The sequence below is a fragment of the Aythya marila genome, assembly GCF_965140915.1.
Source record: "Aythya marila genome assembly, chromosome: Z".
NCBI classification, from domain to species: Eukaryota; Metazoa; Chordata; class Aves; order Anseriformes; family Anatidae; genus Aythya; species Aythya marila.
Genome location: NC_139080.1, coordinates 69,507,146 through 69,578,580, shown reverse-complemented (window position 1 = coordinate 69,578,580; position 71,435 = coordinate 69,507,146). Strand labels below are relative to the sequence as shown.

The 71,435-nt window shown below is 43.0% G+C and overlaps 2 protein-coding genes across 3 annotated transcripts; one reads left to right on the top strand and one right to left on the bottom strand.

Annotated features, from left to right (window-relative positions):
* Positions 1 to 2,901: 2,901 nt before the first annotated feature.
* On the top strand, positions 2,902 to 12,412 carry LOC309890424 (cyclin-dependent kinase 4 inhibitor B-like; the record flags this gene model as incomplete). 2 transcript variants are annotated; one of them, XM_082784281.1, is made up of 2 exons in its annotated part: positions 2,902 to 3,493; positions 11,978 to 12,412. In XM_082784281.1, the coding sequence occupies 2 exons, from the start codon at positions 3,425 to 3,427 to the stop codon at positions 12,260 to 12,262; spliced, it is 354 nt and encodes a 117-aa protein (XP_082640407.1). In that variant the 3' UTR covers positions 12,263 to 12,412. The 2 variants fall into 2 exon arrangements, with proteins under 2 accessions (XP_082640407.1, XP_082640406.1); XM_082784280.1 differs by lacking the exon at positions 2,902 to 3,493 and adding an exon at positions 9,268 to 9,411.
* Positions 12,413 to 29,452: 17,040 nt separating this feature from the next.
* On the bottom strand, positions 29,453 to 68,853 carry MTAP (methylthioadenosine phosphorylase). Its single transcript, XM_082782615.1, has 8 exons — positions 67,635 to 68,853; positions 61,940 to 62,026; positions 53,042 to 53,100; positions 50,755 to 50,922; positions 46,331 to 46,433; positions 42,847 to 43,086; positions 41,337 to 41,459; positions 29,453 to 31,603 (listed from the first exon to the last, which is right to left on the bottom strand). Exons 1-8 carry the CDS (start codon positions 67,656 to 67,658, stop codon positions 31,565 to 31,567), a joined length of 843 nt encoding a protein of 280 aa, XP_082638741.1. The 5' UTR covers positions 67,659 to 68,853; the 3' UTR covers positions 29,453 to 31,564.
* Positions 68,854 to 71,435: the final 2,582 nt, after the last annotated feature.

Here is a 71,435-nt window from a genome sequence, read left to right as displayed (position 1 = left end):
CGAGGGAAAAAGAGGTTTCTTTTTGATGTGCGTTCACGGTTTCCACCTCTTTTATGCATAAACAGTAAGAATAATATATATACTTATATATAACTTAATGTAATTTATTAAAATACGCCATTCGCGACAATATAATTTCATGCAATGCCTGCTTAATAATTTTTTTCTTGTAAGTTGACATTTTATAAATGCGTAATTATGCCGTTTATCTATTTAACATGTCCATTTCAGAAAAAGATAAGCACATACATATGTGTATATAAAAGCATTTTGATTATTTGTAAAGCCTACGTTTCTGCTTATCGTTGATTTTTTTTTTATATGCAACACGTTCACTCTAAATAATGACCACATTTTTACGCACGTAAAAATGCAACACGGATTTAGCCTGAAGGTGCGACGGGGTGCGCGGGGAAAAACGCATTTTTACGCACGTAAAAATGTACGAAAAGCTCACGCTACATTTTATCAACACTGGTTTAGTTAAGCATTGCCGAGGGTCTTTATTACGTACGTATGTTTATGTAGAGAATAGCTTTTAAAATCGCGGCGGGGGATGATGCCGCTCTATCTCTGGGCGCACGGCGCAGCCGCGAGCGGCGGAGGACGGTGGCGGGCGGGGGGCGGCGGGCGCTGGGCTGGTGGGCGTCAATAGCCGGAGGGGGGCCGGGATACAGCTCGGGCATGGATTTAGAGCAAGGCTGGAGCCTGGCGACCTCCCTTCGTACGAAAAGTAACGGTTTAATGAGCTACTCCTCTAGCCTCAGCTAGACCGGGATTCCTAGTTAACAGGTCGTTTTCGCTGAGCACCAGAATTTGATTTAAATCATTTCCATTACGGACTGTGAAACAAAAACGACAACAACAACACCAGTTATAAACCCCACAGCGTCGCATAAAACCGGTGGGGAGAAAAATAAATAAATAAATAAATAAAATTAAAAACACCAACTCCCCTCGGTTGCCCTCCTTACACCGCCAAAAGGTTCCCTCAAAACCCACCAGGGCCAAGTGCCTAATTGCCATAAATCTACCTCACCGCCTGGGTCTCGATACCCTTGCCCACTGCGGGGGACACTCACCGGGGGTGGATGGGGGTTCCCCGGCCCAGGGCTGGCTCGGCTGCGGGAGCTTCACCGTGCGCGTCGTCTTCCCTCACCGGCACCGGCTGCGGGGCTGGGAGCCCCCTGGAAACGACAGCGGTTGTGAGCAGCAGAAACACAAATTTCCGAGAGCTCCGCGCTCAGTGCCCCGCACGTCTCGGTTTTGGCACCGCCGGTGCAGCCGGGCAAGGTGGGATGGATGCTCGGCCAAGCGCTCAGCGTTGGTGGGTATTTGGGTTTCTATTGAGCAAAGCGCGCGCCCGTCCTCCCACCGCCGCTCCGGCACCTGCACCCTGCAGCCCGGCGGGTGCTGCGTTGCATTCGTTTCTCTCGGTTTTGCCTTGTGCGCCAAGGGACGACAAAAAAAAAAAAAAAAAAAAAAATCAGAAAGAAAAAAAAAAAAGCACAACAACAACCCGCTATCTATCGAAGAGCCGCTTTCATTTCGAAATGGCTGATTTCAGTCACCCGTTTCCCAGGCTCTAAAGTGGATTCGCTCCAGGCAAAAGCGCTACGGGCTCTTCTTCACGAGCATTGTCACGGTTACTCCGTGCCCGGGCAGAAGAAGGAAACTTCCATTATTTTCGGTGTTATTTCTGTTTGTCCAGCCAGGGGAAGGAGGTGTTTGTTGGGGGTGGGGAGGGGGGGGGTCCCGAGGGGGGGTCCCACCCGCATATATTCAGAGCTGTCTCCCCTCCCCTGCCCGGGGCCATCCCCAGCGGCTCCCTGCAGTCCTTGCACACCCCCACCCCCCCGAGCCGCGCCGAGCCGAGCCGTGTCCAGCCGGGCCGAGCCGGGCCAAACCGAGCTGAAGAAAGAGAAGGTGCTCCCGCAGCACCGGCAGCCTCCCAGCCCACCGCCCCTCTCCGCGCTGCGCACCGAGGTAACCCCGACACAGCGACAGGGGGGTGGGCTGGAAGGTGTTTTTTTGGGGGGGAAGGAGGGTTGTCCCCTCTAGGACGGGACGGGGACGATGGGGGACCCCAAGCTCAGCCCGGCGACAGCGCCTGCATCCCACCCGAGGGGATGCGCCGGCAGGTTGCGACCCTGCGCTGCAGCCCCCCGGATCGTCTCCCGTCCTCCCCCCGACCTTCCCAAAATCACAACCCCCAACCCGAAAGCAAAAGCGGGCCGGTATCAGCGAGCACGGCCGGGGAAGGGGGCGGCGGAGAGGAAGCAGTTAATTACCCGTGTCTGTTACCGGCCCGGGGGGGAGAGGAGACGAGATCCGCTTTTTTAATTTTTTTTTTTTTTTTTGTAATTATTTTCGCTCCGCTATGCAACGGCCCCGCGGCGTATTCAAATGGCCACGTGACGAGGAAATAGCTGCTCGCCCGGGCCAATGCTGGCCCGCGCTCCTCGAGCGGCACGGATCCGCTAGCCACCGCCTCCGGGACCCGGCCGCGGCCCCGGGGGGGCGGGCAGGGGGTCGCGGGGCGGCATCACGCCTCCCTCCGCGCGGCACCCGCGGGTTTACCCCCGAAAAAAATAAAAAAAGAGGGAAAAAAAAAAGTGAAATCATCCCCCCCCTCCCTCCCCAGGCAGAACGGGAGGCGGTGTGGTTGCGGGGGGGCGGGAGGGAGGCAAGGACATGTCGTCAAGGCTTTATTTGAAAGCCCTCAGAGGGCTGCGATTGGACGCGGACCGGTCGGCGGCCGTGCTCAGCGGGGGGAGCCGGTGAGAGGAGAGAGCGGCCCCGCCGCCCCCCCCCGGCCCCATCCCCCGCCGCCCGCCCGCCTCTCGAGGCAGGAGCCATCACCATCATCATCATCATCATGATGGGAGGTGTTTAACGGCGGTGGGGGGAAGGGGAGGGAGGGAGGTAAGGCGAAATGAGGAGTCAGAATTAGCCAAACGGAAAAGAGAAAAATAAAAAGAAAGAAAGAAAAAAAAAAGGATACAAAAGGGAGAAAAAAAAAAGGAAAAAAAAAAAGGATAAAAGAAAGGAGAAAAGAAAGAAGAAAAGAAAGAAGAGAAGAAAGAATAGAAGAAAAGAAAGAAAAAAAAAAAAGAAAAAGAAGAAAAGACAGAAGACAAGAAAAAAAAAAGGAAAAAAAAAAAAAACAGAAAAAAAAAAAAAGGAAAAAAAAAAAAGAAAAAAAATCCTCTCCAATGAATGGAGGGTGAGGGGGCCGACTCACCGTCGGGGCCCCATCGGGGCGGTATTTCTGCCGCGGCCCCGCCGCCGGGGGCCGCCAGGAGCCCATGCCCCCCCGGATAAGGTGCACCGTGCGCTGCCGGCGCCCCCGCCGCCGCCGCCTGGCCCTGGCGCTGGCGCTGGGCTGGCGCATCTTCCGCGGGGTCGCCGCCGCGCTGCGCGGATGCGGGCCACCGCGCCTCGCCCTCAGGCTGGTCCTGCGCAGGAGGCGCCGCGGGAGCCCCCGGCACGGGTAGGGATCGGGGGGCGCCGGGGGGGCGGCCAGGAAAAGGGGAGGGGGGTTGCGGAGGGGACGGTGGTGGCCGCCGGGAGCGATCGGGCTGCACCGGGAGCACTGTTTGCACGGTCTCGGCAGCATGCTCTTTTTTTTTTTTTTTTATCTTTTCTTTCTTTTTTTCATTATTTTCCCCCTTTTTTTTTTTTTTTTTTTTTTTTTTTTTAGAGCGGCAGGTTACTGACAGCTCGGCACGACCTATTTCTGCCTCTTCTCTCTCCCCCACTCCCCGAGATATTTTCTTTTCTGCTTCTCTGCTCTGCTCTCAAACCAAAATAACCCCACCGCCCCTCGCAGTCTTCCTGGCGAACGAGGAACATAAACTATTGCCCTGAAGAGAGAAAATGGCCACTGCTTCCCGAGCATGTTTTACTTTTCACTGCTGCGGCCGACAGGGAGATACACCGGCCTGTTCTGCCTGTCCTCGCTGTTACATAAATACCCACAATAAAGGGTGGAAAGGGTAATTAAAACTAATGCTCACGGGACCTCCGGAGACACCCGGAGCTCGGGTGCTGCGAGAGGAGGGCTTTTTCCTGATTTCGGAATGCAAAACTGGACTGCTGAGGATCTGCGCAGTGCAGCTTGGGCCTCCATCATTGTGTACAATCGCAGACATAATGAAAAATAAAGCGATTGTTACGTTTTGTGAGCATTTAAGGGTTGTTTTGTAATATCCTCGTAGAGGAACACACACCCTCCTCTAACCGAGAACACAGACTGGAGCTATGTAGAAAGGCAGAGGGAGGAGAGAAGGAAAATCGAAATAACTTTCTGAAAATACCTACCAAAAAAAAAAAAAAGTAAAAAAATGATATATTTTTATAGGCAAACAACAAAAATAAACCCATCATTCTATTATACTCGAGGTGTGGGGAAAATAAATTCACACTGTGCCTGCTCCAAGCTTCGGTTTAATCACTCACAGCGCTTTCTGACGATCCAGTGTAGTGATAATATTTTTTTTTTTTTTAAAAAGAAAAGAAACAATTTCTAGTTTTCCTCTTGACCTTGAATTACCTAGTTTCTTGCATGTTTAGTAGGCCTAATTTCTTATTTTTTTTTTCATTAAATAGATGAAAAAGAAACCACAAACTCTGTCTGACACGGAAAAGCACGAATGTCGAGTGTAAAACATAAATATGTAAGGTGCTGTTTATCTCGCAGTACATGTGAGGTAGCAAGGACAAAAAAAAATAATAATTAAACAAACAAACAAACAAACACCTTCAAGGATCAAGCAGTGTGGTATCTGTTCTTTTCTTTTTTCCTCTTTTTTTTTTTTTTTTTTTTATTTTTCCACACTTGGCATAAACTACTTTATTCTTTTTTCTTTCTTTCTTTCTTTTATTTCTTTTTTTTTTTTTTCCTTTTTTTTTTTTTTTGTTTCTCTAAAGGGAGATCAAGGTCTCCTAAAATTCTAGTTAGGTCTAGAATAGTGGCTGAACTTTTCTGAAAAGCAGATTCTAAAGGATACGAGTGGAGCTAAGACAAGGGTATGAGTTTTGCAAAGACGAGATTTTCACTTTTCCTTAATTGCGGTGCTTCCAACATATAATGTAATAATATTAGAGTTACTTACACAAAATGCACATAAGCATTTTGGTGGCTTAGAGACAGTGAACACAGAGACACAGTCCTCGGGAACTTTCTTTGCAGGAAGATGGTGGCTTCATATTTGGATTAGTTCGAAATATATTTCAGGGGGAAAATAAGTTCGGGTTTATAAAAACTTTGTGTTTCGTAAATAATGGATTTTTAAATAGGCTGCTTTTGCCCTTCTTTCCTATTTAGAGGGTCGGCTGCTCATCTCTAGGATTGTTCAAGATAAAAATGCTGAATTAGATAGAACACAGCAAGTTTTAATTTTCTTTCTTTCTTTCTTTCTTTCTTTCTTTCTTTCTTTCTTTCTTTCTTTCTTTACTTATTTTCCGAGCATTAGGGGAGAGAGAGAGAGCTCTTTTCGTTGAAGCAGTGTCGAAGGAGCTGCTTCTGACCCCCGAATGTGTCTGAGGCAGGGACCTACACTATGTAGGTCAGTGGGAGCACTGCTAAGTGTATGCGCCTTGTCAGAAAACTGTCTACACGGTGACCTATTTTTCCTGCAAAAATCGACACCTATTTTTTCGAACAATTTAAAAAGATTGTGCCTGTTTGTTTGCCTTTGTGTGTGTGTGTGTGTGTGCGGGTGTGTGCTTATTTATTTGTCTTTGCTTTGCTATTTGTTTTTTAATGATGGTAGTAGTGTTTTGCCTGACAGATACTTAATTACTTTTTGTAGACTGTGAGATGGTTACATGAAGCTATTAGTTTATTTCACTTTCTGATGAATCCGTATCTCAAAATGGAGGAATGAATTATTATATATGTATGATTATTATATATATATGTATATGTATATATTTTCTTTTCTTTTTTTTTTTTTTTTTTTTTTTTGGTGGGGGGGGACTGTGTAAGAAACGCACATAAGGATATTTTCACTTTATCTATGGCAGCAGATCACATTCAGAAATATGTTCTGCCTAAGTTTACAACAGACAAATAGGGAAACAGAAAACCACGGTATTTATTTTCGTATGTATTTCTTTGTCGGTGATGTTTTTTATATTTTTCATCTCGTCTTTTATGAACAAAAAACCTCTGTTGAGCAACTTCTAAAAATTAACTCGTCTGAAATTAAGGTGTTAGATTTTATTGCTCTTACCCAATATATGCAAATGTTCCGAGATTTTAACCTGAGAGGTGGAAGAATACTGTTCAACCATTTCTATTCTTCAGCTTTGTTTCATTTTTAGCATAGATCTGATTTTTTTTTTTTTTAATGTAAATCAGGTTACTTCCATGCATCCTTTCCATCGCATTCCCACTCCTGTCTTTCTTGCACCTTTTTCCGCCTATTTACAGGCGAGGGAATGCTGGTGTTGTGTTCTTTATACTTTGTCTTTTTATGGCATTTGAGTAAGCCGTAAACTGATTAACAAAATACTTGTTAGAGCATAAAATAATTAAAGTAAATGTTTTGAAGTACGTGGCTTGTATGTGTTAGTGTGTGCTGTTGTTACCGATTTTGTTTGGCTTTTATTTGGTTTGTTTTCGGTGACGGTTGTGTTTTTTTTTTTTTTTTTTTTTCTCTAAAAGAGAAAAAAACTAAGCCTGATTAACTTTCAACAGGGCATAAAATGGCTGCTTTTGGTAGATGAAAATTACTTTCTCCGTGCTGTTTGCTATTATCAAAATATCTCAGAACAATTCTCAGGATTCCCATAGCGTGGTATGGAAATGAATCTGTTTTCAGTGTCAAAGATCTGTATTGCTGAGAAATGGCTTTAGAAAGAAATAGGGGGAGAAATGGAAGGTAGTGAGACTATTTAATGTAGGCTGATCTATTTGTCCCCTTCAGGAACACATCTCTGCAGTAACATTATTTTGGGTGGATTATTTGGGGGGTGGCCTCTCCTCCCTTTCCCCAAAATGTAAGCACAATGCAAGAGACTTTTTCAAAATACATTCACCCAGACTCAGCGATTATTTACTTTACTTCTGAAATGACAGTATGTTGTCGTGTTTTGATTAATTTGAGGTCATTTGTTGGTACTAGAATTGTGCAAAAGAGGATTTACATTTGTGGGGAAAACATCATATGATTTTAGTAATAGCAGTTACAACCGTATATTTTTAACGGCGTAGCAGCTTGACGAATGTTTTAATTGTTGTTGTTTGTTTTTTGTTTGTTTGTTTGTTTTGGAGGGTCAATATTGCTAGCACGGGGCCGTATTTTATGTTTGACGCTATCCTGCAATTTTGCAGGTTTCAGGAGTTTTATTAGACGATGCAGAGATGCAGGAGATGCATACAGCATACAGGCCGTCTGACTCCCCTAGCAATTTATCTTCACTTACAAATATACTGATGTGCGAGCATAGTTGCTTTTAAACTTAAATATTCGCGGAAAGACACGCATGCAACGTATTTTATACACAAACACGAGTGAATAAAATCTATTATCAGCAGCATTTCGTGGAAATAGATATCACCCATGGGCAACATGCAGCCCAGCCGTGCCTTAGTGCGGACTTAAAATGTGAAGGCACTTGACAGGCGTAATCGAGGAGGTTTTGTTTGTTTGTTTGTTTGTTTGCTTGCTTGTTTGCTGCCCCCCGAATTTGTCTTTTCATGCCCATGGCACGAAATGGCAGAGAGCGTATGTCATGGTGGCGCTTTGCCTGTTGAATGGGGGACACTTTCCTCTTAATTCCTTCGGCTTCGTGGACTTCAAAAAAAAAAAAAAAAAAAGAGAGAGAGAGAAAAAGAAAAAAAAAAAAAAAAAAAAAAAAAAGAAGGAAAAGAGCACTTTAAAACAATGTTGGTGGATTTCTTTCTTGTTTTATTTCTGTATCCTGTGGCCGCCAGTCCCTGCGCCGTGCGCTGCGGCCCCGGTCAGGAAATTTCCCCCATCCCCTGAGTGGCCCAAGATGGGGGTAGTTCGGTGCTTATTTCTCCACATCCAAGCGTGGTCGTCGGCCTGTAAAGAGGCAAAATCTCGTTTTTCTTCGCCAAAATCCCACGTTGTGCCCGGACGGAGTGGCCGGGTTAGTGCCAAATTGAACAGAGGCGTTTCTACGTGGCGGGCACCGGTGGTCGCACGGTTTTTCTGCGACTAAAAAGAGGAGATTAGGGAACTGACATTGAAGAGAGAGGAAAAAAAAAAAAAAAAAAAAAAAAAAAAAAAAAGAGCTTCTTTAATCTCTTTTCTGTGTTTGCTCATTTCTGTGGAGTTTACCCCTGCCAGACCTCGGCGGTGGCTCGGGGTCGCCCCACTCCCCGTGGGGGCTCTGCGTGGGGGTGGGAGCCTTATCTTGCATCGCCTCCCTCACCTCCCTTCCACACGTGTCCGCCCGCCGTCCGGAGGGGCTCCGGAGCTCCTTGAGGCTCCCCTCCGACGGCGGGGTCTCTTGCGGGGGTGAGGTGTGGGGTCCCCGGAGCCCCTTTGTGGGAGCCTCTTTGTCCAGCGGGGACGAAGGGGAGGGAGGAAGGCGGGTTGAGTCAGGTGCTTTGTTTCTGGGGTCTGCGCTGCAGCCGGGCGATGCCGGCCCCCAGCCGCTGGTTGCGGGGCTGTAGCGGCGCTCCGTCCCGTCGGGGTCCCGCCGCGGGTCTCCCTCCCCACGGAGGCTTTTGCGGAGGCCGGAGAGAAGCAGTCCTCTTCTGCCGGGTGCCACTAGATGGATCACTGACTTCCTGCGGGGGCACGGAGCTCTTCCTCATCCGGGCTGCGGGGGCAGACCCCAGACCCACGTTACCAAGGGGCTCGGGGCAGAGCCCCCCTATCCCCCACCCGGAGGCAGAAGGGACATTCAGCCCTCGCTCAGCGGCCTCCCTCCGCCCCGTCGGGGATCCTCCTCCGTGTCCCACTCGGGATAACCGCGGCGTTATCCCACCTGCCCGAGCCGGGGGTGGGGTCGCAGAAACTCGGAGGGGGACGCGACCCCCACCCGTGCCACCAGCCCCCCTCAGGCTCACCCGCAGCAGCCGGGGACTGCACCTCTGGTGCTGCGCGTCCCCCCCCGCCCTCCGACACTGCCCCGGGGCCCGGGAGAGGGGCCCTGGCCGGGGTCCCGGGGTAGGAGGGGAGGAAGGAGGAGGAAGAAAAAGAGGAGGAGGAGGAGGAGAAGGAATAGCAGAGACTAACGGGTGGCGATAAAGGGGAGCGGTTTGTGCTATCTCCGGCGGCAGTGATGCAGGGACCCCCCCGGGGCAGCCCCCTCGGGGACCGCCTGTGCAGCGCCGCGGCCCGCGGGGACCTGGCAGAGGTGCGGGAGCTGCTGGAGGCGGGCGCGGACCCCAACGGGACCAACTCCTTCGGGAGGACCCCGCTGCAGGTAGGGAGCCCGGGGCGGGACGGGGGGCTCTGGGCGGGGGGCTCTGCCACCGCTGCACCCACCCCCGGAGCCGTGGGCGGAGGAGCCGCGGGGTGAAGGCACTGCACCGCTCCGCACCGCTCCGCATCGCGCCCACCCGACGGCTCGCCGCTGCGGGAGGGCTAGAGGGGCGCCACCGGAGGCAAACGGATTGTGCCAGAGGTAATCTGAAAGGAGAAGTGGGACCGCCAAATCCGCTTCCGAACGGGTTTGGGGAGTTGGCTGCACTTCAATCGTCTTTATATATATATATATATATATATTTTCACCCAAGTATAGTCTTTTTCCTAAAAGAAATCGAAGGGGGACCACATGCTAGTATTTCTGTGCAAAAGAACGGCACAGGAGACGCCGCAGAAATTGTCACAGAGTAGAAATTGTGACTTGCAACGATGTACACTTAGTAGTCACTATTATTAGTGTTTTTAATATTCAATATTAATCGGAGGAAGAAATTTGAACTGATAGATAGAAGCACCACTGTGTAGTGGAGTGGTTTTCCAGGGATTTTGAGAGATAACAGTGTATTATAGACATATTTAAGCTGATTTTTTTAAAATGCTCGCTGAGCAATTAATACACCGTGATTTAAACTGCAGCTGTGTATTTCGTGATGAGGTTTTCTCGAGTTATCGTTTAAACCGGTGTATTTAATGTCTCACCAGCTAAGCTGAACGGCCATTTTGGTCTTTGCACTTCATATGTGAAAGGAAATATTTTTTCTAAAATAAGTTGCAGATGGAAAGAGATAATAACCACTGAGAGAGTAATTCGTTTTGTTTTTATTCTAGGTTCAAAGTCCAGGAGAAAAAGGTCTCCTTTCTTGTTTTGTTTGTTATTTTTATCTTTTTGTTTCACCTCACTTCAGAGTGAGAGTAAGCTGTTTCCCTTACAGTAACTTTGCAAAATGGCTGCCAGACTGATATGTGAACTGTCTGTATGTGAAAAACTATAAACAGAAAATTATAAATAGTGACAGTCCTAATCATTTTCACTCTCGTATGGTAAACAAACCAAAAAATAGTGTTCCATAACCGGACTATTTTCAGAAAGAAAATAGTAAGAGAACCTATTGTCTCAAGATATCTTCTACAGTTTTAAAATTCAATTTACAGAGGTTAAAATTCATTTGAAATCCACAAGGAAAATGCATGAAGTAAAACTCCAAGTGACTTTTTTTTTTGTTTGTTTGTTTGCTTGCTTTTTTGTTTGCTTCTTTGTTTGCTTGCTTGTTTGTTTAGTGGTGCACGATCAAACCTTTCCAGAAGTGTTTGCTTTGGGTTCAGTTACAGAGTAATTGTAGCAGCAGAGTAATGTGAGTTACCCCCGCATACCTCCTGCTTCCTTCTGAGAAGAAGCACACATTTAGCTAGAGCTGAAAGGAAGAAAAGACTCAGGCAGCCAAATCAAGGCCAAAAGGTGCCAAATCTTTTGAGAACCGCCCAGCCCAGCTGCAGTCATGTTTAATGGGTTGGGGAGCTGTGCTGTTCACTGATGTATTAGTAACATTTCTGCCGAGTAAATGTACATGCCATTTATGTTATTTGTCATTTGTCATCTATGTTATTTGTCATTTATGTTATATACCATTTTTGTCCGTAATGTTGTATATATAATATAATATTGTTATATTAATATCGGTACATTGTTTTTGTACAGTTATTAAATAATGTAATTATCACATTGTTACGTTATGCTATATTTTTTTTCTTCTCTTCTCTTCTCTTCTCTTCTCTTCTCTTCTCTTCTCTTCTCTTCTCTTCTCTTCTCTTCTCTTCTCTTCTCTTCTCTTCTCTTCTCTTCTCTTCTCTTCTCTTCTCTTCTCTTCTCTTCTCTTCTCTTCTCTTCTCTTCTCTTCTCTTCTCTTCTCTTCTCTTCTCTTCTCTTCTCTTCTCTTCACTTCACTTCACTTCACTTCTCTTCACTTCTCTCTCTTTTTTTTCTTTTCCTTTTCCTTTTTATTTTCTTTTCCCATTGGTTCCTTTTTTTTTTCTTTTTTCTTTTTTTTTTTTATTTTTATTTTATTTTTTTTTTCCTTTCCTTACTTTTCCTTAGTTTTTTCTTTTTAATGTGGACCAGAATATATAGACATGCGATGCATAGTCTGGGAATCATGCATATCATAGCCCTCATTTTATCTCTGCACGTAGCAGTGTGCACTTATGCAGGTCAAGCCAGCACACAGCCGATAAAGTAAAGTGCAGCCCTAGCCCCGCAGCCTCGGGAACTGCAGTGGTTTCGCACCCCATGGGCGGCTCAACTTGATCGGAGCCGCTCTCTCACACCCCTTCCTCAAAGGGACGTGGGAGAAGAAATTATGATGGGGAAGAAAAGGGCTCAGGGGTTGAGATAGGATAATTTAATTATCCTTATTATCCTCCGCATCCCCGGCCATGCCCCCCTCCCCAACTCCTGCCCACCCCCGCCTGCTGCCCGGGGCGGGGGGTCTCGGCGGCCGTCCCCCCACCTCTCCCTCCCCGGACGGGGCGCCCGCTGACGCCATGTCTCCCTCGCTCCCTCCCCGCAGGTGATGATGCTGGGCAGCCCGCGGGTGGCCGAGCTGCTGCTGCAGCGCGGCGCCGACCCCAACCGGCCCGACCCGCGCACCGGCTGCCTCCCCGCGCACGACGCGGCCCGCGCCGGCTTCCTGGACACGCTGGCGGCGCTGCACCGCGCCGGGGCGCGCCTCGACCTCCCCGACGGCCGCGGCCGCCTCCCCCTCGACGTGGCGGCGGGGGGACCCCACGGACCGGTGGGGCTCTTCCTGCGACAGCCCCCGGGCGACCCCCAGGAGAGGGACGCCGAGCGCTGACCGCTGAGACCCCGCCGACGGGAGCCGTCCTTTCCCCTCCTGCAGACGGCGAGGGAAAGGGGATGCTCATGTGCGTGTGCTAAATTCGGCGTTTTGCCCGCTCGCTGCTCAGTTCGTCTCCTTCGGGCACGTTTGGCTTTGCCGCTTTGCTCGCTGGATCTCTCTCTCCGGCTGCATGGATCTCTCTCTTCAGCGCGGTTTCGAGGTGGAGACGATTTTATGCGTCGTCGCACGTCCCCCTTAGGGCTTTGTAGTTCCGCTGCCCCTTCGAGTTTCTTTCTTGCAACCCTTTGAAACAGTGAACACTTTGGCCACCCCATTTTTAAAATTTTATTCGTGCTCAATTCTTCTTCCCCTACCTCTCTGCTCAACTTCATACCTACTGAAATTAGAATCAGGAAGCTACTACGATATATAAATATATAAATCCATGTATTAGTTTACAAATTTATCCAGGGAGATCTCTCCCTGTGTGAAATCAATTGCTAATCGCTTACATAAACTAATACAGATGACCAATACGCATCGTTTTAACATTTGGAAATATTCCCTTGGTTCAGAAGTTCTTGGTAAAAAGACCCATGTTTTTATTGCAGCTTGAGGGGTCTCCAATCGAGATATTTGGAAACGAAAACAAAAGACCGTGCTCCCTTGTAAACCTGAATTTCTTCCCACACATTGCCTCTGTTTGTGGTGTTACTTTTATTGTTATTTTTTTAATTGCCGTTTTTGTTTTTCTACAAGATTTCCATCGTCTACACAGCGTTCATGTTATTTACGTGTGATGAGTTCCCTGTTATGTTTCAGCGGCAAAATATCAAAGAGGTTGGCTTAATAAAAACAATCTTTGTGTTCAACTATTAAAAGGTCCTGTCTACAGCACTGCTCAGTATTGGTTGGTGTTATTTATTTCAACTTCGTTCGTCTCTCACGTTTTGTTTCTGTGTGTAGAGATGCACACACGCACAGCACACTCACACACATCCAATGCAGAGGGCTTATCTGCAGAGCTGTGATTTTCACCCACACGCTTACGCTCGAGTTAAAAACATTCTTGAAACTTGGCAAATGCCTTGTTTAAAAGAAGCCTTGCAGCACGACGGGAAAGCCCAGCTTCACCTCGTACCTTCTCATGATTTTATGATCTTTTTACAAACGGATCATTTTGTTCACTTCCTGCTGTAGTACACACACTGTAGCATAAGACGCCATGGGCATATCTCAAGCCTGAAATATCTCATTTTTTCCCGACTGCCCAAGATGCGGGAGCACTTCTCTTACCCATATGTAGGAGCCTGCACTTGGCTCACGGCACGGATAGTGGAACGTGGAGATGCACACAACAAGCCTCGTCGTTTCCATTCTGGCTTACCAAGAAACGGCTTAGCTTTCTGTCGCTCATTTCTTCACAAAATAAATAAATAAATAAATAAATAAATAAATAAATAAATACCCCCTCTTCTCTTAAAAACAAAACAAATAAACAAACAAATAAAAACACACACACAAAAAATAATAATAAAAAAAAGCATGGGACGGGGTGGTGGGTTTTCCTATCTGTTTCGGGTCTGAGCCCCTGCCGTGCCCACGGGATTTCCACGCTGCTGCTGCACACACGTAGGATCCGTTTCTTCCACAGACTTCGTTCCCGCAGCTGCCGAACGCAAAATTTCACCGGGAAGGTATTTCGGTGGAGGGAAAGCCGGGAGAATTTGGGGACGTAGCTGGGCTGCGGCAGCTACACGGCGCGTAGGCTGCCACAGCCGGCAGAGAAGGAATGGTAGGACCGTGCAAATCCTGGAAAAAAGGTATTATTTACAGCTGCCCTCCCTCCAGGTGTCCAAACATACAAACGCGAAACAACATTCACACCATTCTTTTCATTTCTTTCTTTCTTTCTTTCTTTCTTTCTTTCTTTCTTTCTTTCTTTCTTTCTTTCTTTCTTTCTTTCTTTCTTTCTTTCTTTCTTTCTTTCTTTCTTTCTTTCTTTCTTTCTTTCTTTCTTTCCTTCCTTCCTTCCTTCCTTCCTTCCTTCCTTCCTTCCTTCCTTCCTTCCTTCCTTCCTTCCTTCCTTCCTTCCTTCCTTCCTTCCTTCCTTCCTTCCCTCCTTCCCTCCTTCCCTCCTTCCCTCCTTCCCTCCTTCCTCTCTTCCTCTCTTCCTCTCTTCCTTTCTCTCTTCCTTTCCCTCTTCCTTTCCCTCTTTCTCTCCTTCTTCCCTTCCCTTCCCTTCCCTTCCCTTCCCTTCCTTCCCTTCCCTTTCCTTCCCTTCCCTTCCCTTCCCTTCCCTTCCCTTCCCTTCCCTTCCCTTCCCTTCCCTTCCTTCCCTTCCCTTCCCTTCCCTTCCCTTCCCTTCCCTTCCCTTCCCTTCCCTTCCCTTCCCTTCCCTTCCCTTCCCTTCCCTTCCCTTCCCTTCCCTTCCCTTCCCTTCCCTTCCCTTCCCTTCCCTTCCCTTCCCTTCCCTTCCCTTCCCTTCCCTTCCCTTCCCTTCCCTTTTTCCCCCCTAAATCTCTAAAAAATATCCATAGAAAGTTAAAAAAAGTGTCACTATAAAGGTAAGCCCACCACATTAAGGTAACAGTTTTATGCTGCTTTACTTCCTGCCATAAATATTCCTTTTTTTTTTTTTTTTTTTTTTTTTTTTTTTTTTTGTCAGGAGCCAGCAGCAGTACATTTTCTACAACATATTTTCAATTGTACATGAATGTAAGCATCTAAAGAATTTGACTAGATATTTTCCATTGTAGCTGCCAGGGTCAAGCTCTTATTTTTTAATAAAAAATAGCTAGCCATCAATCAGGTTGAAGAAGAGTTAGAAAACAAACAAACAAAAGCAAAAAACACAAACAAAGATTTTCCTGTTATAAGTTCCAGATATTTTCTTTATGAAAACATGACTTCTAAGTTGTGCAACAGGCATCCCTCTTAAGTTCACCTACATTTATCAAAATGCATCATGTCTAACTGTCCGTAGGCTTTGCACATTGTTTTCAAAGTCTCTGAGTGCTCCGCAGAGGTGAAAAACAAAAATAGTTTTAGTAAAGAAAGTCATTGCCTGACCTTGCCTGGGCTAAAGGTTTGGAAATATGTTAACTCCAGTGCCTACTAAAATAGAAAATAATCCTCAAGTACTACAACTCTCAAGAGAAAAATGGAGGTCCAGAGAGCCCTCATAGAAGAAAATGAGGAATTTGGAGATGAGTCAGGTAAGCCACAGTCCAAAGAACCTGATGGAAGAGAGAGGACCTCTGAAGACATTAATACTTTACAGGAGCTCCAGTGGGGTAATGACAGGTGATCTTTTCCAACCTTAATGATTCTGTGATTCTGTAATCTACACAGCAGTTCTAGGTTTCTGTTTTTTGCTCTGTTTTTTTAGTCATGTCTCAATCAATCCTAACACTGCTCTCACACTCACTGGAACAACTCACAATTTTTTTCTCTTTCTTGCTTGCTTGCTTTCCTTTTCCCTCCTTCTTTTCTTTCTTTCTTTCTTTCTTTCTTTCTTTCTTTCTTTCTTTCTTTCTTTCTTTCTTTCTTTCTTTCTTTCTTTCTTTCTTTCTTTCTTTCTTTCTTTCTTTCTTTCTTTCTTTCTTTCTTTCTTTCTTTCTTTCCTTCTTTCCTTCTTTCCTTCTTTCCTTCTTTCCTTCTTTCCTTCTTTCCTTCTTTCCTTCTTTCCTTCTTTCCTTCTTTCCTTCTTTCCTTCTTTCCTTCTTTCCTTCCTTCCTTCCTTCCTTCCTTCCTTCCTTCCTTCCTTCCTTCCTTCCTTCCTTCCTTCCTTCCTTCCTTCCTTCCTTCCTTCCTTCCTTCCTTCCTTCCTTCCTTCCTTCCTTCCTTCCTTCCTTCCTTCCTTCCTTCCTTCCTTCCTTCCTTCCTTCCTTCCCTCCTTCCCTCCTTCCTCCCTCCCTCCCTCCCTCCCTCCCTCCCTCCCTCCCTCCTTTCTTCCTTTGTAAACATATGAGAAGAAGAGGTAGGAATACCTAAAGATATCTTGAGAACAGAAGTCAAGGTAAAACACTTCTGCAGAAAAGGGAGCAGAGGACAAATTTCTCTGCACTTTTCTGTCTTTGTTACCATGTACTCATAAGCACATGCATGTTTTTGGTAGAAACACCTGCTAATTTTTTTTTTTTTTTTTTTTTTTTTTCCCTGTGCTGGAAAAAAACAGGAAGAGGAAGTGAAGTGAGAGGTGGTCCTTGGGAGTTGAAAACCAAGAACTTGCAATGAGAGGCACCAAGTCGCCTCACAGAAAGATACACAGGCTTCTGCCACTAGACTAAGCAATGCTACTGGCAGCAAGGGTAAACTCAGGACTGAAGGTGGGCTGTGAGAAGCCCTGCTTGCATCTTCTGGCTTCAGCCAGGGGCTGTGGAACCAGGGAGATGGTTTCCACAAAGGGCCAAGGGGGAAAAGACATCTAGAGTTCAGCTGGCACAGTCAGCAGGGGACATGGTTTTAGAAATACCCTATGTCCTACCACCAAATTACATAGTTTGTGCTGCCATTGATGTGGTCACTCATCTCAGGAAGGAGACTCCTACATGTATTTCCTGAACAAAGACATTGCTATCCGGGGAGGGAAGGGTGGTAATCTTCATCTCCAGGTGGAGAAAGTCCCAGGCTGAGTTACTTTTGCTCAATGTAGTGCTGGTGGTTGGCCATGTGGAGCAGGTAAGAAGGTAAGAAAAGAGGCGTGCTGGGAGGATGGGGCAGGTCCAGGTCTGGGAAGGGGGACCTGGAGAAAGGGGGAAGAAACAGCAGGGCCTGCCTAAGCCTGAGGGTATGCACCAAGGACACTTACCTCTACCTCTGTACCACATTAACTGTCTTGATGGTTTTGAGTGGCCTCTAAAACACAGCTCATCCCCACAGGGCACTCCTTGCCTGGGGAGATCAAGTGCTTGACCTTTGCTTGTCTTATGGTTTGCAGACATCTCCTTTCACCTCAGGCCCCAAGAAGCCTAAGGACCAGAACAGAAGTTGTGAGCCAAGTCAGGGCACTGACAACACAACTGAGTGAAGGATTGTTATCAGGGACATGCATGGGTCAGGTCCAAGGACAGAGCCAATTCAGTAAGAACTGTCCTTCTCACAAGCACTTCAAGGGAAAGCAACTCTTACCATCACCTTCCTTCTGCAGGTTTACCTTGTTGGCTTATCCTCGGGCAGATGTGAAGGAATGATTTTAAATGTTTGACCAGGGTATGAAAATAAATATAATGTATTTCAGGAGCTTCTTACAGAGTGGATAAAATTCACACAAAGTTCATACAGGAACTGCTTCCCATGAAGTTATAATTAATAAAATGCATATTCTAAGGCCAAATGGAAAGACTTTCATGAGATCAAGTGTCTTCCTGTTTGTGCTAGAGAAACCATGCTGTAGAAAACCAAACAACTGGACAGACTGTGTGTTTTCTAAGAGATATATCACTTGTTACAGACATTATTCTTGGGTACATACCATGCTAAATCTGTGGACTGAACATTGTGTCCTAACTTTTTTTTTCTTCTTCTTTTTGAGGTGTACATGGAAAAACTTTTTTTTTTTTTTTTTTTTTTAAACTCATGCTTTTAACACCATGGATGTCAACAGCATAGATATTCTATGGATTTGTTATCTATTTCTTTTCTACATCTGTGAAAAGCATGCAAATTAGTCGCAATTTATGATCTATGAGACAAGGGGCAGGTGCTGAGCTCTGCTCTGTGGAGAGCGATACGACCCGAGGGAATGGCATGGAGCAGGGACAGGAGAGGGTCAGGCTGGGTATTAGGAAAAGGTTCTGCACACAGAGGGCGGTTGGGCATTGGGACAGGCTCCTCAGGGATGTGGTCACATCAGCGAGCCTGCTGGAGTTCAAGAAATGTTTGGACAATGGTCTCAGATGTAGGGTCTGTTTTTGGAGTGGTTCCTGTGCAGCTAGGAGCTGGACTTGAGGATTCTTGGGGTCCCTTCTAGCTCAGGGTATTCTATGATTCTGTGATTCTATGAGTGTACTTCATTTGCAACTGCATTTTTTTTCTTTTCAATAAATATTCATAGAATCATAGAATGTCCTGAGTTGGAAGGGACCCATAAGGATCATCAACTCCAACTCCTGGCACCGCACAGGTTTGCCCAAAAGTTTAGACCACGTGACTAAGTGCACAGTCCAATCGCTTCTTAAATTCAGACAGGCTCGGTGCAGTGACTATGTCCCTGGGGAGCCTGTTCCAGTGTGCGACCACCTTCTCGGTGAAGATCCTCTTCCTGATATCCAGCCTAAACTTCCCCTGCCTCAGCTTAACACCATTCCCATGGGTCCTGTCACTGGTGATTACGGAGAATAGGTCACCTGCCTCTTCACACCCCCTCGTGAGGAAGTTGTAGACCGCGATGAGGTCCCACCTCAGCCTCCTCTTTTCCAGGCTGAACAGGCCCAGTGCCCTCAGCCGCTCCTCATACGTCTTCCCCTCTAGGCCCTTCACCATCTTCGTCGCCCTCCTCTGGACACTCTCTAACAGTTTAATGTCCTTCTTGTACTGTGGTGCCCAGACCTGCACACAGTACTTGAGGCGAGGCTGCACCAGCGCAGCACAGAGCGGGATAATCACCTCCGTCGACAGACTGGTGATGCTGTACTTGATGCACCCCATGGTACAGTTGGCCCTCCTGGCTGCCAGGGCACACTGCTGGCTCACATTCAGCTTGCTGTCAACCACAACCCCCAGATCCCTCCCTGCGGGGCTGCTCTCCTGCATCTCATCGCCCAGTCTGTACGGATAGCAAGGGTTGCCCCATCCCAGGTGCAGGACCTGGCACTTGCCTGTGTTAAACTTTATGTGACTGGTGACTGCCCAGCTCTCCAATCTGTCCAGGTCTCCCTGCAAGGCCCTTCCACCCTCAAAAGAGTCCACAACTCCTCCAAGTTTGGTGTCATTGGCAAATTTGCTCAGAACACCTTCTAGTCATACAACCAAATCATTTATAAAGACATTGAAGAGGACTGGCCCTAAAATGGAGCCTTGAGGAACCTCACTAGTGACCATGCGCCAGTCAGATGTGGCCCCATTTACCACAAGCCTTTGAGCACTGCCCATCAGCCAATTGCTCACCCATCGTATGATGTTTTTGTTTATCTGTACGCTGGACATTTTGTCCAGTAGGATCCTATGGGAAACCGTGTCAAGAGCCTTGCTGAAGTCCAAAAGGATCACATCAGCTGGTTTCCTTTGGTCAGCTAGATGGGTAATCTTATCATAAAAAGAAATCAAATTTGTTAGGCAGGACCTACCCCTCATGAACTGATGTCGGCTGGGACCAATGACTGCATTGTCCCCCAGGTGCGCCTCAATAACTTCAAGAATCATCTCCATAGTTTTACCAGGCACTGATGTGAGACTGACAGGCCTGTAATTGCTAGGGTCTTCTTTCTTACCCTTCTTGAAAATTGGCACAGCGGATGGACACCAATGCCTTCAAAAGCAGCTTCCCAGGGGACCTTGCTAACTAGTTCCCTGAGCAGCCTGAAGTCTGCTTTCCCCATATCCAGGGGTGAAGTTTTGGTGGCAGTTTTCCTTCTGTCACCATAAATACTAAACTCAACCACTTCATGGTCACTATGACCGAGACGGCCGCCAATTGCCATGTCTCCCACAACACCCTCCCTGTTCTCCAGCAACAGATCTAGGAAGGCACCTTTCCTAGTTGGTTCCCTTAGTACCTGCACCAAGAAGTTATCATCTAGATGCTTTATGAACCTCCTGGACTTGCTCATTTCAGCTGTGTGGTAATCCCAGTTGACATCTGGCAAGTTGAAATCTCCCATAATTCAAGGGGTGTTGACCTCGAGGCATCTCTTAGTTCTGCAAAGAATAATTCATTGGCATTGTCGTCCTGGCCGGGTGGTCTGTAATAGACTCCCACAACGACATCCCCTTTATTTGTTCATCCCTTAATCCTTACCCAGAGGCTCTCAACTTTGCCATTCCCAACTTGAAGTTTCACGCAGTCCAGCCCATGCTTCACATACATCGCCACTCCGCCACCTTGCCTACCCTGCCTGTCCTTACTGAAGAGCCTATAACCATCTATTGCAGCACACCAGCCACAGGACTCATCCCACCAGGTTTTGCTTATGCCGATGATGTCATAACTGTGGGTCTAGGCCTAGACTTCTAGCTCTTCCATTTTATTCCTTATACTGCGTGTGTTTGTGTAGAAGCACTTCAAATGCATATTTGAAATAATGGTGCAAATAATGGTGCAGTTCAATCTGTTGTCAGTAACACAATTTGTTTCACCAAATGCCAAGTATACGTTGTGAAATAATTTGGATAAGAAACCTGATTCCATGAAGAATATAATCTAAGTCAGGGCATCTGAAAGTTCTGAGAGTTGCATGCATCTAGTAACAAAATCCTGGAATTAGACTAACTTTACCATCTGGTTCACAAAAAATACATGCAGAAGTTACTTTCTCGTTTCATGTCAGTCACCAACAATTTCTAGGAAATATGAGTCTACATAGCCACAGTAAAAATAGATGGTGTTAACTAAAAAATGAAGAACATTCTGGATTTCATTCAGGTCTATTCTATGTAAGTTTTAAGCATTCTGTTTTCTAGTATTGTTACTCAGACCATAAAGCATTTATCTTACAGTGTCCTGGGTAAAAAACTGAGTCAGAAGACTCAGAGCTGCTTAGGAGATTCATACCTGCTTTGAGTTTCTGAAAGCAGGTTATGCATTCAGTAGTAATCACAAGAGCAGCAATGTTATTCCTTGCTTCTTGGCTTCATGAGAATAAAACTGAAAGCTGAGAGAAGATACAGACAAAGAGTTAGGTGCAGGCTTACTTACCTACACAGAACCTTTTTATCCTCATTACGTTAAAGCATCATACCACAGAAGCATTTTGTACTGCACAGGCTAGTAAGTTCAAGAGATTCAGAATGGCCAAATTGCCAGCTGCATGACTGGAATTAGGCTGTAAAACAATGAATTTATTGTTCACTTACAAAGATTAGTGGAAAGTGGAAAATTCAAAGTTTGATTTTTTTTTTTCCCATCTTTTTAGCTGGAGACTTCCTTAGAAAGAGGGTCAATTCCAGAATTATTTCAAGACTGATAAAAACTGATTTATTTATTTATTTATTTATTTATTTATTTATTTATTTTGTGCAGTTCTGGCAGATGTAATTTTTTTCACAGCTGCTGTAGGGAAAAGCTCTTTCTTCCTTCCGTCTGGCCCCTGCAGCCGTGTGTTGTGCATTCCATGACCTGCTTCAGCTCGGTGGTATGGTGGAAGATAATCCTTTCTGAGGAAAGGACAATGTCTGCTTTCTGCAAGTTCAGAGAATTAAAGAAACCAAATCAGGAGTGTGCCTATACAGAACAGGTATAAAAATTAGCAAAAGAGAGGTGTAGGGGAGATGGGGAGCAGTAGCCAGTAGCTCGCCTTTGTGGTCATGGTAACTGTGTCTTGAGGACCTGTAGACTGTTATCACTCATGGCCATCTCAGAGGTTTTTTGCCAAATTCCACGAGCTTCACAAAGTGCAAACTCACAACTGCTGACCCAAGCCATACCCCATCTTGTGCCCAAGAGGCGCTGTATGGAGTTGAAAAATCCCAGCAACACCTGTGAATAATTTGTGATGGGAATCTTGGTAACAGGTGCAAAACACCATGTAGTGCTGGGAAACAACTTCATTGGTAATGAGGAACTAATGCTACCCCCAGCAACCCTCCTAGGATCAGCAGGGGTTCTCCCTCCTTCCTCCAGGAGGTGGTCTTTAAGGGCAGGAGATGGGGGGCACAGTCATGTTAATGCCATGTAGCTCCCTCTCAGTTCTGCTGGTTTTCTTCTTCCCATGGGAGCATTAATGCATCCAGACTTTGCTGGTTTTCATCTTTCCATGCATCCAGATTTGCTCAAGCTTCTGCTAGAAGCTGCTTTGCCTGCTCTGCAGTGCAGGGTAGCTCCTGACCTCTCACAACCAACCTCGCAGGGTTGAGTCATGCTCCTAAACTCTCTCAGATGGGCCTCCAGTGTGACACACTGACATTCAGGCAGAAAACGTGTATTTTCAAGTATGCTTGGAACCAGTGCTTTGCACCACAAATGGCCTGAGTCAATCCACAGCAAGGATGATGAACCTGACAATTACCTAAATAAACAACTGCACGCTTCTGTAGAAGAGCGACTAAATGTTAATTTCAGTTCTCTTTGGCTGTCCTGCTGCAGTCAGTACCACGAAGACAGAGGGGAGAGGAAGCAATCGTTAAAACAGTTATGCCAGAGTTTCCATCTTAGAGGGCTGATCCCGCCCAAAGCTGAGCACCTCCAGAATTAATTTCACCTCTTACTGATACTCAGCTGATTTCGGTAAACAGAATGCTCTCCTGCTGGTTTAGTTCTGGGAACCCCAACTGCCCTCAGATCTGTTTTGAGTACCGATACAAATATGAACATCTGATGTCATGTGCCCCGTGTACCGGTGTAGAGAGAGACTTACGGATGTTGTTAGTGTATTAGTGGGAAAGGTTAGCTAAGTGAAAATGAGATATGAGTAGGCAAGCTTGTTTTAGCAAGATAGATCGATGTAAGGCTGCACAGAAGAGTGATTTAGAGGAAACAGAAAAAGGAGAAGGTTAAATCTACTGGTCTGCCCTGTGGTCTAGTTTGTACCACATCTGAGGCTGTGATACTGCATTGGCATCTGTACGCTATTACACTGCTAACATGCACCCTGGAGGATGCTCTGAGCAAAATGAACAGAGATCACCTCAGAGAGAGAGGGGCTTTAGAAGTTGAGGATAACTGTGGTAAACTGGGGTCAGACACAATAGCAACCCCATGGCCAAAGGGAGCAGACATTCCTGGTTCAGGTAACCATGGTGTACTGGCCTGGAACACAGACAAGGGCTGTTTGGGTCTGAATGCTACTGAGCCCAGAAGTAGAGGTGTGGTTTTACTTCAGTGGGCAGCTGAGTTCCACCATGGCCACTCTCTCACTCCCCCTTTTCAAAGGGAAAGGGGAGAAAATACAATGCAAAGGGCTCAAGGGTTGAGATAAGGATGGAGAGATCACTCAACAATTATTGTGACAGACAAAACAGACTCAGAGTAGGGAGACAGTAAGATTTATTGTCTATTACTAACAAGCTAGAGAAGTGAGAATCAAAGGAAAGAAACCAAAAATGACTTCCAACCCATCCACCCTCTTCCACCTCTTCTCCCTGACTGGTGTAGGGGAAAGGGGAAATGGGGGAACAGGGGTTGTGGTCAGCCTATGGTACTTCGTCTCTACAACTCCTTCTTGGTCCCCCTCTGCCCCTGCTCCACGTGGGGTCCCTCCCACGGGATGCTGTCCTTCCTGAACTGAGCCTGAGGGGGCTGCCCACAGGCAGCAGCTCTTCAAGCACTGCTCCCACACGGCTCCGTCCCACGGGGTCCATCCATCCATCCATCCCCCAAGAGCAAACTGCTCCAGCATGGGTCCCCCACGGGTGGGCGGCAGCTCCCCCCAGACCCCCTGCTCCTGCGTGGGCTCCTCTCCACGGGCTGCAGCTCTGGCCCAGGGCCTGCTCCTGCGGGGGCTCTCCATGGGCCGCAGCCTCCTCCAGGCCACATCTACCTGCTCCACCAGGGGCTCCTCCATGGGCTGCAGCATGGAGATCTGCTCCATGTGGGACCCATGGGCTGCAGGGGGACAGCCTGCTCCACCAGGGATCTCACCACAGACCGCAAGAGATATCTGCTCTGGCACCCGGAGCACCTCTCCTCCTCCTTCACTGACCTTGTTGCCTGTAAGTCTGTTTCTCATTTCTCTCGCCCAGCTGCTGTGAAGCAATGTTTTCTTTCCCTTTTTCTTTTTCTTTTTCTTTTTCTTTTTCTTTTTCTTTTTCTTTTTCTTTTTCTTTTTCTTTTTCTTTTTCTTTTTCTTTTTCTTTTTCTTTTTCTTTTTCTTTTTCTTTTTCTTTCTCTTTCTCTTTCTCTTTCTCTTTCCCTTTCCCTTTCCCTTTCCCTTTCCCTTTCCCTTTCCCTTTCCCTTTCCCTTTCCCTTTCCCTTTCCCTTTCCCTTTCCCTTTCCCTTTCCCTTTCCCTTTCCCTTTCCCTTTCCCTTTCCCTTTCTTCTTCTCCTTCTCCTTCTCCTTCTCCTTCTCCTTCTCCTTCTCCTTCTCCTTCTCCTTCTCCTTCTCCTTCTCCTTCTCCTTCTCCTTCTCCTTCTCCTTCTCCTTCTCCTTCTCCTTCTCCTTCTCCTTCTCCTTCTCCTTCTCCTTCTCCTTCTCCTTCTCCTTCTCCTTCTCCTTCTCCTTCTCCTTCTCCTTCTCCTTCTTCTTCTTCTTCTTCTTCTTCTTCTTCTTCTTCTTCTTCTTCTTCTTCTTCTTCTTCTTCTTCTTCTTCTTCTTCTTCTTCTTCTTCTTCTTCTTCTTCTTCTTCTTCTTCTTCTTCTTCTTCTTCTTCTTCTTCTTCTTCTTCTTCTTCTTCTTCTTCTTCTTCTTCTTCTTCTTCTTCTTCTTCTTCTTCTTCTTCTTCTTTTTCTTTTCCCTTTCTTCAATATGCTCTCACACAGGCTCAAACAACGTAGCGTATTGGCTTGGCTCTGGTCAGCAGCAGGGCCCTTATCTAACATGGGGCAGTGTCTAGATTCTTCTCACAGAAGCCACCCCTATGGCCCCCTACTACCAACACCTTGCCATGTAAACTCACTACAAGAGCTCTCCTCAGTCAAAATGGAAGGAGATCTGCTGCCTGACATGTTGTTACTTGCATATTGATCTCACTCCTCAGTGACAGTTCTCCATGTTGTGTGCATGGATCTGGACAGTTCATTTATTTCCATGCTCTGGCATTTCCTTTGGTGCCCAGTGAAAATTTTTACAAGGAATCAATTGGCTAATGATCCTTCCTAGTCCTTAGCTAATACTTGCACTTCTCCTGCATCGTGCAACTGTGCTATTTACAATTATTCACTTCTGTTCAGTCTTGCCTCCCTATACATGGGGAAAAAAAAGTTATGATTTCAGTTATTTATTTCTAAAACACCCACTGCTTCCCAGATGCATTTCCATATATCCCCAAGAAAAATGATGTAAGAGAAACAGACCCGTTCTTCAGCAGGTCCTGTGTGCTGCTGTCCAGGGATGATCTCCTTCTGCCTAAAGCCATACAAATCAGTGAGTTAATTTAGGCCAATTTCACTGAATAATAAGTAGGTTTGAAACACATATGGTTAAAACTTCATTAGCTAAAACTTCAACAGGCTTTGCACAGTTATAAGCTATCTTGCATGAGATGTGCAATTTAGAGAAGCTGTTTCATTTCCTTTGGATCTTACAATTTAGGTACCTGTGGTAAACATTTGTTGTTTAAATGAGGCTTTAAAATATAACACACCGGGAAACATGCATATAGAAACCAATCAGATCCTGAAAGTTCCTGCTGAAGAAGCATTTTTTTTTTTTAAACAGACAGTATTTGTTACATGAGGTGTGAGTATAAAACTGCAAGTATATACTAGTTCATTGGTAACATGAGGAAAACATAACATTACTGTAAGAGGAGCAGTGGCAGCAGACACCCTTGAGATGTGTTCATTTTGGAGTCTGAACTTTTTGAAGATGACAACAGGCAAGAAGTAATTTTCCAAGAACTTCAAGCTATTTGTTAAGACTGATTTGTTGCTAAGATATAGTGGCAGTGTGTTATCATAGAATCACAGAATAGAAGGGGTTCAAAGGGACCTCGAAAGATCATTGGGCCCAATCTCTCTGCCAAAGCAGGTTCCTTAGAGCAGGTTGCCCAGGTAGGCATCCAGATGGGCCTTAAATATCTCCAGAGAAGGAGACTCCACAGCCTCCCTGGGCAGCCTGTTCCAGTGCTCCGTCACCCTCACCGTGAAGAAGTTCTTTCGCATGTTGGTGCGGAACTGCCTGGGCTCCATCTTGTGACCACTACTCCTTGTCCTGGTCACAAGATAGAGCACAGGAAGTTACGTACTAGATGAAGTCAGCCCAAATCTGATGAATAATAATTGTAAAAAATAAAACTGGCACGGAGCATGGAAAACAAACAAACAAACAAACAAACATGGCAGTCAAATGGAAGAGAGGTAATTTCCAACAATGAAGTCTTCTGCATGTCACTGCCTCTTTTTTACCAGAGACAGTTTAGGAACTGCCACAGTTCTCTGCTAGAATGTTTACTTGGTGTTAATAATACAGTACCTTAAATTTGTGTCTTCTTCTGCACCATACCTATTTCCTACCACAAAGCACTTATAAGTGCTTAGAAATAAATTAAAATTGGTTATATTGCTATCTTTATATAATTAAGCACTACCCAAGTTCCTCTCACCAGTTATCATCTTCATGGTGTAATCTGATGAATAAACATGTTCCCACATAATTCAAGGAGTATGAAATGTATGAAACTTTGCAAAAACACGTTGCATACTAGCACCATGGTACTGACATTCTGTGTATTAATTCTGCAGGAGACACCTTCAAATACCATGCTTGTGTTGACAGGGCAAATATGTATAGTCTATCCTTGCTGTGAAGGCAAGAAATTTATAGTGAAAAGGTAACATTAACCATGGACCTGCCCTGAACAAGTGTCCTGCAATACCGTAAGTACTCAGTATACTAAACAAGAAAATTAATGCCATGATTATATGTCACTATGGAATTTTAAAAATCAAGAGATTGAAAACAGAATCCAAGAAACAGCATTTTCTTAGAGCATCAGAGCATGAACTTTATGGCTCCAAACCATTTCACTAAGTGGCTAAAATAATACAGCAATGAAAATTACTGTTAAGGTCAGACAGCTGATTTGGCTAGATACTATAAACAGCAAAAGGAATGTTGCATTTGTAGCCTTCTCCCTGTCAAGCTTCAAGGTCTGGCACCTGCAGTTTAAGTCGTTTAAAAAACAGACCAGGAAATATGGCAAATTGATTAATCTATTTTCCCCAGTATCTTAAAAGCACCTACATGTATACTATTTTTGCTAGGGAGGAAAGTGTCCATCTATAAAGGGCTTCACAGGAAGAGTGGCTATCTAACAGAACATGACTAACAAGGTAAATGTTAGCAAGCTAACTGCCCGAACCCCTTTTTTTTAAAAAAAAAAAAAATATTTATTTATTTTGGGTATGTTTTTTGTTTATTTTTCAATGTTATTAGGAGAATTAGTGACAAGAGATGAGGAAAAGGCTGAGGTGCTTAATGCCGCCTTTGCCTCAGTCTTTAGTGGCAAGACCAGTTGTTCTCTGGATACCGAGTCCCCTGAGCTGGTGGAAGGGGATGGGGAGCAGATTGTGGCCCTCACAATCCACAAGGGAATGGTTGGTGACCTGCTACTCCACTTAGATGTATGCAAGTCAATGGGGCCGGATGCAATCCACCTGAGGGTACTGAGAGAACTGGCAGAAGAACTGGCCAAGCCACTTATCATCATTTATCAGCAGTCCTGGCTATCAGGCAGGGGAGGTCCCAGTTGACTGGCAGCTAGCAAATGTGATGCCCATCTACAAGAAGGGCTGGGAAACTACAGGCCTGTCAGTCCGACCTCAGTGCCAGGGAAGCTCATGGAGCAGGTTATCTTGAGTGTCATCATGCGGCACTTGCAGGGCAACCAGGTGATCAGACCCAGTCAGCATGGATTTATGAAAGGCAGGTCCTGCTTGACGAACCTGATCTCCTTCTATGACAAAGTGATGTGCTTAGTGGATGAGGGGAAGGCTGTGGATGTGGTTTACCTTGATTTCAGTAAGGCTTTTGACACTGTTTCCCACAGCATTCTCCTCAAGAAACTGGCTGGTCTTGGCTTGGACTGCTGTATGCTTTGTTGGGTTAGAAACTGGCTGGATAGCCGGGCCCAAAGAGTTGTGGTGAATGGAGTTAAATCCAGTCAGAAGACAGACACTAGTGGCATCCCCCAGGGCTCAGTACTAGGGCCAGTTCTCTTCAATATCTTTTATCAATGATCTGGATGAGGGGATCGAGTGCACCCTCAGTAAGTTTGCAGACGACACCAAGCTATGCGCGTGTGTCGATCTGCTCGAGGGTAGGAAGGCTCTGCAGGAGGATCTGGATAGGCTGCACTGATGGGCTGACTGGGCATACCAACTGTATGAAGTTCAATAAGGCCAAGTGCCGGGTCCTGCACCTGGGGCACAACAACCCCAAGCAGAGCTACAGGCTGGGAGAAGAGTGGTTAGAGAGCTGCCAGGCAGAGAAGGACCTGGGAGTGATGGTTGACAGTCAGCTAATATGAGCCAGCAGTGTGCTCAGGTGGTCAAGTTGGCCAACAGCATCCTGGCTTGCATAAGAAACAGTGTGGCCAGCAGGGCTGGGGAAGTGATTGTCCCCTTGTACTTGGCTCTGGTGAGGCTGCACCTTGAGTACTGTGTTCAGTTTTGGGCCCCTTGCTACAGGAACGACATTGAGGTGCTCGAGAGAGCCCAGAGAAGGGCAACAAGGCTGGTGAGGGGTCTGGAGAACAAGTCTTATGAGGAGCGGCTGAGGGATTGTTTAGCCTGGAGAAGATGAGGCTCAGGGGTGACCTTATCACTCTCTATAGGTACCTTAAAGCAGGCTGTAGCAAAGTTCTCCCACGTGCCTGGTGACAGGACGAAGGAGAATGGGCTAAAATTGCGCCAGGTGAGGTTTAGGTTGGATATTAGGAAAAACTTCTTTACTGAAAGGGTTGTTAGGCATTGGAATAGGCTGCCCGGGGAAGTGGTTGAGTCAACATCCCTGGAGGTATTTAGAAGATATTTAAATGTAGGGCTTAGTGATATGGTTTAGCAGAGGACTTGTTGGCGTTAGGTCAGAGGTTGGACTAGGTGATCTTGGAGGTTTCCCAACCTAAATGATTCTGTGACTATTAGGAGAATCTGTACCTTTCATGTTTCTGTTTTTTTCCTTGCTTAGCTTGTTTTGCATTCTGATCCACTTTTGTTTCAGTGATACTTGATGTTTCATGGATGTAGAATCTTAAGTTCTAAGCAGCACAATATATTCAAAGTTGTACAGTATGTTCCAAAATTACTGTAAATAAGCGGTGTTTACAAAGTATCACAACTTGTTCCATGAAGGGCAAGTCAGTGCTAGACAAGCAAAATTCACACTGGATGACTAGAAGTATGTATACAGAAAAAAATAAATCAATTTTCCACACTGTTCAGAGAAGGATATGTTTGTTTTATTTTTTTGACAAGAATCAGCAGGTTATTTTATTGAAGCCAAACTGTTTTAATAAATGCATACATTCAAAGCACTCAAGTACATTCATCATTTAAAATAGAAACTAAAGCCAGGGTTGTTCAGGTCAGTGAAGCAGCAAAAGGCCAGCACAGTGTTCAGGCCCTTGGCAGCGAAGTACCTTTCTATATAGTTCTGTAAATCACATAACTGCATCTTCAGGCACAAATTTGGCATAGGCATTTGCTAACACTTTTGTAATAAGACTGCTCATTCATGACACAACTGCAGCTGTGAAAGAACCATGATGATGATGATGATGATGATGATGATTATTGTGGATGCCCCATCCCTGAAAATGTTCAAGGCCAGGCTGGATGGGGCTTTGAGCAACCTGGAAGGCGTCCCTGCCCATGGCAGGAAGGGTGGAACTGGATTATCATTTGTCGTGTTAAGGGGTGTAGCTGATTAACTGTTACGGGCCCGGATGGATTCAGAGTACTGAACCAGTCGGACATTCACCAAAAACACGTTAACCGTCTGGGGGTCCGTTCAGACAGTCACTATCAACGCATTAACTGTCCGGGGGTCTGGTTAGATTCAGAACACTGAACTATCACGGATAACCACCCTCACCCTCGTTGCACTTAATGAGAGCTATCACAATGCAATCAAGTATGGTTTATTACAGCAACAGATAATCAGGTTCTTTTGGATTGCCAGCGATAGTGACTGTCTGCAAAAGCAAGCTAGTATGCATGAAATACACAGGTGTTACAGGTGTTAAAGGTATTACAGATGTTACAGGTGTTACAGGTGTTACAGGTGTGCAGCCTAGAAATAAATGCGTAAAAAGGATCAAAGACTCTATAGAGATTTATAAGCAAGTATTCAGATCTCACCCAAAGGCATCCCAATGGGGGGGAAGAGAGGCTCAGCCCGTCGACTGATCCCAGGAGTCAGGAGGTCCTAAGGATGTTGTATTTCCTCGGGATGGTATCTCCCCTGACGGTGGTATCTTCCCTGACATCCCCTTTCTCTTGGGCCAATTTATATTATTTTCTATCTTTTAGGTGGAGCTTGAGTGGCTCTAGTCAAGCATATCTTAGTTATGATTGGTGTAAAGTTTTCCCGTCTCCGTTTAAAGTAATAGGCTCCGAGAAATTCAGGGCGCATGCTCAGTGAGCGGTGGTCGCACCTTGGAGGCGGGTAGCTTTTGGGATGCAGGTGTGTTTTGGTATTATAATTATATTATAATGAGCAAAAAGTACAGTAGGGTACAGCATTTGTCAAAACATGACAGGTCTTTGGCTCAGGGTGGCAAAAAGTGCAGCTTTGTGCACAAGAACAATCGAGGCCCCACCTGATTACAGAGCCTAGCCATGGTGTCTCCACTCTACACTCCGTGCTGTTCCTTAGGGCTAGCACACCAAGTTTCCCCAGCGCGATAGCATCTAAGGTTGGAAGCCTAGGGAACGCTCAGGTAATGCAGTTATGCCCTACCCTGAAAACCTCTTCAATGCTGTACCTTTTCCTTAAAAATGCGAATGTTAGTTTTATTTTTCTAGTTTCTTCAGGCAATTACACCACATCATTAAGGGCCCTTCCAACTCAAACCATTCGGTGATTCCTACTATTAAACTGTTTCTTCTAGCACACAAACAAAAAAACTGCGTATCAAAAATACTGAAATAAAAATATGGATAATGTATAAAAATAGTATAATTTTATTATGAAATTACATACTAATTTTTCTGGTTTGTTTCTGAAATGAATGGTAACCAGTATCCCCATCAGATGAAACAATAAGATGCAGAAATAGCAAAGCAAATACCATACTTGTGAATCTGCTTTCTACTGTCCAATGAAATGATATAGTACAGGTATTCCAAGTTTAAAACATACTCAAAACCTAACTTTCACTATTTTGTAGATTACTAAGCATGACCAAGATTACAAAAGCTGTCTTATACATTGTAATTGGTCAATGTTTACACCATTCTTTCATACTTTTCATGGTATTCGAAGATATTATCCCCTCTGGAAATTTGGAAGTAGTCCACTCTTCTTTGTGAGGACTCAAACTTCAGTCCATCCAGGCTGTTACTGCTTTGGCAGAATGACTGAACACTGCACAGTTGTCTGAAATACAAAATCAAAGTAAATGAGTATCTCCTCTGATAGGTTTACTTTCAGTGTAAAGGCAGGCTACATAGCTTCCATTCAGCTTGCAAACAGGTGTACCCCTTTCCATATGTGTAGCATCTCCAACTTCCCCAAACACCATAGATGTTAAAAGAATTTTGAGGGTTCAAGAACTTGTCACTACAGCTTTATGTAGCTGTATGTAACGTGCACATTGGTATTGAGAACCAATGATCATACTGTAGAAACACAAGACTAAAATTAAGGTTTTTAGGCTTGCAGGCTACAAATTAAAAAATGTGCAGCTTTTGTTTTTCATCTACATACATTGCATTCGTATAAAGCTCTTCATAAATGTCATCAGAATGCTCTGAAAGTGAAGTTCCCTAACAAGATGATATTTTACATGGTTGGTTCATCAACAATTTTCAAGTAGAGCTATCAAGAACAGAAAACCTTTCTCTAAAGGTGCATTGATTGGGAGTGAATTAAATGTTCATGATATGCAGAGACAGGCAACTTTGACATCAGCCACATTCAACAGTAGGACCTGATAAACTTTTAAACTTCAGTTTTCTTGAGAGGTCCTTAGCCTGCAAGGGCCACAGTACACAAACTGATCCAACTACAGTTAAGTGAACTCTCAATTAATTTACTTTCCACCTTATTCACCTGAGCCAATTCACTCTAGTCATATAAGTAGGCTCACCGATTGGGAGTTTTTTTGGGAAAGAAAATTAGTCAAGAACATCCTTAAGATCAGAGCTCGAGATACATACATTATGAATGTAGGTATCAATCATAAACTAGAAAAAATGACTGAAAAAGCTAACTTTTATGCCATTTGACTTGCCAGGTACCAAACATATTATAGTCCAAGTACGTCAAAGATGAAGTGTGCTGAAATATGTCTATGTATACCTTGCCCAGTCTAAACCATCCTATAGTATTTACAGCTCTCTTATCTGAATAGACCATTCCCTCTTATCAGAGAGCTCTGACAAACATCATTTCACAAAGGCTGGTACAGTAGTTTAAAAAAGGCAGGCAATATCTGCAGGATTCCTCAAATAGTCATTAAGTTCACCTGAGGAGCATTCACAGAAGATCTGATGCCCTACTATAAGCTGATTTTCTTACACATAAATAGTAAAAAAAATCAGTTACAACATGAAGTTCATTTTACCATTTCAGCACAGATTCTCTTCCAAACCTCAAGGGTATGAATCCTATCACAATAAAAGTACAAAGCTCAATTCACAGTTGTGAGCTAAGAATCTTTTCAACAAGTCAGTTTTTCTCTCTCACCAATACTTTTCCCAACAAAGATAATAAGAATCTATTATACTAGTTCCATTTGGAAAGTGTCTGTTGTTACAAATTTGTTTACTTCATTCAGTAGTAAGCCCATATTTTCCTTGATCAGCTTTTGAAATCATACAATGGCTGAAGATGTTCTAGTTTTCTTTGATGTCCCTTCGAAGTGTCAATTACAGGCAAGATTTCATTTCCCTCAAACCATCTGTATATGCCTTGCTTCTGGATTTCTCCTTTCTTTCTGGTCTTGCTTCTGGATTTCTCCTTTGTAGCTTGGTCTTGCTTCCAATTTTTGAATTCTGCATTTTTGCACTGGAGCTCTGTTCCCTGTTTCCTGATTGGTCTCTGTTTGGATCACTCTTACACTTGGAGAATGCTGACCTTAAAGATCTGCTAGCCTTCCAGAGCTCTTTGCCTCTTCAGAGCTGCCTCCCATGAGGTGCTACCTACTTGTTTACTCGTTAAACAAGTATGCTCACCTCAAGTTCAGCATCTGTGCTCTGCTATTTGCCTTCTTTGTTTCCACAGGATCTTGAACTCCATGATTTTGTGGGCATTACAGCAGTAACCGCCAATGATTATCATCTTACTATACAAATATTTTCAGTGACCAGAAGATCCAACTGTGCATACAGTCACAGAGTGGTTAAGGTTGGAAGGAGATCATCCAGTCCAACCCCCTGCCAAGCAGGGTTACCTAGAGCATGATGCACATGATCACATCTAGGGGGGTTTTGAATATCTCCAGAGAAGGAAACTCCACAGCCTCTCTGGGCAACCCATTCCAGTGCTCTGTCACCCTCACAGTAAAAAAGTTCCTCCCTCATATTCAGCCAGAACATCCAGTGCTTCAGTTTGTGCTCGTTGCCTCTTGTCCTGTCACTGGGCACCACTGAAAATAGTCCGGTTCCATCCTCTTGACACTCTGCCTTCAGATAATCATATACATTGATAAGATCTCTCTGTCTTCTCGTCTCCAAGCTAAACAGGCCCAGCTTTCAGCCTCTCCTTGTATGACAGATGCTCCAGTCCTCTAATCAGCTTGGTAGCCCTGTGCTGGACTTACACCAGTAGCTTCATGCCCCTCTTGTACTGGGGAGCCCAGAATTGGACACAATACTCTAGGTGTGGCCTCACCAGGGCTGAGCAGAGAAGGAGGATCACCTCCCTTCACCTGCTGGCAACACTCTTCTCATTGCACCTCAGGATACCATTGGCCTTCTTGGCCACAAGGGCACATTGCTGACTCATGGTCAGTGTGCTGTCCTCCAGGACACCCAGGTTCCTCTCTACACAGCTGCTCTCCAGCACGTCAGCCCCCAGCATGTACTGGTGCTTGGGGTTATTCCTCCTTAGGTGCAGGACCCTGAACTTGCCCTTGTTCTATTTCATGAGGTTTCTCATCACCCATCTCTCCAGGCTGTCCAGGTCCCTCTGAATGGCAGCACAGTTCTCTGGGGTATCAGCCACTCCTCCCAGCTTTGGGTCATCAGCAAACTTGCTGAGGGTGCACTCTGTTCCATCATCCAGGGCACTGATGAATAAATCAAACAAGATTGGACCAAGTACCGACCCCCTGCATTGCGGACTAAACCCTCTGAACTCAGCCTTCTAGCCACTCCTCAATCCACTTCACTGTCCACTCATCTATCTTGCACTTCCTGAGCTTGTCCACAAGGATGTTATGGGAGACAGTGTCAAAAGCCTTGCTGCAGCCAAGGTAGACAACATCCACTGCTGTCCCTGCATCTACCAAGCCAGTCACCCCATTACAGAAGGCTATCAGATTGGTTAAGTACGATTTCCCCTTGGTGAATCCATGCTGACTATTCCCAATCACCTTTTTATCCTCCACATGCTTGGAGATGACTTCCAAGATGAGCTGTTCCATCACCTTTCCAGGGATGAGGTGAGGCTGACTGGCCTGTAGTTGCCTGGATCCTCCTTCTTGTCCTTTTTGAAGACTGGCATGACACTGGCTTTCTTCCAGTCCTCAGGCACCTCTCCTGTTCGTCATGACCTTTCAAACGTTGATGGAGAGTGCACCCGTGGGTGCCTTCCATGGGGGCCCATGGATTTGTGGATGTCAAGTCTGCTTAAATGATCTCTGACACAATCCTCCTCAACCAACGGGAATTCCTCCTTTCTCTAGACTTCCTCTTTTGTCTCTAGGGCCTGGGATTCTTGAGGGCTGGTCTTAGCGGTGAAGGCCGAAGCAAAGGAGGCATTCTGCAACTCTGCCTTCTCTGTATCCTTCATTGCCAGGGCACCACCCCATTCAGCAGCAGGCCCAACATTTTCCCATCTTCCTTTTACTACTGATGGATGTGAAGAAGCTCTTCTTGTTGCTCTTGCCATCCCTTGCCAGATTTAAAATCAAATGGACCTTGGGCTTCCTTGTCACATCCCTGCATACTTTGACAATGTCCCTATATTTCTCCCAAGTGGCCTGTCCCTTTTCCCACATGCTCTATACTTTCTTCTTGTGTTTGAGGTTTGCCAGGAGCTCCTTTTCCATCCATGCAGGTCTTCTGCCCCCTTTGCTGGCATTCTTACTCATAGGGATGCATCGATCTTGAGCTTGAAGGAAGTGATGTTTGAATACCGACCAGCTCTTTTGGACTCCCTTTCCTTCCAGGGCCCTCACCCATGGGATTCTTCCAAATAGGTCCCTAAGAGGCCAAAGTTTGCTCTCCTGAAGTCCAGGGTTGTGATCCTACTTTTTGCCCTGCTTCTCCCTTGCAAGATCCTGAACTCCAGCATCTCATGGTCACTCAAGCCATGGCTGCCCTAACCTTCATATCTCCAGCCAGACCTTCTTTGTTAATACAAGGTCCAGCAGCACACCTCTCCTTGTTGGCTCCTCCACCAGCTGTGTCAAAAAGTTATCACTGCTCTGCAGGAACCTCCTGGACTGTTTTTGCCAAGCTGTGTGGTCTTTCCAGCAGATATCAGGGTGGTTGAAGTCCCCCATAAGAACCAGGGCCTGTGATTGTGAGGGTACTTCCAGCTGTCTGTAGAAGGCTTCATCTACCTCCTCTTCTTGATCAGGTGGCCTGTAGCAAAAACTCACAATAGTATCAGCCATGGTAGCCTGTCCTCTAATCCTTACCCATAAGCTCTCAACTCTCTCTTCAACCACCCCTAGGCAGAGCTTCATGCATTCCAGTTGCTCTCTCACATAAAGTACAACTCCACCACCTCACCTTCCTGGCCTGCCTTTCCTAAAAAGCACATAGGCCTCCATGACAACAGTCCAGTCATACAAGCTGTTCATCACTCATCACAAATTTCCCCGACACCAGTCAGACATGTGGACTATTGGGATGATCTGTGTTTCCTGATCAATGACAGAAACACAATGCGATCACACCTGTTCTGAAAGAGTAAGGGCTTTGTATGCTGACTGTGTCTCAGCTGGGAAGATAGTGTGCATACAGAAAAGTTTACTTCAAGTTTTTTTTTCAAAGTCATGTAACCTGAGCCTGGAGAATGGTCTCCTTTTACAGCAACATGGCCACAAAATACTGGCCTAAAGATGTGTTGGTAGTTAAAAAATGCTAACATTCATATTAGGCTTAAACTAATTGGCATACCACAGGCAAAAAGACACAACATAGAATGGATGGCAAGCAGCCTAACCATGAGCAGGAAAACAGCCCTTGAACTTCCTTGCTTCAACATCCAGGGTTTCCTGAAATGCCACTGTGAGCTTCAGAGGTGACACCTCCATGTGCTTGTATGGTTAAGTAGGAAACACACCTCTTGGGAAAGAGGCAAGTAATGCAGCTGGGCAAGGAGCCTTGCAACACCTTTGCACCTGTCTGGTGAAGTCTCTCCAGTCACAGTAGCCAGATTACAGAGGTCAGAAAGGAAAAGTTTTATCCACGCAGAATTTTATGGTTTTACATGCTTCCCCAAACACTAGAAAGAGACACCAGCAAATGCCTGTTTGAGATACCCAGCTGCAGCCTGAGTGTAAGCTGGCAGGGTTTCTCTTGGTAACTGACTGCTGAGTACAAGCTTGCACAGTTCACAAGGCACACACAAGGTGCTGCCTTTAAGCATTGGGAAAAGGTACCTGTGAAAATGTTCAAAAAACCCTCATCAGCTGACCTTTAAAGCTGCCAGAACAAAATCCACATAACATTTTGCATCAACAAAAATAAGATATGTTTAACTTAATGGCTCAACTACATACTCACAATGAGGCACAAACATCTCTCTCTCTTTGCTGTATCAAGTAATTGCCTCTCTCCTTATCCACAAACATGGAAACACAGGACCAGCCCTGCATCTACCACTATTTAACGTCTCAGAGAGATTGCTAGCCTTTCCAGCCCTTCCTAAAAAATAAAATTAAAGCAACACTTCCAAACCTCAGACTTTCCTGCCACTTGTCCACACTGCTTTGTCCTATTAAAGCAGAAACAGTATGACTCTTACTCTCCTGACATCAGATCTCAACCCCTACTGCCAATACCTAGTTCCTGTTTCCAATACTTTTAGTACCTTCAGACCAACTTCCTTTCTCAGTATATTATCACTCAAACCAAGCCACTACCAGCAAAGAGCATAAACACATAAGAATTGCCAAGTCAAAGTGAAACTATCTCAAAAGTCATCACTAATACTAGGTAGCAGCAGACACTTAAGAGAAGGAGCCTAAGAAGCAACATTAGAAAGAAGTGCTCCATCCTCTTCATGTATCATGTTTTCTTTCAGAAAATAGTAGTTCAAAAGCTGCAGAAAGCAATTGAATTGGTGTTTTAAACAGTTGACAATGAAATGGTAGAAGAGTATGGGAACCTTACACACTTGGTGTCAGTTCTTTCCAGCCACTTGCTCTTTCATTCCCTATGAAGAATCGAGACAATCATACAAACAGAAGCAACAAGACACTATTTCACTGTTTATTCAAGTACACCTTCCAGATTTGGAGTTAGATCCCTCAGTACCTTTGCAGCATTATTTATTTGGGAAAGTTCATGAAATCCGGGTCCTACCTGACCAACCTCATCTCCTTCTGTAACTGCTTGGGGGATGAGGGAAAGGCTGTTGACGTAGTCTACCTAGACTTCAGCACAGCCTTTGACTCAATCTTCCACAGTTTCTCTCTGGGAGAAACTGTCAGCCCATGGCTTGGACAGGTACACTCCTTGCTAGGCTAAAAACTGGCTGGACAGCCAGGCCCAAAGAGTAGTGGTGAATGGAGTTAAATCCAGCTGGTGACCAGTCATGAGCGGTGTTCCCCAGGGGTCGGTGTTGGGGTCCACTCTCTATCTATCTTTACTGATGATTTGGATGAGGGAATTGAGTGCTCCCTCAGTAAGTTTGTAGATGACAACAAACTGGGGGGAAGTGTCGATCTGCCGGAGGGTAGGGAGGCCCTGCAGAGGGATCTGGACAGGATAGGTCAATGGGCAGAGGCCAATGGGATGAGGTTCAACATGGCTAAGTGCCAGGTCATGCACTTTTGCCACAAAAACCCCATGCAACACCACAGGCTTGCGGCAGAGTGGCTGGAAAGCTATGCAGAGGAAAAAGATTTGGCATTGGGGGTGTTGGTTGATGCTCGCCTGCACATGAGCTGGTAGCATGCCCAGGTGGCCAAGAAGGCCAACAGCATCCTGGCTTGTGTCAGGAATAGTGTAGCCAGCAGGAGCAGGGAGGTGATCGTCCTCCTGTACTCTGCTCTGGTGAGGTCACACCTTGAGTCCTGTGTTCAGTTTTGGGCCCCTCACTACAAGAAGGACATCGAGGCCCTGAAACGTGTCGAGAGAAGGGTAAGGGCTTGGAAGCCAAGTCCTATGAGGAGTTGCTGAGGGAACTGGGGTTGTTCAGTCTGTAGAAGAGGAGGCTCAGGGGAGACCTTATAGCTCTCCACAACTACCTGAAAGGAGGTTGTGGGGAGCTGGGGGTTGGCCTCATCTCACAGATAACCAGTGATAGGACAAGAAAGAATGGCCTCAAGGTGTGCCAGGGGAGGTTCACATTGGAAATTAGGAGACATTTATTCTCAGAAACAGCAGTCAGGCATTGAAACAGGTTGCCCAGAGAGGTGGTGGAGTCACTGTCTCTGGGGGTGTTCAAGTAAAGTCTGGATGTGGCGCTTAGGGACATAGTTTAGTGGGTTATAGTGCTGGTAGGGGGATAGTTGGACCAGATGATTTTGGAGGTCTTTTCCAACCTTTATGATTCTATGATTCTATAAGGTCCTTGCACACCACCATGAATAAAATAGCTGAGGTATATCTAGCACATTTTTTAAAGTAGTTGCCAGAGGATTTTTTTTTTTTTTACAGCTAGTATTTAACAAAAAATGTAGTTAAGTCCTCTGAAAATGCTTTGTGTGGATTAGAAGGGAGAAGGAATACTGGTACTGCTGCCTCCCTTTTCCATTTATGCCACAACTTCCCAAAGACTGCACAGAGGAAGGGGAAAATGTTGTTGCCTCTCACAGATGTGTAGAGGGGACATGAAAAACAACTAATAGCTATTCCTGATAACTGGAACTTAAGTGAGGAGAAGTTGAAAACGTAATCCAAAGTCACTCATTTCAGGGTTTGGGGTTGAAATTCCATGAATCTGACCTGTTCAAGTATGCTTACAAGAATCTGCAGGGAATTTAACTTAGTAAGTCTTTCTTTTAGGACATGGACTAAACCACATATGAGAATCACTGACAAGAGAACCAGACCAGAAATGAAACAAATTTTTATACCCATCAAAAGACACTGAAGATTTTGACAGCACAGACAATTCTGTTGATAGTTGAGTTTCAGGGAACACTTTCAGGTACACATGGACATGTCTGGTTTTGTCTTTCTTACTTGTTTAAGTTTCCGTAAACATAGTAATTTTTAGAAAAGAGAAAGAAAGAACCTTTAAGTGGAAAGAGCATCAGAGATTGGACTCCTTTGTTTCCCCAACAGGCTTCCTCCTTTTCAGAATGCTGCTTCCACTAACACCTCTTTCTGGCACACTTCTGTACTCTCTCTCACATTCCAATTCTCTTTCGCTCTCTCACACACCATCCCAATGTAATCCTCAGTTCATCTCATGCTACACACACTTGGACTGTCAGAAGTAGCTATTTGTCACAAGAACCTTAAGAAGTTGGACAGACATCCAAACAATTTTAACATTGTTCCCTTCCTCTATCCTGTAGACAGAAAGGAATCTCAAGTACTCCCGTGAAACTGTGGCAATGTTAAAAAAACATAAAAGGAAACTCTAGTCTCAGAAAAAAATCTGCCTAAGAAATCCATCACTAAGGTATTATTGAATAATATTATTTTCCATTCTTTTTTTCATGCTCTTTGGATCTGAAAGCATGTGGGTGAATCCAGTTCTAATAATTTCAATCTGGCTATTACACATATTTTGTAACAAACTCCTCACATTATACACGTTAAAGAGAACACAATGTTTTTGATTCATTTCAGTCTTCAACACTTGGTCTTCCATTGTTCCAGGACTTAATCTATAGCTGAGCAGATGTAAAGGTTTCTCAGCAGTATACTCGCCAAAATTTTTATCTTACCTGTGTGTCCTGGTTTCGGCTAGGATTGAGTTAATTTTTCTACTAGTATCTGGTATGGTGCTGTGTTTTGGATTTAGGATGAGAACAATGCTGGTAACACACCTATGTTTTAATTGTTGCAGAGCAGTGGTTACACGAAGCCAACGACTTTTCAGCTTCTTGCTCTGTCCTGCCAGTGGGCAGGCTAGGGGTACAGCAGGAGCTGGGAGGGGACAGAACCAGGACAGCTGACCCAAACTGGCCAAAGGGGTATTCCATACCATCTGATGTCATGCTGAACAATTAATATGGGGGAGCTGGCCGGGGCAGGGGGACCGGCTGCTTGGGGATAGGCTGGGTATCGGTCAGTAGGTGGTGAGCAATTGCATCGTGCATCACTTGTTTTGTAAACATTATTATTAGTAGTACTATTATCATTATTATTTTCCTTTCTTTTCTATCCTAATAAACTGTTTCTGTCTCAATCCACAGGCTTTCCTTTTGATTTTTTCCCTTTGATTTTCTCCCCCATTTCATGGGGGATGAAGGCAGGGGGAGTGAATGGCTGTGTGGTGCTTAGCTGCTGGTTGGGTTAAACCAGTACACTGTGCTGTGAAGCGTATACTTCAGTGTCCATATATAGATGTCTTTAATCTTTTTACCTTTCATAACTCTTGCCATGAAAATGAAGCTAAAATTGAATTTTTGCAGCAAAGTTTGTAAAACTCTTAATGAATATATTTGTCCATCTTGAATAGATTTGGTTTGTTAAAGCACCTAGTTAAAAAAATTATGATTTAATCAGAAACATTTTACAGCATACACCTACATGACTTGTACATATGCATACGCTGCCCCAGTACAAACTGGCCTTATATGTGTACTTACTTTCAAGGTGTGCAGGGTGTCTGTCCATTCCATGGAGCCTATCAGAGGTATAGCACTAAGGAGTATGCTAGTAGCCTTATTTGCATTCTCTTTCAGCGTCTTTAAAACTTTATCCACTGAAACCTACAAATGAAATTGAACTGAGTGGTAATTCATTTTTTATGGCACACATTTAAATGCTCCAACTAAATTTATTCAACTAATCCAGCTCTAAGTGAAAAGGTGAAGCACAGACAAAAACACAGTATGTATTTTAAAATGTCATGATCATTTTAGCTGCTAAAACTTCTTTCCTCTGGGAGTGTACGTTTGATTGTATGTTATAGCTTGGTCCTATGAACTTCATACTCAAAAAAAATGTTGGTTGAGCTTTTAATTTGAACACATTACAAGTAAAGTCACTAGAGAAAAAACATATTGCTTTCTAGGCGTATTTATGAATCATAATAAACTAAAACTAACACATCTGGATAAAGTGATAACCTAAAAAAATAAGAAAAAGCAAAAGCTAAGTAAAACAAGTAATTATTAAATCTCTGTGGAATTTGCAGAGAAGTCACCAGTTCTGTTCTCCCTGTGTTACAGGGAACTTGAAGTAAAATGTCACAGAGGGCTCTTTATTATAGCACAGTACAGATGTGTGTATTAATTTTACCAAAGACTTGATACTTTTTTTTTGTGTACTGATGAATATTAGAGGATAAAAAATATTTTGGATAGTCAGAAATTCAATTTAATAATAATAAATGTTCTATGTGTGCTAAGCTGTATCTGATACTAAGTAGTTTTATATTATGGAAGCGTATGCCTCAGGAACTGCTGGCTCCACAAAAATCTATGTCATCTCTATTTACTAGTGTTTTTGCAGCAGTGCTCAGTCCATGTTCAAACAGTGCTGCAGAAAAATGGAGGCAAGATTCAGAATGCATCTGAGAAATTAGAAGTAGTTTAAGTGATACTGTACAGGGGTGTGGGAAAGAATTTATTTGTATACATAAAAATCGAGAGAGAAGTTTTCCAGTTACTTAGGCAAATTATCAGGTGTCCAACTAAATTGGCTCTGTTGTATCATGCAGTAAAGTTCTGCTGTTCCTTTCTATGATGACTATGATTTAACAGGCTATTTGTGGAAGCTTTTCACTGGTAGTTTGGCCCAAGTGTATTCCACAAGAAAAAGAACTAAAGAAGACATAACCTTTTGCAAAGAGTTGCAAAAGAAAAAACACCAGACAGATTACAAGAGACAATCTCACACTAACTTCATACATACAGCCCCCTTGATTCAGACACAAGGTGCTAAATGGTTTGCTAGCAGTAAGGCGAGTTTATAAAAATGAAGGAGGTAGCAACATCTGTTTCTGTTCTTACTTTACAATTGTTACTCCAGAGTAATTCTTCAACACTAAGTAAAACCAGATTTAATTTAGTATGTGACCTCTGCCAAAAACTACATAAAGGTTCTCATCCAGATCCTTTTGAACAAGACTCAGAGGAAAAAAGTTGCACTCACTGTTTCTTCATGCTCCTTCCAGCAGTCATAATCTGTTGCCATAGCAATACTTGCATAACTCATTCCAGCTTCTTTTGCGAGTATCACTTCAGGCACTGTGGTCATGTTGATAACATCAGCTCCCCAGCTGCGAAACATCAAGCTTTCTGCTCGAGAACTGAAACGTGGGCCTTCAATTGTGATCACTGTCCCCTTAGAATGACATTGCAGCCCAAGCTTCTTTGCAATCTCAATAAGAACCTGCAAAGCATGCCAATATAAGGAAAAGCAAATAATTTCCCTGGTGCACTGCTCTGCATCTCACACACACACACACACAAAAATAAAATCTTATATACAAAAAAATATTACCCTGATACTAAGCAGTATTCACATGGCTACAGCTGTCCAAATGCAACAATTAGTTTCAGTTTTCTCATCCAGCAAGATAAATTAATAGTATTACTAATAAGAATGATATTGGGTTCACCTGATTTTGATTGTATCACTTGGCTTACTGTTTTCAGAGTAGACCAAGGAGATTGGAAAACAGAAACATTCTGTTATATTTATATTTAGTTATATTTAGGCTTTGCTTACTTTAAGAACAGAATCATGAAATGCTACAGGCTTACACCACCAAGCACTGCATTGCCACAGTGTTGGAGTTAAGATGGGGAAAATATGAAATTCACTTTTTGAAAGTTTACAAAACTTTCTAAGTGTATACTTTAAAGAGTACCCTGGGAATCTGAAACTTTTACGTTTTCCCTATTGCTTGTGGCTGAGCTGTACGTGTATATTTTTATTTTTATTTTTTAATAGTCCTTACATTTCCAACAAGGATCACGTACATCATGATGATGAAATCATCATCATGATTTCCATTCTTGGTACATGGCTTGGGAAGCAATAGTTGATACCGTAAGAGTGAGAGCGTACCAGCATGGGTAAATGGGACTAGAAAATCCACAACTGACCTGAGTAGGAAAGTAACAGTAATGACACCTGCTTAAAATGACCATGCAAAGAAAGGCCTTGTCTTCTCAGCATCATGGACTTCTGAAATGTCTGCTGGAGCACACTACCCCACAGCAGATGTGTAGGCAAACTTGCCATCCCCAAAGAGGGTGGGTATGTTTGCAACCCACATATGCTGGGGAAGGGCATTTGTGCATGTAACTGGGTGCATACGCGTAGATGGCCCTAAATGACACTTTTAGGAGATCAGCCACAGAAGGACTTTTAGAAATTTGTATGTATTTATTAACATGCTGTATCTAATATTGTGCCTTATCCCTTATACTGATTCTGAACATATAATTCACTGTTTGCCTGTTAATTATGTGTTATTAATAAATGAATAAAAATCTTCAGCTGTGATTTCACTTAAACAAGAGGAGTTGGGAAGTATTTCCCTGAAATGCTTTATAAAGTTACCACTCCAGTCCTCATAAGATGCTGCTGTTTCTAGAAGTAGTAACAACCAAGGCAGACTATGTTATTCAAAAGCCTGCAATCACAGAAAAGATAAATCACTTTCAGGTTCTCATTTGATTTACATTGTGTAAAAATACAATGGAATTTTCCCACATATTTGCACAAATGCAATTTAATAAAAAGTTTTCAAATGTTTTCATGCAAATTCCTTAATTAGCTTACTACATTAACAGTTTTGGTTTAATTGCTACTGCATTTAGCTATGATAGTCCCCTCAATCAGGGAAAACTGAAATAATTCCAACACTTTTCAGGGACACTTCCTGGAAAAAAAATCAATTCACTTTTATCTGATATTTCCAAACAAAGTCAAAGCATCTCTTTTCAGCCTCTCTAGGAGCTCAAAACAACATTTCTTTAAAACATCTGTTAAGCTGATTAGAATGCACGAGCTAATGAGATAATGATTACATGTGAGACTGGGAAGTACCTAAATGTTTGTTCTCTGAAAAAGTAGCATTTCTCTGCTCTTTTTTTTTTTTTTTTACAAAAATTAATATCTAAAGAGCATTGTTGATAGATACTTAACAATCAGATGAAACCAGCCTTGGTGCACTTTTCCTGCATCCTCAGGAAATGGCTTATATGTATCTACTTATGCTTTCTAAAAAATGAGGAAGAAACAGAATGAAGTATAGCTAATCATTTCAGTAATAACACTGTTTTTAAACCATTACATAAAGTTTACAGTTAGATGTCAATAAAATCCTTGAATCTGTTGTGACATGACATGCTCAAAGTCAGTAAACAACTATACGGCACCTAATCTTTGATAACAGCATGTGGCTAGGCTCTTGCTTCTTGTAAACTACAAATTATTTTGCATAATTTACTGCCTAGTGGAAGAAGGGTATGAATAGTCACATATATAATATATAGCAGTCTGTTTCCTCTTCAGCTTTAAAAATTCTTTACTTCACCTTCATTCCTAGTGCCCTGAAATGTTCCGCTAACAACACTTGGACCTACGGGTTAATATGTCAAATCCACATTGTCCCTTGGCTAATTAACAAAAATAGCTTTTAATGGCAGTGAAGTGAAATGGTGACAAGCAGAATAGCTCAGCAATACAAATATTTGTAGATGCTTAGGGTACAGATTGAGTCACTTGATTCGTAATTCAGTTTTGACCTGTTCATTGTTGTAACTGATGGTACGGAGAGTGAATTTGTTGGATGTACATGACTAATCTTGCAAATACTCCTGTGGCCCTTGAGAATGTAACTCCCTGCAGCTTCTGATCAGAGAATTCCACAATGGCACAAAACACTGAGTTCAATCTTCACCTTTGCTTTTTCTCAGATGTAAGAATACACTGAGAAGGCATATTTAATCAGATACACTCCAGAAGTTTATAAAGGTGTTGAAAAGCAGAGCAGCAGTTCACACTATTCTACGTGTTTTCTAAGCCTGAAAATCTTGAAGTGACTAAATTAAGAGAAGCAAAATTTAAGAACTAAAGGCAAATGTAATTTGGCCAGTTTCTATGTTTAATATCCTTTAAACAAGGCCATTACTCTCTACCATGACTAGCAATGCACAAAAGCACAAATGAAATATTGGTATTTCTGTGAATACTGAAGTATTATTCTTAATTCTCTGTACTGCAAGTATGTAGAGTGTCTTAGCCAAAGACGCTGTTTCATTTAGAATGGAAAGGAAATAATTTCTAATTCTGTCTTCGTATTTAGTCCACACTGTTGCTCTCTTGTCATTTACACAAGAAATAAAGATATTTTGCCCTGCTATTAAGACTCTGGAGAAATCTAGGTTGCCAAGTGTCTTCTTAAAGTGTTTCAAGTACCTACTTTAGATCCTACAAGATCTTTTACTTCCCATACCTTCCAAATTTTACAATTTTCTTTAATATCATGACATATCTGAGAAATAGGAAGAGGAGGAGATTATCTCCATATTCTGATCGTGGGTAATTAGACTACTACACCATACGTAACAAGTATAATAAAAATATAACATTTTAAAATACATCTACAAAATTCACTAACCTCTCTGGTTTTGGTGCAGAATGGCTCTGCCATTGGAATATGACATACTCCTGGAAGAGCGGAACACTGACCATCATACAAAGTATAATGTCTTTTAGTTGTCCTGGAAAAGCAGAAAATATACTCAAGGGAGAAGAACAGAGACAAATGATAATAGGAAACAATAAATTTACAAAAGTCCAAAACCGTAATATTCTTGAAGGGAACAAAAATATCAGTACAATGGCAATCACTCAGTCACCACCTGTAATCAGAGAATCACAGAATCAGGGTAGAAGGGACCTCTGGAGGCCATCTGGTCCAACCCCCTGCTCAAGCAGGGACACCCAGAGCAAGTTGCCCAGGACCTGCTTATCATGAGGGATTTCAACTACCCTGACATTTTCTGGGAGGCCTACTAAGCCAGCCATCCACAGACCAGGAGGTTCCTCCAGAACACTGATGATAACTATCTGATGCAAATGGTGGGCGTGCCAACTAGGAGAGGAGCGCTGCTGGATCTTGTCCTCACTAACAAGGAGTGGTTGGTTGAAGGAGTTAAGGTTAAGGGCAGCCTTGGTTGCACTGACCATGCGATGGTGGAGTTCAGGATCTCATGTGGCATGAACAGAATACCAAGCAGACTTGCAACCCTGGAGTTTAGTAGGATCAACTTTGGCCTTTTCAAGCAATTGCTTAGGGAAATCGCATGGGACAAGGTACTTGAAGGAAAAGGAGCCCAAGATAGCTGGTTAGCTTTCAAGGACTGCTTCTTCCTTGAAGAACAGAGCATCCCAACAGGTAGGAAGTCAGGAAAGGGAGCCAGGAGACCTGCATGCTTCAACAAGGAACTGCTGGGCAAACTCAAGTGGAAGAGGAGAGTCTACAGATCATGGAAGGAGGGGCTGGTCACTTGGGAGCAATATGAGACTGTTGTCAGACACAGGGAGGCAACTAGGAAAGTTAAGGCCTCCTTCGAATTAAACCTCTGCAAGAGGGGTCAGGGACAACAGAAAGGGCTTCTTCAAGTACATTGCAGACCTGTGTGGTCTGGATGATTGGGTAGTGAGGTGGACTGTGAACTGGCTGAAGGGAAGAAGCCAGAGAGTTGTGGTCAATGGGACGGAGTTGAGTTGGAGTCCTGTATCTACTGGAGTTCCTCAGGGGTTGGTACTGGGACCAGTACTATACAGCACATTCATCAGCGACTTGGATGAGGGAATGGAGTGCACTGAGAACAAGTTTGCTGATGACTCTAAACTGAGAGGAAATGCCAGAAGGCTGCTGCCATCCAGTGGGAACTTGATGGGTTGGAGAATTGGGCAAGGAGAAACTTAATGAAATATAAAAAGGGGAAGTGTAGAGTCCTGCATCTGGGCAAGAACAACCCCAGACACTAGTGTAAGTTGAGGACTGCCCTACTGGAGAGCAACAAAGGGGAGAGGGACCTGGGTGTGCTGGTGGACAGTGAGATGACCATGAGCCAGCACTGTGCCCTTGTGGCCAAGAAGGCCAGTGATATCCTGGGGTGTATCAGAAGGGATGCGGTTAGTAGGTCGAGAAAGGTTCTCCTCCCCCTCTACTCTGCCCTGGTGAGACCACATCTGGAATACCGGGTCTAGTTCTGAGCCCCTCAGTTCAAGAAGGACAGGAAACTGCTTGAGAGAGTCCTGTACAGAGACGCAAGGATGGTTAAGGGAGTGGAGCATCTACCTTACAAGGAAAGGCTGAGGGAGCTGTGTCTCTTTAGCTTGGAGAAGAGGAGAGTGAGGGGTGACCTTATTAATGTTTATAAATACGTAAAGGGTGAGCGTCAGGAGGACGGAGCCAGGCTCTTCTCAGTGAAATCTAATGATAGGACAAAGGGCAACAGGTGTAAGCTGGAACATAGAAGGTTCTGCTTAAATATCAGACAAAACTTTTTCATGGTGAGGATGACAGAACACCAGAACAGGCTGCCCATGGGTGTTGTGGAGTCTCCTCCTCTGGAGACATTCAAAACCCACCTGGATGCATTCCTGTGTGACCTGATGTAGGTGTTCCTGCTTTGGCAGGGGGATTGGACTAGATGATCTTTCAAGGTCCCTTCCAATCCCTAACATTCTGTGATTCTGTGACCATGTCTGGGTGTCTTTTTGAAGATCCACAAGGAGGGAGGCTCCACAGCCTCCCTGGGCAACCTGTGCCAGTGCTCAGGCACCTTCACAGCACAGAAGTGCTTCATGTTGCTCAGAGGGAACCTCCTCTGCTGCAGCTTGTACCCACTGCCTCCTGTCCTGTTACAGGGAACCCCTGAAAGGAGTCTGCCTCCATCTTCTTTGCATCCTCCCTTTAGGTATTTATACCTAAAGGTATTTATTTATTTAGGTATTTATTTATAGACACTGATGAGAGCCTCCTCTTCCCCAGGCTGAACTGTCCCAGCTCTTTCAGCATTTCCTCACAGGGGACATACTCCACTCCCTCTATCATCTCTATGGCCCTCTGTTGGACTCTATTCCATATGGCCATGTCTCTCTGGCACTGGGAAGCCCAGAACTGGACTCAGCACTCCAGCTGTGGCCTCACCAGTGCTGAGTAGAGGGGAAGGATCTCTTCTCTCCACCTGCTAGTGATGCTTTGTGTAATGCAGCCCAGGATACCATTAAGGCTTTTTTAACACAACCTTAACCATCAACGTCCTTTCAATCCTCTTCTCAACACGTAACTTTACAATTTTATTATATAAATGTTTTTCTTTATTTTTCTTCTTTTTTCTTGAAAGGGATATGTTCCTAATATCCAAACTTAATAAAGCTGGTTATTTCCTTCCTAGCTCAGAAAGTCTTTCATGCAGACTGGCAAGTGCTTGGAAATGTAAAGCTGTGGGAGATCAGCTAGCTTCAAAATGAATCATTAATTTTGAAAATTACATTTTGGATGAAGTATGCTCTCAGATTTCATATCTGCGTTCATTTCCTGTCTCTGTCATTGTCTTTCTGACTGACCTCTGCATGAGTTAGTTTCTCTATACTTCCACCCCTCATCTGTACCAGACAATAACCCTGCTACCATCCCAATTCTTTCTTGTTTAAAATTGTGGTCTCTCTGGGCTACTTCTTACCATGCACGCAGATCAAGGTTTAGCATAGTTAGGCTCCTCACACCTACCTTTGAGCCTGCTAGATTATAATGTTGTCAAAATAATATATGCTTTACTCACAATCATCCAAACCACATGCTTTTGTTTAGCATTTCCTCCATCAACCAATAGTGATATAAAATTGCTCACTTCCAAGTACTATTGGCAGAATAAGGATGAATATGATTTAGTCTGTATAAATAAAGTGATCAGCCTCAATACTTTTAGCCTCAGCAAAAAAATAAAAAAGGAAAAAATCCCATCCACTGATAGTAATACAGCTACTCTCCGCTCAGAAATCAACTCCAATATAACACAAAGCAGTCTATATGAGGCTTGTTCTTTCACGGTACTTAGTCATTTAGATACACTGTACCTAGAATACATTCTCTTACAAGAAAAAACATTTGAGTTACACAAAAAATCAGTACGTCAGAATTTGAATAACACCTCATTGCAGAAAACAAGTAGACATGTTCAGCTGGCAATGAAATATTGCAAGCAGTCTCATATAAGCACAAAGAATCCTCATAAACCACTCCAAAAACCATTCCAACTTAAAACTAGATGGATCACAGAGATACGACTTTAGTATATAATACAACTATAAATATTAATATTAAATTGACTTGTAAACATGTGCAACTGCACTTCTGAATTATTTGGTGTCGTTGATGATCTTTAAATGTTACTTCTTCCTTTTGAATTTTGTTTGGATTTTTCAAATCACTGAATAATCAAGCAGGGGTTACTGATGGGAGTACAGACTTTAGAAAACAATACTTCCTTATGATTTTTAAAAAATAAAAAATGTTAGCATGAATTCTTGTTTTAAAATCACCCTCTATCTTTTACCACAATGTTGGTTTTCATCTCTCCTGTATACAGCCTCATTATTACTGTATCTTTTTTTCTACCAGCATCCTACTCTACTGAGTTCCTTCTTGCACCTCTCCATTTCATTTCAGAATCTTTCTGAAGCTTGTCGTGCTTTGTGCTCTTACAATGCTCCTCCCTCACATCCAAGGAGACCTCTTTTCTTCAGCAGACTCTTCCCAAGCAGCAGTATTTTGGTTTGCTTGAGACCATTCTTCAAAGTCTGGTTATTTCTTCAGTACCTGTTAGAGCTAGACTTCCAATCTCATTCCTGCTTCCTATTGTGCCTTCTTGTATGAATGTCCCTTGATGCCATGAGAACTGAGACTATCACCTCATTCCACAAAAGCTTAATTAACATCAACGTATTTTTATACAGCTTAACCCTGCTCATACCTTTTTTTCTCCTCCCAAACTAAGTACAAAATTAAAACCAGATTGTACTCACCTGTCAATAAACTGGTCAATCATGATAAGATCACCTGGTTGTATTTCTTCTCGTAATGAACCGCAGGCAGTAGTCACCAAAACATGTGAACAATTCTCCTCTTTTAAAGCCCAGATATTGGCACGGTAATTGACATTTGATGGCATAATTGTATGATGTCTTCCATGTCTACAAAGATGCATGTTGACAGCAAGTCAAATAAATCAGACTGGAATTGCCTTTGTTCTCTCAGATAAATGGAATTCTAGGAAATGTAGTTTCTCTAAACAACACTGGAGGTGGAACTGATCATTTCAGCAACTTGGGGCATAGCTTGTTTTCTTAACTGTATTAAGATTCTCATAATATTTGAACCAAGAAGTAATGATGTAGCTTTTTTTTTTTACAAGTTGAACTTTGAGATTGTAATGAAAAAATTCTTGAAACTACAACTGAAATACACTTTAGCATCTTTAAGGGTACAAAAAACATTTTTCTCTGAAATTTGTAACCCATTTTCATAGATTCTGAATACCCAGGGAATAGCAATATTACATCTTCCACACACTACAACAGATTTATAAGATTTATATACAACTCTACAGAATTTCTACTCAAGCATTGCTTGTGTTCTCTAACCTAGAAAAGAGTGGAACATCACAGGAAATTAGAAGCAGAAAACATACCCTGTTTTAATGTCACCCTCTCAGAGAAAACAGTAGTGTATCATCAGATTTTTCTCTTTGCTTCTAAAATGATCTGTCCATTTTCATAAATTAGAAGAATGACTTTGCATCATTTCAGAATCATTTTTTCACCAAAACAGAAAATACTTAAGTCTTACAAGAACATGCTTTCATTTTATCTCTGTCATCACTACAGAGATGCATTACTCCCATTAAACATATTTGAAAGTTGTTCCAAAATATGTAGGAGGAAAGGGGGAACTTAATTTCCCAATTAGCTCCTTCAGAGAGAGCAAAAAGTTTGAAAAACTTGATCAGTCAGGAATTGGGAATTGCACATGGCACAACCAAGTATTGTCAGGCAGGATTCCCGCGTTGTCATTAGCATTTCTGATAAGCTAGCAAATGTGTAGATTTATTGTTTAATATTGTAGCTGTAATAATTCCCTTCCAGAATATATATATATATAAATATATATAAATATAAATAAATAAATAAATATATATATATATATATTTTTTTTTTAATCTGGTGTTCAAAGTTAACTTCCCTTTCTCCCCCAAAAACCACTAAGCAAAGGTACAGGTACATTGGTCCCAAAAATAAACTTGTGGGACTCATATGTGAATGGTCATAAAACCCAGTGAAGAAATAACTCACACCACAGTGGTTCAGCCACCTGTAGCCCAAGGTCTATTCTGATATAGCACAACCATGTGACCTTGGCTTAGTATTTTTTTTTATTTTAGAAAATGTTTCCCAGGCATAATAAAACATGCCAGCAAACCACAAGCAGAAACGTGGAGTTGGAAACAGTCATCTGATTAACGGAAAAATACTAGCATGAAAAGAGTCAGGACATTAACTGCAAATAGGTCACAATTGCCCTGGCCAGCCTCACACTTTGTCTTCCACACAGGCACACCGTGTCTATGAGCTCAGTGCTCCCTCCCTCAGGCTCAGGCCCTGGCCATCTCTCTTTGCACAAACTGTGTCACAGCCGTGTCTCCTGGATGGCTCTTAGACCTTTGCTGTCATTCGTCTCCAGACCTGTTTTTTTGATGGATTTTTGCACAAATGCTTCAGCCTTGTCTCCAGCCCTGTCCTGGCCCTGTTTCCTACTGCTCCTGCCTGGGCTACCTGGATGGATCCTGGACCTGATTCATCACCTCTGCTTCTTGAGAACTGTTAATAGACCTTGTTATTAGCAGCTGGCTCAGACCATGTTGTCCAGATACTGTATTAACATTTTAATATTTCACCTATTAGCACTTTAATCCAAGATATCCATGGCTATGCTAGCCAGTGTTACTATTCCATGTACTCATTTACAGATCCTGCTTCCAGCATCTGCTGTGAATATGGTAAGAGACATCTGAATAAAGATGACCCAGGGAGGGAGAATTACATGGGATGCAGCCTTCTAAGCAATGCAGGTAGCAGCTAGAGGACTCAGTAATCAAAACGGATGACTTGGAAGAGTCTACAGGAGTACCAAGTACAGATTGACATACAGGCCTGACAAAGTCAGGGTAAAAATTCAGTTCACCTCATGTAAAAAGAGAAGATTTTTGAGAAAACTTAAAAACATCATATAAAATCCCTCAAGATGCTCACTTACCTTGCCAGCAGCACACAGCTCACATTTTTTATCTTTCCCAAAATCAAAGCATCTGATGGCTGCAAAACAAGCAAAAAAGAATGAGTTACTGCATACCAATCACAACAGAAACCTTAACTACTACTTAAAAATAAGGAGTACAGCTATATAAGGGAATTCTAGTGAGATAAAAATAACACTGGAAATATCACTGTACTCTCCAGTGACTGGAAATATCACTGTACTCTCCGTGGCAGATTAGTACAAGTGTGGAACTGGAAGATCAGCCAGGATCCTCACAGTGTTTCTGTGTTCGTACTAACAATAACTGCAAGCCCCCACTTTGAGGTTTGAAATAGCACTTTGTAACACTAATACTTTCAAATATGTTGAAACAGTTATTTCAAACAGAGCAGAATTAACATGAAAAAGAATCATGAGCATGTTGCCTTTAAAACAGTTAGCACTGTCCTTTGCAAACTTTGGTTGCTTTTTGCTAAAAAGGAGTCATTTCCTACAGAAACACCCCCCCACAACAGAAATTGCTTTTAATCTGTCCCTTACCCTAACGCTCCCCATTCCCCCCTTTCTACCAAGCTCACTCTCATGTTTCAGACTCCTCCAACACTTTCTTCTGCTCCCCACATTTCCCAACAAACTCCCTCTTCCCTGCTGCATGGATTCCTCCCTTTTGGAGGTGAACAGAAAATATCCCTTTTGGATATGACAGAAAACTTCTTGTACACTAACTGCAGAAGCAGGGTTGCATTTGGTCAGACTAGGGACCCAGAGATTAAATGTACTTTCCCCTCACAGCTGTAGGACAACGTGTTCCTCCTGACTAGCCAACCAGCCACTAAGCTACAGCATCTTGTTTGTAGCTGCCCACCTGGGACACACGCCCTAGTTTCATCCTGAGGGATGGACCCCGTGGTACGGACCCATATCTGGAGCAGTTCTGGAAGAGCTGCTGCCTGTGGGAAGCCCACGCTGGATCAGTTCATCAAGGACTGCATCCCGTGGGTGGGACCCCACAGCACAGGGGACGAGAGTGACCGAGAAGGAGCGGCAGAGAAGAAGCGCTGTAGACTGACCATAACCCCCATTCCCCCGTTCCCCTGCGCCGCTCGGGGGGAGGAGGTGGAAGAGGGTGGATGGGGGGGGAAGGTGCTTTTGGTTTCTTTCCTTTGTTTCTCACTTCTCTAGCTTGTTAGTAATAGTCAATAAATCTTATAAGTTTCCTATGCTGAGTCTGTTTTGCCTGTCCCAATAATAACTGTGCAATCTCCTCATCCTTATCTCAACCCTTGAGCCCTTTTCATGATATTTTCTCCCCGTTCCTCTTTGAGGAGGGGGAGTGAGAGAGCAGTTGTGGTGGAGCTCGGCTGCCCACCCGAGTAAAACCACCGCACACTGCTTTGGACACTAATAGTTTTACGTCCTTCTCACACTGTGGTGCATAAAACCTCACAGTACTAGAGGTGAGGCTGCACCAGCACAGACCAGAGCAGGACAATCCCTTCTCTGGACCAGCTGGCAGTCCGGTGCCTGATGCACCCCAGGGTACAGTTGGCCCTTTTCACTGCCAAGGCACACTGCTGACTTGTGCTCAATTTACTGTTAACAAAAATCCCCATCTTCCTCTCTGTGGGAATGTTCTTCAGAGCTCCCATCCTGCTACAGTACTGAGAGCAACCTGTGATCCTGCTTGGTCTCATCCATTACCAGAGACACTCCACAATTCCACTGCTTGCAGAGACCTTCACCTAGGGGACAAATCCTGCCCTGCAAGGGGCACATCACTACTGTGCTGAAGACCAGTTTGAACCAACACAAACCGACTGCTGTACCCGAGTCTTCTGCTGAGCAGCCCTCTGCACTGTATATGTCTCTTGATGCAGGCTGCTAAGAAGGGCAGCTCCATCTTCTGGAAGTTGATGTTTTTGAAACTCTTGTGTGGTTTTGGCATGTGATTTGAAGCAAGAAGCCTGCTCTTAGCTCAGTTTCTGTTACCAATTCTGCTGCTTGCAGACATGCCATTACTGCCATAAGCTGCTCTCCTCATGTAAGCAACCTCTCAGCAAGCTCTGCATGAACTCACCATCCCTAAAGGATTGGAAAAACAGGAAACCCTTTCAAAAGTGTCTTAAGATTTGATGTTGATGTTTGAATTTCCCTTTGAAATCCCTGTAACTTTTTTGTCAAAACAATTTATCCCTGCACTGCAAAGCTGTCATTTATTTCTAGTTGGAGATTTTGTGCTTGAAAATAAAGCCAAGGAGAAGAGGAGTGTTCAAAGACACGTTAATGTGTCGACAAGCATGGAGTACCAGAAACTGAGCCCTACCAGCCCTTAGGGGAAAACATATCGCGTGTACAAGTAACTTAGCAAAGACAAAGCTGTTCTGCCTAGTGAATATTTAGGTGCTATACAGTTTGAGGAAATAATATAATACACTCATCAGCAGAAACAGTTGTAAGACCATGACAATAACCTGGAAAGAGTTGGAAGGGATTGAAGACAATGCAGGCTGTATGGCCACACTGCTGGGCTAGCAGCATCCCTGCTCAGCCAGGCCCAAAAACAAACTGATGGTCTGAGAAAACAAAGCAGGACTCCTGTGGGGTCCTCTCTGGCCACAGTCCTACCTGTGAAAGGGGCTTTGTTTGCCAGCAGCGTGTGTGTGGTCATGGAGGCTGCGGGTGCAGGAGCAGGCAGAGGACATCTTGTACATGGGGGCCAGCCCCTGGGACAGCAAGTGGCAGCAACAGTTCTTTAAAAATGAATCCCTGGTACTGCATCTGGAGCTGGCCACATTTTCCTACTGGCAAATTGTGACTGGGAGAAACTGGAAAAAGGTCTCTGGACAAGACCTTTTCTGCTGAAGGGAAACGCTTTCCCCAGGCCATTAAGAAGCTAAGGAACAACATTAATGTTATCTTAAATGTAAAATCAGAAAATGAGATGGCTTTGCAATTCATTTTACCAACACACATACTGTAGTCATTAAAGATCTGACTTTATTTTTTAAGAGTGATTCATGCAGTTAGCTTCTGGTTCATTTCTGTATTAGCTTTGGAACCATAATGAATCTCACTTTGGAGTTCCAGAATGATTAATTTCTCAGCCAGATTTTTGCTTTGAAGTGTCCATTGGCTGTTAATGAAACAAGCTTTGTTGTGTTTTCTTCAAAGTCACAAACCAAACACATACAGATGCTTTGGGCCAAAGGAAGGAGCAAGAAGGTCTGTCCAGCAGTAAGAATTTGGCAAAAATGAGGAGGGAGCTCCTACCTCGACACCTTGGAGAAGTTTTTTGTTTGTTTGATCAAAACCTCTGTGTGCAGAGGCAAGGGGAGAGTCAGTTCTCTGAGCTCCTGATTTTGCAGGTGGAGTCTGCTCCCGGGCTATACACTTCAGAGATCTGAAATGTGGGGTGCTTTTCGCTTGCCATGTTCAATACCTTTTGTTAAAAAATGTAAGGCCTCTGTTTCATTAGGTGCTGAACTGCATTGCTGCTGAACATTGGTGCAGTTGGATGTGTTGCTTCTTCAGCCCAATTCAGAACTGCACTTTTGCTATTTCAGTAAGGATATTGGAAGACACTCTGTGCCAGTCTCTCCCTCCTGGGAATTAAAGCCGAAATAGTTGTTAACAAAATTGCAATATATTTACTGATCACAAAGGTGTAAATGTCTGGGAGAACTCACACATTCATATTTAGAAATGTCTGTTGCCTACTACTTAGTATCATTTTTTTTTTTAATTTTAACTCTAGCTATAAAATTTCAATTCTCATTTACATTTTATTTTATTACTGTTAATTCTACTATTCATGTGAAAATGTGCAGAGACATAGAATAAAAAACTAATATATGAGTCCCATATAGCTACCCATTAGAGACCTTGATTTCTAATAAGAATAACATTTTCTACTTCCTACTGTGCGGCTATTTGGGGTCATTTTTTATGTAGGATTTCTTCAAAACATTTATGCATTCACCTAGATTTAAATTCTACTGGATGCACATTTACCATTTTTTTTAATAAAGGGAATATTCCTAAAAGTTGTTTTCAGAATGAAGGTGTATTCTGACTTTTTAAGAAGTCCCCATTTATTGTTAAGCTGTTGACATTTAAATATTTAACCTATTTACCTTACTTTATGTATATTCTTCTGAACCAGATATGGCTATAAAAGTATACTTTCTGAACAGGGAGAAAGGCTTACTGTCTAGTTGTCAAGGCATTTTGCTCTTACAACATTCCTTAACAATGACAGTTCACAATAATTAGCATTTAGGGTTTTGGTTTTTGAGTCTGTTTGTTTTGTTTAGGAATCCCAGAAAAAGATTTGCTGTGTGAAGTAATAAGCAAGCAACTTAGGTCACAGCAGAATACAAAAATATCCTTAAAAACTAAAAAGGACTTCAGTGGAAATTCCTTGCCTGCTCTCAAAATGAAAAATAAAGATCACCAAGTAGAAAACAAAGATCATGGATCATTTCCTTCAGAAATGCCAAACTCCAGTTTACTGCAAGTGCCAAATTCCAGTTTCCTGCAAGTGCAAATTCAAGTTTACTGCCAAGTGCCAAATTCCAGTTTCCTGCAAGTGCCAAATTCAAGTTTCTATCAATTTCCAAAATATCTGGGGGAAATAAAGTACAATTTAACTCCTATTTGATATTCATTTGTGTCATGGAACTCTACTGAATATTCACATACACCACTGCTGCAGCAAGAATGCAACAACTTTTAAACCCAAGAGTCACAGCATCCAAGGTGTCCCTCCCAATCTGCTGCCTTCCTAGCCACTTCAAAAGGCTTCAAGCTGGCCATGTTACAGATTTCTACAGAACAAACTGAGGGCATCTTTCAGGTGATTGCCTGAAGAATTGTCTTGCCTATGGAAGTTAGAAACATGATGAGGAAAACGGAACATTTGGAACAAAGAATGCAATGATAAATGACAGATTAAGAAAGGAGTTTGCAAATAGTGCATCCAGAAAGGAGATAAGGATAAATCAGCACTGTACAAAGTTACAAGGAAGTGAAAGACACAGAAATTTCAAACTGTGTGTTAACTACTTAACAGAGCTAGTGTATGCTTCAGTTCCGCTCTTTTTCCCCCACAAGATCTTTCCAGTGTTATACCTCTGCAATATTATCTAATTTGTACTTCTGAGCTTTGAAACGCTGATAAAATAATAAAAAGTTCCAATGGAACAATCTGAATTTAAACCTCTAATATAGTATTTTCAAAACAGGATTTAATAAAAGGCCCAATAAAAAGTTCTCAAACATTAATAATTCACATGCATATTTAAATTATATTTAACTACTTCCCCCTTCCACAAAATCCAAGTCAGATACATATTAGTCAGTCTTGCAAAACAGAAAAGGAAGCAAGGAACCCTACACAGTTAACCCTAAGTTATGACAGTAACAAACAATTTAAACAAATCCCCTCCGACTACAACATAAATATGCATAAAACATGTTTTTTTTTTGACGTCGACAAGTTTAATTTTTATTTTGGCTTAACCTCAGAAGCAAGATTGAACAGAAAACAACATAAACACGCACATGGAAAACTTGAAAGGGAAAAAGTATCTCATAGATTTTCCGATCCTTCATTTAATCTGCAATCAAGTTTATGAACCAAGTGATGCACACAGAGACAGAGAGGCAGAAGAGGAGCTTTAGTGCTATGTCACACGGTCTGGTTTTCCTGCTGCAAGCACACAGAGCTCATATACAGGTCAGAAAAGAAACCTGCTTTGTTAGCCAGATATACCCTTAAAAAAAAAAAAAAAAAAGAGAGAGAGAGAGACAGGGTGGAACACATGCTTTATAGAAGTTTCTAGCACAGGAAGACCATTGGATGATTTGGGGAAAGGTGTTTCAGAACCAAGTTCTAACATCCAGAAAGCAGAACAATCTAACTGAAAATATAATCTGAAAAAAAATAAGTTTAATTAGTAGCTTCACAATACAATGCTGAGGATAAATGCTGTTGCAAGCAATTTGCTTGCTCTCCAAGAGAACAGTATTGTCCATTCCTGGAGACAGAATACCAAAAGGTTCTGGGGTATTTTCCAGAGAAAAATGAGGTAACAAAATTTCATCCCAGTTTTTTATACAATAGGAATGATGGAAGCAGAAAAGGGAGAAGAAAAGGTTGGAATATTAACAGGTCTAATTGTATTATTTTTCATGAAACTAATTTACTACATTTCCACTAATATTACTAACATCAAAAGATGTTTGTATCTTACTTCTCTCAGCAGTTAAAAGACCACAAAGGTCTGAAGTGTTTGTTTAGATAAAGTGTTTTACTTCTTAAAATTTCAGGCACTCTTCATTGTTGTCAAGGCTCTATGAAAAAGCATCCTTATGGCAGAAAAAAAAAAAAAAACAATTTGGTTTTGTTTCAATAGCTATCAGGAAGAAGAAAAGACATACTTTAGAAAAAAAAAATCTAAACTAAACCACAGGCTTCTACACTTTTCCAAGCATATTTATTAAAAAATAAATAAAAAATATCATTTTCCATTTTACATTCTGCAATGACAGCTGTTTCTCTGCTATCTGTCGTTCTAAAACAAGAGAGGCAGGCTGTGTAACACCTCCTTGCTGAATGTTAAAAAATCTCAGCAGCAAAACAAGCAAACATTAATTCAGAAATTACATTTCTCAGGTTTGATTCTGCTTCATTTTAAGTGAAGCAACTTGACGTACTCATTGCACCATATGCCAACTGTACCTTGTGGCATAAGCCCTGCACTTCTTAACATAAGGCTTATCCACCAGTTGCTCCATGAAGACAACAAGTGCAAACACTGAAGTTACTGTGGCTCTCTGCAGAAGTCTGACCACACGAAACAGCTATCATACCAATGGCATGAATTCAGATCTGCAGGCAGAGAGGAGAGAGGCAGGCCAGCAAGGATGAGGATAAATACTCGTCGTTTGGCTGTGCTGCCTTTCACAGATGTGGAAGTCCTGTGAAGTTGTTCAGCTTCCCACTCAGAAGGTCAGCTTGAGTCCCAGCTAGCTGGTAACTGTAACTGAAATTCACACATGCATTCCTGCTATGACAGCTCCTCGGTTTGGAAAAAGACACACAACACATGAACATATACAAAGGCAGAACAGTGACAAGCCTTTTTAAAGTGAGCCTATGCTGAATGCATAATGCACAAGCTCAGACACAGCAAGTCCATTGATCAAGGTACCTCACAAACTACAACAGCCAACCAAGATTTAACTTCCCCCATCCATGTTGCTTCTGTGAAGAACTCAGAGAAAAACACAGCAGCTAAATTTACATCCTAAAAGAAATTTTACAAGCCCTTCATTTTGACAAAAGATGAAGGACTGAGGAAGTTTTTTCCACTCTCCCATGTAAGAGCCATCTTGCAAATACTCCCATTCAACTCTGTAAGTCTAAGTCCTACTGTGGGGGTCACCTACAGCACTCCAGAATTTGGGCTACTCAAATCTTGTTGCATCCAAGTGCTGTCACAGAACAGCCTCCTAAAGGCTGCACTGCTGCTGTGCCCATACCACTCATCCAAACCTCTGATCTGTGAGAGAGGAGGAGAGCATTTCATATTTCTCGGACAAAGGCTTCAAGCCTTATCTGCTACAAGGGTAGCAATATTTTTGCATTTGAACAGTCTGCAGAAACAGCCATGCTGTGACCATCCAGGAGCTTCCAAAAGTAAGAAATTAAATGGCAGCTGGTTTGGTTTAGCTAATGGATACTGCTTTGTATCAACACTGAATACATTTGAGCAGCAGGATAAAGAAAACAGAGGAGGGGAGTCTCCTTTATTCTCTTGCAATTTGTTAGCAAATTCTGCAGGATGGTGGAAAAAATAAATGTATTTTTCTGACATTTTTTCCTACTTGACCTTCATCACCTTCCCCTTCTTGAGCTGTACACACACAAACCATTTCCACTCCAATTTCCCCCTTAAACCATTTTGAATAGAGGCACAAATTCAAATTTTCAACCACAGGCCACAGAGATTAACTTTTTGGCCAGCTTCTATCCATAAAATGACTCTTGCTGCTATATGCCAGATGTTTTATTGTATGTACATTAGCTTATGCTGGTAAATTTCATAAGATGTGATTCTGATGGCAATTCTAAAGCAGTTAACTACTCTGGTCTTACGACATTGCAGAAAAATTAAGATTCAGATCTTCCATAAACTTCCTCAGTCAACTGAAACCTCTCCCTTGTTTTCCTGCCTGTAAAACTTTCTCTTGTCCTTCATCTTGCCAGTTTCTAAGTCTTTCATACCACACTAGGCACTGTGTATAGAGCAACATACCTAGCCTCCATTCCCCTTTGCTGAGGAAAAGGGCTGAAGCAACACAAAGGAAAGCTTATAATGAATACGATGCCTCATAAACGGCCTTCAAGCTCCATTTTAAAACGTTTCAAGTGGTGAGGTTGTAAATATGACTGTAAGGAAAGCACTGGTGTATAAGGTGTAATTCAGGGATAACAGGGAAAATGGTGGCCCATATACCTCGAAGGCCAGTTTTCTGCAAGTTAGAAAGGTTCCTGGAGCTACCTGAAATATAATACAGGACACACAATAGCACAGATTTGAAAGACAGGGTTTATGCCTCTTGGCTGCAAATTCAGGACTGAGTAAATTCATCCAACGTACAAAGGAGAAGAGGTGTATTCTCCTTTGCACATCATCATTTTTGTAAGATCTTGTTTCTACAAACTAAGAATCACACAATATAAAGCCATGAAAAAGAAATACAGCTTTGTGACTGCACCTCTGTTATACATCCACTTAGCACAGAAGCCTAGTCTGACAATTTTTCAAGCACAAAAACATCTTAAAAATGGGAAGAAGTCTTAGTAATAACAGAGCAGGTTATACACACCTTGCCATAAGGAGTATCAACATATTTTTCTGTTCTTCCTTCTAAGATATCTGGATCATCCAGGCCAGTTCCACCGATGATTCCAATCTTAGACAGAAAAGTACATATTAGCCTTCTTGAAGTTATGCTCCATTTAACAACATATTTGAAAAATTACTTAGACACCTACAAAATGTATTTTCTGCTTGAGATGGGGCTAGACCATGCATCAATATAATATTACACGCCCAGCACAGTTTCCCAGAAAGGAAATTTAAACCAACTGATTTTAAACAGTTGTATTTAACTTGTCAATATCATACGCTGCGATTCTCCTCTTTAAAGGTACAAAATTTAAAATGCCATGGAAAATGCACAAAGATGTGCCCATTCATCATTTATTCCCAATATGAAAATGAATGGAGTTTCCTGGCAATGCCTCTAATGAGTGAGAAATACTTGGGTAAAGCATGACAGAACACAGGCATCTTGTTTCCACTGGGAGAAACAGTCCTGTATATAACTACTATACTAAATACCAGACATTATTACATACTATTGTACCAACAAAAATTATGAACCTCCCTTTTTTTTCCAAAACATTAGAGGGTTTTTCTGGTGACTTGTGAAGACCTAGGAACCTCCCTGCTTCTGTAAGTAGTCTCAGTACATCTTCTGAAAAGGCGGACAGATCAGCAGCATCTTCATAAGTGAAATACAAAGAATCTGTTGACAATGTCAACTGCTGTGAGCACTGCTGGGGTTCTTTGAATATATACAATTATTCTGGTATGTAAGAATGCACAAATACTCATTCATTGTTTGCCCACAGGCCCATCAAAAATTCTCTCCTGTGTAGATGTGGGGGGGTCAGGCTTCTTTCCACATGCAACCCTTCTGTAAGTAGAAACATTAACAGACTTTTGCTTTTCTTACTTCTTTAATGACACCTTTTGAAGTAACTACCTTCCCCCCCCCCCTTTTTTTTTTTCCAATGAAATAAACTCACAGTTTCAAAGCATAATGGAAAGAAAAAAGAAAGGGCTAAGCAAAGGGCCACTTAAATCAATACATTTCCTTAGGCAATCAGGCTGCGAGTACTACATGTATGTTGTGTTTTCATACAACTTGTACTGAATCCATATCATCCATCTGACATGCTTAAGTAAAGATTGATTTATTGTTCTTGCTCATTGCTGATATATTCTAGTTCACTTGCAAAAAAAAAAAAAAAACAGAAAGAAAAAAAAAAGATAATCTGAAACATAATGAGTCCAAAATCATCTGCGATTTCATATTCCAGCTAAAGAATAACGTATCTGAATTTTCCTGTTTCTGATACACCACTGATAAGTATCTTGATTTTGTCTTTCTAGGGAAAGACAAAACCATGTTCAGTTAAGTTAAGTTTTCTATTGAGCTCACTATACTTACAGTTCTTTGGATGGAAGGGCTACTGTCAGTCATATGGTCTTTCACAACCTCAAGCATAGTAACTGTACTTAAAAATAACGTCACCATTTGTGACATGGGGACAATACTACTGCTTTGGCTGTTTTTTTTTTTTTTTCTTTTTTTTAATGCAACCAACTGTTGCAAAGTTTGTCTCACTTTTTAAGTCGAAGAATTTTTATCCTGGCTGAATTGCTCCTTATGATGGTACAATTATGGCATGACTTATTGCCGTATGGCTCCAGCAGTTTTTATTAAAGTACAAAATTTCTCAAGTGAATACTCCAGACTTAAAACACCATAAAACACCCCCCTCCCAAAACACACAGCCAACTGCCTCTTATTCTCACTTTTTCTTAAGTTACACGTTCACAGAGGCCTGATTGGTTTAATCACTGTTATCACAGTTAGTTCATGAACTGGCTTGACGGTAGAGCTCAGAAGGCTTTAGTGAATGAAGCTACGTCTGGCTGGTGGACGGTGAGCAGCAGTGGTCCTCAGGACTCAAGTCTAGGGCCAGTTCTGTTCAACATTTTTAACAGTTATGTGGATGCACGACCGTAGTGTATCCCTTGCAAGCTTGCTGATGACACTAAACAGAGAGGTGCTGCTGACTCCTTGGAGGGACGAGAGGCCTTGCAGAGGGATGCAGACAGGCTGGAGCAGTGCAGCACTGGGTGATTAACAACCTGCAGTTCAACAAGGGAAAATGATGGGTGCTGCCCTGGGATGGAGTAGTGCCAGGCACAGGCACAGACAGGGAGGCAAGTGGCTGGGGAGCAGCCCTGCAGAAAGAGGTCTGGGGGTGCTGGTGGCAGCAGGCTCAGCGTGAGCCTGCAGTGTGCCCTGGCAGCCTGGAGGGCAAACCCCACTGAGGGGTGCATTAAACACAGCACAGCCAGATGGTCCAGAGAGGTGATCCTCCCTCTATTGAGCATTGCTGTGGTCTCACCTTGAATACTGTGTGCAGTGCTGGTTTCTGCAGTACAAAAGGGATGTTAAAGCCCTTGAAAGCGTGCAGAGGAGGGCAACAAAGCTGGCAGAGGCTTGGAGGGCATGGTCTGTGAGGAGAGGCTGAGGACACTTGGTTTGTCTGGTCTGAAGAAAAGGTGACCAAGAAGCAATCTCACTGCTCTCTGCAGCTTTCTGAGGAGGGGAGGCAGTGAGGGTGGTGCTCTGCTCCCTGGTGAGTGATGGGAGGACAGGAGAGAACAGCACACAGCTGCACCAGGGGAGGTTCAGATGGGGCATGAGAAAACATTTCTGTACTGTGAGGGTGGTCAGACTTCTGAGGTGGGTGGTTGGTGCCCCAGGCCTGCCAGTGTTCAAGGGACATTTCGATAATGCCCTCAATAACATGCTTTAACTTTTGGGCACCCCTCAAGAGGTCAGGCAGCTGGAGCTGATGATCTTTAATGGTCCCTTCTAAATCAACTATTCTATTCTATTCTATTCTATTCTATTCTATTCTATTCTATTCTATTCTATTCTATTCTATTCTATTCTATTTCTATTCTATTCTATTCTAGGGTTTAGTTTCAAAAAACAGAGATCGTTTGGCTTTGTTATAAGTCAAACACTTCCCGGAGAAAGCTGTCCACAGCAGAGTGCAAATGCCAATACGTAAGTCGTTTACATTAACATCTCTTATTTCCTTTTGCTACCCCCTTGTGGAGCCTGATGAGTAGTGCAAAGGAAAATAAAAATCCAAACTCCAACCCTGAATGTATTTGAATGTTAGGGAAGACAGATCACTGTTTCTGGTAGTATTGTGTTGCTTATGTATCACAAACATTCAGATTAAATGTTAGAATGAGGTTGCTCAAGGAAATCCTGAAACCTATATAAATTTTATGATGAACAATTTTTTTTGCCTTAAGAATCATATTAAACTGTGCAACAGTCTCAATGCTCAAAATCTGTAAGACCATCCTTAACAATGCTCATGCATGTATTCAGTAAACACTGAGTATACTACATAACCCAGGATCAAAATGGTGACTTTTTTTCTTGATTCTAAAAAAAAAAAAAAAAATCCTTCACTAACTTAATTAGTTTTAGTTTGGTATTATACTCTCCTGCTTTATTAGTGCCTTGTGACTTGAGAACATGCACAAGCAAATGATTTTTTATGTCTGACAAAGTGAAAGGTGTTGGGATTGAGGAAAACAATGAAGTGCTGCAGATACGAGCTATAGCTATACCACATAAACATTAATTTTCAAATTTTCAACTGTTCTAGAAACATAGAACCATAGAATGGTTTGGGTTGGAAGAGACCTTAAAGATCATACAATGATAGAATCGTTTAGGTTGGAAACAACCTCTAAAATCATCAAGTCCAACTGTTAACTTAGCAGTGACAAGTCTCCCATTAAACTACATCCCTAAGCACCGCATCTATGGCTGGCTTTCTGGGCTGCAAGCACACACTGTTGGCTCATGTCGATCTTCTCAAGAACCAACTCCTCCCGTTCCTTCTCATCAGGGCTGCTCTCAATCCATTCTCCTTATTCTCTCTTTATCTGTGTTTGGGATTGTCCCAACTGAGATGAGATGCAGGACCTTGCTCTTGGCCTTGTTGAACATGAGGTTCATACAGTTTCACCTAGCAGCCCAGGCTCTGAAGGCAAAGCACAGCAAAGAGGAGTTGGTTCAGCAAGACAAGTTTCACTGATTCTCAAAAGGCAGATAAAGTCACTTTTAGGAGTGACCTCAAGAACAGAAAGATGCTAGACTGTATGCTCCTTTCCAGACTGCATCCTACAAGGTGACAGGGGCATAACCTTAGCTATAGGCAATGGGTACAAGCTGGAACACAGGAGGTTCCACTTAAATATGAGAAGAAACTTCTTCATGGTGAGGGTGACAGAGCACTGGAACAGTCTGTCCAGAGGGGTGGTGGAGTCTCCTCCCCTGCACACTTTCAAAACCCACCTGGACATGCTCCTGTGTGACCTGATGTACATGTAGGTGTTCCTGCTCTGGCAGGTGGATTGGACTAGATAATCTTTCAAGGTCCCTTCCAATCCCTGACATTCTGTGATTCTGCGATATAGTTACCATCAATTTTTACATGTTATCAGGAATTTTACAGTGGTCCTAGCCATGAAGTATTTTACTATAGCATCATCCAGCTCAAACATTGTGAGGAAGAGCAAGAAACATGAAACTTATCAAAGTTTCACACCAGTATGGTGGTACTTATTTCACCAGTAACTATAAAATGAAAAGCAATTCTCTATGGGAATCTAAATAATAATTGTACCTAAGTGTATCATTTCCATAATCTGCTGTTTGGCAAAATTCCTCCCATAGGCTAAAGCATGAGGCAGAAAATTGACAATGTACAGTCCATACTTGCCCAGTTAGCAGTGGTTTTAGGCACTAATAAAAATGTCATCACCATCAGTGATGAGTTTTTCTGACAACTGAAAGACACTGAATACTCCTGTATCCCTCTCTATTTTTTGGACTGGGAGATGAGGAGAGGGAGAGAACAGCACTGAGAAGAGTTTCACTTACAAGGGAATAAAGAAGAAGCTGGAGATTATTTGCAGTTAGAAGATAACAGAACACACTTTCAATGTAAAATAAAAACGTGAAAGACAGTTTTCAGATGATTTATAAAAACGGCTCGGGAGGCTTATGTTATCTCAGAAAAGTGATTGAAGCTTCACTCAAAACACAAATCCAGAGCGCCAGCCTGTTTTCCTCCTCCCTGACGCAAGCCAGAGCCTTTCCAAGCCATGTTTAAAGAGTACAGGCAGCGCCACCTTTAGGACTAGATTTTAGGACTTAATGCGCAGGCGGCGCCATGCCTCTCGGTGCTAGCGAGGTCGGAAACCCCCCGGGACGCAGCGCTGCCCGCGGGGCCAGCCGCGTGTCCGTGGTCGTTCATTTACAAACGGGGAAGGCAAAAAAAAAAAAAAAAAAAAAAAAAAAAAAAACACAACACAAAGGGCGCGGGGCCCGCGCCGCTCCGCCGTCCCCTGAGGATGCCGCGGGCCCGCCCCCCGGTGCGGAGCGGGAGGCGGCGGAGCGGGATGGCGGCGGAGCTGGGGGCCGGCAGCCACTCGCCACGGAGGCACGGGGCGAGAAGGGCTGAGCGGCTCCCTCCGCCCCGCTCCCGGCTCCCCGCTGCCGCCCCGGCTCCGCACAGCCCCCAGGGGAGGAGTGGGAGCCAAGGGCTCGCTGGCAGGCGGCCAGGCGGCCGCCGGACGCCGGTTCCGCCCCGCCATGGCACCGCGCCATCATCTCTCACCTTCACAGAGCTGCCGGCGGCCATCTTAGCGCGATGAGAGAGGGCGGTGCTGCGCCGCCCGGGATAGCGCCTCAGCCGTGCTCTACGCTAGAGGGCAGCACCTCTCTCTCTTTTTTTTTTTTTGTTTTTAAATCTTTTTTTTTTTTTTTTAGTTTGTTTCAGGTTAACTCTGCACAAGTAGATACCGTCTTCGCCTTATCTCGGAGCATTCCCCTAAGTGTTAAAAGACAAAGCCGGAGTCCTACGCTTAGCCGGGTCCCATCGTCAGGATGTCTCCGGAGCGTATGTCAAACATCGCTATCGCCTGGTCTGCGAGCTCTCAATTCTTGTTACATCCTCAAAGTGCAAGCTAAGTAAATGTTTTAGTACATTTTTATAAGCTTTTAGCGTAGAGGCACTTTTATTAAGTCAGTGAGGACGGTGGTATGTCTAAACACCTCCTGAAGTGACAGCCAAAAGGAGGCTTTCTTTTTAGTACTGCTAGTTGGTGTGTTGAAATGTGACTTTCCAGGAATCATAACCGCATGCACATGGAGAAATGCTGAATCGGTTAGTACGTAAATACTTTTTTTTTTTTTTTTTAAGCTTTGCTACAGTTCCTGAAAACAGTATGCAACACATGTTGTGGTATAATAAAATAGTTTGCTAAGAGATGCGACGTGTTGACTTGGTCTTTCTGAAAATTTCCTTTCAGCCTGTCCATATTTAACCCAGATCACACACACCATATTCCTGGAGACACTCTGGTTTCTTTGACTTCCCCCTAAAGTTCCTCATTTTGTCAACAGGGGTTGTGAGAAAACTGTACCATGAAATCCCTGGAGCATCCTGTAAAGCAGTGGCAAGAAACAGAAAATACTAATTAGTCCTGGCTTTCCAGAAATGATAAAACAAGACCAAAAATTCCATCTGTAACTTATTCCTAATTTATACAATTTGGTACTGAGTTGAAGAGATTTGTTTTCAATTAAAAAGCAAATAATTTAAAGGCTCAATATGGTTTAAATTGAGTGTGGTCTTTTTAATATTAGTAAATGATTCTGAAAACGAAGTTGAGCACGTTTTTGAAGAAAAAAAAAAGTGTTTTCTTTCCAAGGTACATATATACAGAACGTACATGTGTTTAGCTCTCCAAGCTAAATATAGCTTTAAGTGAGTTAAATGCCGTATCATTATATCTTAATAATGCCTATTTTCATATTTATGGTATTCTTCTTGTTGCCACAAATCTGTACATGTAAGAACATTCCAACAAAACATGTAACCTTATATCTTGAGAAATATCAATTGTTTTGATGTGTTTATGCATTTTTTAACATAGCTATAAATATGAGGCATAAGGCTTTCAAAAATAGATGGTATCTTGTTAATTAGAAGTACTTAATTTTAAAAGCATGTGTCCTTTCTTTAAAACAACGTTATCAGAGATGACTCAGCCATCCAGACATACCATTCTCACATGCCAATAAGCACTACCTCTTTCATAATAAATGCCACATATCTGCTAATAAATGCAAACTCAGGATGTATGTCCTGCATTGTATCATAGCTGAGAAATCTGCTGAGACCTGGGAGGCAGTTCACTGGATTGCAGAAGAAGGATATTCCTTATAATTAAGGCTAGTGCTGAACTTGTGTCAGCTGGAGTTTGTTCATGTAAGGTTTAAACATTTTATCTGTCTTCAGTACATTACAGATCTTCATACACAGCTGAGATGTTTGTCTCAGATGCTGAAAACTTTTCTCCACAGTTCAAAACATGAGATTGTATTTATGAGGAATGGACTTGGTAAAATCACAATTTAACAAAGGCAGAAAGAAGGAGATGGGTGAAGATACATGTTAAGTTCTTTGGTGCAGCACAGTACAGTTATAGTACCATAGTAAGACAAATTTATCATATTTTTCTCACTGTAGGTTGGTGTTTCAGTTGAAGCTATGTGTTCTACTTTACTCTCACTGCACAGAATTTTTTAGTGAATAATTTTTGGCAATTCATCCTGTTTAATTTTAGTACGATTTTCCTATGTTGAATTGCTTACAAAAAGTTGTCGTGCAGTTGTCTTTTTTTTTACTATAAATATACGCAATCCACTTGCTTTTCTGCTGTATTTTTTTTCTACTTCTTTTTGAATATGAAAGCTCACTGTTTAAATAGTATGAAAAGAATAAATTATAAAAGTATAGACCCTCAAAGGGCCATCAAGCTCAACTCCTGACTCCACACTAGACCACCCAAAAATCAGGCAGTATATCTAAGAGCATTGTCCAAAGGTTTCTCTGACAGGCTTGGTGCTGTGACCACTTCCCAGGGAGCCTGTTCCAGTGCCTGAAGTTTAATACCATAGCTGTCCGCAGAGGTACCTAGCTTTCCAGTTTCATACTTGTGGAGTGTCAGTACTATGTGTTTTTTACAGGAGTGTTACTCTGTATAAAGTTGTGTATATGACTTCTGTAGATCTGGACAGCAAGCAGAAAACTCTGCTCATGCTGAATTGGTAATGACTTGGGTACTCAAGAAATTTTGAGCTGGAAGCATAAAAAAAGCTTTATTACATGTAGTTTTCGAAGATGTCCAGTCTGAGCCACTGTTTTTGGCACATTCCAAACAACCCATATTCAGAGTCATAAAAAGGATATGAAACACTGTATTCTTCCAGACAAACTAAGAACTTTTACAGATTTAATACAGTGCTTATTCAAATTTAGCAGTTGACAGAACCAGCAAGGAAAATGTGTGTGTGTGTATAATATATATATGAAATTTTGCACTTCTTCAAGTCAACTCATTGTAAACCAACAGCAACATCACAACAGTAATGCATTCCCATTACTTGAACCAGCTAATAACCTAGGCTGAATCTTCAGAATGTTTAATAACATTTTAACTGTTTGGTAGCAGGTAGGAAATAGTGCTTTGTGAAAGAAATATTTTGAATTGCTTTCATTTCTGTTGACAATATGCTTTTGGTAATTCAATTTTGAATAGTTTGAAGTCTTGTCATAGGACTAAGAGATGGAATCCAGCGCAGTGACTGTTCATCAGTAAACTATGTTGCAGAAGTTCTTGACCCAGCATTTATTATTGTGAATAGTCATCTTTCTACAGCAGACATTTGCAATTAGAAGCAGGTGATCAAACACCACCCCACTAAAAACAACAGTATATTACTCAGGAAAATATAATGAACATGTAGTCTTAGCTGGACATATGGATTTAAAAAGCCACCAGCTACAGGATTGCTAGAGTTTCAATTCATATTTCCTTTAATGACATTTCTGAACTCCTTGAAATGGCCCTGTATTTTCCAAAAGGGTATGCTTTGTACTTCATATTCTAAATTATGGAATGCAAATCCATTTATCTGAATAAAAATGTGTAATCTAGTGGAGTTTCATTCCAGCTTTACAAAATTAAAGGAAATGCACAATGACTTAGACATTCACATTAAAGCTCTTAAGGCTTAAATGTAAATTTTCTTTGTTTTTATGCCTTAAGAGAATTGTGATGAAGGTCCATATCTGGTAAATACCTGAAAACCCTTAGTAATACCAAGGGTTCGTTCTAGTAGTAATATAGTAAAATATGACAGTTTGGTCTTTGCAGCTATCCAACAGTTTTGGCCATGTGCTTGACAGAGTTTTGAAGTCTCGGCCAAATTCAGTGTAACATTCCCTTTTTTTGTGTGTAATAGGTACTTAAATTACATGAATAATTTATTATTTAGGTAAATATAGAAAACAGTCTGCGTGTAAGAAGGTAATTCTTCACAGTGCAAACCAAGGTTGAGAGGAGAGGGT

What these genes read in the sequence shown, in the direction of transcription:
- MTAP (XM_082782615.1), bottom strand. Translation starts at nt 67,658, where the DNA reads ATGGCCGCCGGCAGCTCTGTGAAG. An exon ending in AGCTGTGTGCTGCTGGCAAG is followed by an intron (nt 50,923 to 53,041) that starts GTAAGTGAGCAT and finishes GCATCTTTGTAG; the next exon opens with ACATGGAAGACATCATACAA. An exon ending in ACACCCTGCACACCTTGAAA is followed by an intron (nt 31,604 to 41,336) that starts GTAAGTACACAT and finishes TTTGTATTTCAG; the next exon opens with ACAACTGTGCAGTGTTCAGT.